Genomic DNA, 64,469 nt, shown 5'->3' on the forward strand with positions numbered 1-64,469 from the left:
CTGTGCTGAAAATAAAACATACCAAACATGGGTATAGTACACAATTCTTTATATAGTATATAAAGGCAGAATCAAAAGTACTCAAAAATGGCCAAAATAGCTTCAGACCCCTGAGGGTTAAGGAACTTCACATTCATCTAAATCTATTGAAATTCAATGATCTCCAACGTGAGAATGCAAGCTGTGTGAAAAAACACACAGCCACACAGACACACACACATACGCACACATCCACACAGAAGGTACAGGACTCTTTTAATGAGTGTCCCTCTTCCTTCTCCACAGCCCCTCCTGTGCAGCATGTCCTTCACTGCTTGTTTTTCCCCTTTTGATTTCATAGTGTGTATGTCTAAAGAATGACAAATACGTTCAGGGTTTGTGTTATTCCTTCATATTTGACATTTTACAATGTGGTTTTACCAAGAAATGATTCATGCCAATTGTTCTATTTTGTATTTCTTTTATATTTTGTATGTCTATTGCATTCTTTCTGCTATTTTTGGTTTGTAACATCATGCTTTTCCCACTTACTTCGTGCTAGAGACATTTCTTCATGTGCACAAACACATATTTCTGCTGTCAGGCTATAGGTGACCGGCTGTATGTTCCCACAGCTGCTGCTTCGGCTTCTGCTTCTCCTGTAGTTGTTGTCGATGCTGTTATTTTTGCTTTCATTTGGATGGAACCTTCTGGGGATGGTGAGCTGAATCAAATATTCATGATAGCAAAGAAAGGAAACATCAAACTCTCCAAGCTTACTTCCAGCACCACATTGTACACACATAGTATGTGGTCGGGAATACTGACAGAGAGGAATAAAAGACCCTTCTGTAAGACTGTGTTAGTGTGTAATGCATGACTTTTACTCCTACAGATGATTTAACAAGCCTTAACTACTGACAGATCTATTCATCTTGAAACAAAAAATGCAGAAATAATTCCCTTCATCATTGGAAAACAACCATTCCTTTTTAGAAATAATGTCTGATCATTATTTGATATTGAGGTGTTCATTTCCCTTTGTTTGTTACAGAAACTTTTAATTAGTAGTTTTATACTTTGCAATAACTCCTGAGAAATCCAACTCAACCTCTGGATTTCTATGGTTGTCTTTCTGAAGCTGAATGAAATAAGGCTTTTATATTTAACATCTTACTTTTGAAAGCTCACATTGAAATATTAATGGCAAATCTTGTCAAACAAGGATGTTGCATTAACATTCTTAACTGACACGCCCTCATAACCCGCTACTTCTTTTTTTTTCCCCCACCTCTGTTGTGTTTTATTATTTCAAAGTAGGCTTGGTATGGAAGATTTAAATCAGGGATGTCAAACTCATTTTAGTTCAGGGGCCACATCCAGCCTAATATGATATCAAGTAGGCCGGACCAGTAAAATAATATAAATAATAGGATAAGAACTGTTGAGTGAAAAAAGTAAATTAAGTAATTAATAAAGTAAAAATAAAAAATACACTTAAATATGCTTAAATATCCTACAACACACGCAAAAATACACTTAATTATGCTTAAATATCCTACAATACATGCAAAAATATACTTAATTATGCTTAAATATCCTACAATACATGCAAAAATACACTTAAAATTCCGTAATTAAAATGTTTACATCTACGAATTGTACTTGAACGTAACATGAACAAATACAAACAACCTGACAATTCTTTAGTGAAATAAGTGCAATGTTAACAATATTACGCCTTAGTTTATCATTTATACACGTGAATCACAACTTAGAGATCACAGTGGATCTACAAATACACCAAACATTAAATAACAGGGTGAATATTATTAAAATTCCACATACTTCTCTTCAGACATTTCAGATATTCACTTTTTTTTTTTTTTGTAAAAGACTAATCTGTAAATGTGAACATTTTTGTGTAATTTTACACTTTTTACACTAAAATAAAGAAACAAATTTGCAGTTTTCATTATTTATAGTTTATTATGATAGTATTTTACTGTTCTGATCCACTTTAGAATTAATTGACCTAAAATTATTTTAACATCCTAGATTGTTAATATTTTCAGTGGAATTTTTGTATTTCACAAATTCACCCCACGGGCCGGATTGAACCCTTTGGTGGGCCGGATTTGGCCCCCGGGCCGCATGTTTGACACCCCTGGTTTAAATGGATGAGTAAATGATGTCCTTGTTCTTTAACCCTTTCATGCATGAATTATTAGAACCTTAATCAAGATTTTTTTTTTTTTTTTTCCTGAGTGTTTTTATTCCTCTTTAGGCATGAAAAAAAACAATGTGATTGAATTTGTTTTTTAAATCAACCTATTTTTCATGGAGTTACAAAAATGTCCACTCAGCTACACCATGAATTTTATTCTTGAAGCAAAGAAACATGTATTTAAAACCCAATATCATAAAGTGATATGAAAACAGTGAAATGAAACCATGTTTAATGCAGCTAATCTGATGTTTTCTCACATTTTAAAATATTCTAATACTAGTTATTACTCACTTCATGCAGATAATATGCAAAAAATAAATATTAACAATTGATTTCCACTCAAGAACCAACCAAGAACAGCCAAGTTACAATAATGGTATGAATTGCAGTTTATGAGATGACGCATAAGTGTCCACTGTGTTGGTTGATGTGGAACTAAAACAACAAAACCCATGAATATACAAGATTAAAGCTGTAGAGTAACTGTCCACTGTAGTGACCACTATGCATGAAAGGGTTAAAGAGTGTAAAACAACAATTACAGATAAATAAATACAGTGAATGTAAAATAAATAATGCAGTGCATTATTACACATAATGTAATTTCAGCAGCTGAATAATGGGAAACAAGATAAAGGAAATATATCCAAAATCCAAAGGGGTCAAATGTGTTAATTAGCAAGAGATTGTGTGTGTGTGTGTGTGTGTGTGTGTGTGTGTGTGTGTGTGTGTGTGTGTGTGTGTGTGTGCAAATGCAGGTAGAAGGTGGAAAAAGCTATGTTTAATACAGGATTCCTGAAGTACACCACTGTCACTGTAAATGCCATGTTTTCAGCGCTGCCTGTCATTCTGAATTAGCTGCTCTATAACACACTGCAGCAATTATTTCCATGTGTGTCTTTACAATCCAATTAGCACAATTTACAAGAATAAGGCATACAAGCCCATTAAATGTTGAATATATAATGCACAGACATACATTTGCGGGTGAAAAAAAATGAGGTAACTTCGTTTCATCATATTATCTGTGTTACGGCATCAGCAATTTTTCTCCTTCAAAGAAACGCTCAACAGTCAGTCAACATAAAACAGCTTTACATAGTAGTGATAAAGTAGTGCATCATCAGCAAATATGTGTTAAAGACTAGTGCATACACAATCAGTGGAGAGTTCTGCTCAATTTCTTTTTGTGGATGTGAAACCGATGCGATGTTAGCTCTAGTAATTACCATCTACGTGCCTCCAAGTGGTTGTTCTCGATTGTTCTGACAGACTTTGGCAAAACGGCATTTTCCAACCGTGCACTATTGTCATGGAATAATCTTCAAAAAAAACTCATTAACTACAACCATTCATCTCTGTTAATGATTTTAAAAGTGTCATGGAGACATGGAAAATGTAGTGAAGGAGGAATGTCACTGTTTTTCTTGAGATGCCTTTATGTTTGAATAATTGTCCTTCTGTTTTATTGTTCATTGTGTGTCGTGTATGTGTTTTATATAGTTTTGACTTTGTACGGCTGCTACCTTGGCTACTCTTGCAAAAGAGATGGGACTTCCTGGTTAAATAACGGTAAATAAATAAATATGATTATAGGTCAAAACATGGTATTCGAAATCTCTCTGACGGGACATTTTAGAGCAGTGTTTTTCAACGTTGGGGTCACCTGGAATTTCTTGTAATTGATAAAAATAAATAAATAAATAAATAAAAAATTAATAAACAATATATGGTGAGTTGACAGAGACAATCAAAATCCATAAAAGACATGACAAACTGTGAAGCTGAAACTGAAGCACTGTGGTTCTGTTTATCTTTCAAATGTTCATTGTGGTCAGTTTCAGATGCTGCAGCTCTTTCATAATTCATAGTTTTTTGAGTTCTTGTTTGTTCAGTATTAATTGTCAGCCTTGTAAATCCAAGCTGGACTGACTGTACATATCCTGACCAAGGAAAATCAAATTCTCACTTTGTGCAGTAATCTACACCTGGATTTTCTACCTCCGTTGATTATAATATACATTATATAGACTAAATGTCGTCTAAAATTAATGTTTATTTGCAACATAGTATAATAAACTATTACATGATCAAAAACAAATTAATTTTAGCAAAAATATGTCTCCGTTTTGAATGTCTGGGGTCGCCAGAAATTGGTGATGTTAAAATGGGGTCATGAGGCAAAAAAGGTTGAAAACCACTATTTTGGAGACAATTTGACAGATTAGTGTTGCTAAATGACCCACATTTGTACTTTTTAATTCATTTTTGCTTTAGTTGGACCATAAGGAATTATCCAAAACAAGGAGCTACTTTATATTGAAATAAATGTTGGAATGGCAATCAATTAAAATTTGCTTTCTGACGGGATATTACTGTGTTTTGACCCTTAACAATACAACATCATTGACGACTACATAATATTTGATCGACATTTTTGCCATCTTTTTAACCTCTTATTTCCTTTCCACACTAATCTGAATAGTGGGAAACATTAATATTTGTCCACATGTTTGGGTTTTAATCCACCTGTAAACAGTGTTTTAGGTTTTAAAAACAGAACACTTTCTATAAAGGGGATATTCCTTTTTATTTATTTATTTATTTATTTTTCAACATTCTTTTTATTGGAATCAAGGTAAAAAAAAAAAAAAAAAAAAAAAAGAAAAGTGACAGTCATACAAGAAAAAAACAATGCTTTTGGATTTTCTACATAACATAAATACAATACCCACCCTATAAATTCCCGGGTAATGCATCCCCAATCTGAGTATAAATAAATAAATAATAAAATAAAAGGTATGACACTCATCAGGCATAAATAATTAAACAAAAAGAAAACAAGAGTGGAGTTGGACTATGGTCCAAATTTGAGAGCAAGTGAGGTTGTGTTGGGCTCTGGCTCTCTTTTTTTCTTTTAATACTTTATTTTTATATACAATTTTTACAGTATACAGAACAAACAAATAAACAAAACAACAACAAAAAAAACATTTAATACTTGGATTTTTTTTTTTTTTTTTTTTTGCCACTTATGGGTAAGGAACCAAATATGGTAACTTCATTGACCTTGATTTTCTACATAATAATGAAACATTTTGAAAAATTTCACAAAACTACTAAAGTTTTGTTAGGTCCTCCAATAACACACTGAATTTCAAAGTATTTCTTTTTTTTAAACACATTTTATTGATTTCAGACATATAAAACACAGAAACAAGACCCCCCGACCCCTCAGACAGCACATGCCAGTTACGGACTTATACAGACAAATAATGGGAAAAAAAATAATAATAATAATAATACACCAGTCATTATCATTATACTATACTTAGTGTCATACAGAATTTGAGGGTTAAAGGGGATATTTCTAAAAACTTGTTTGTATCCGTGTGGACCATCTCCATTGTGCTCATGTCTATTATTTCTTTTAAAAATGAAACTGTACCTGAAACATTAAATCCAGGTGTAGAAATCAGTGTATGACCTGCAGTAGTTGAAGTCAGCATGGATACATTTGGGCGACAAACCATACCAGCGTTATGGACAAATCCACATTCTGTAAAGAAAACACTTCCACAACTCTAACACTTAAGCCACAGGTGTCAAACATGGGGCCAAATCTGGCCCGCCAAAGGTTCCATTCCGGCCAGCGGGATGAAAGTGCAAAAATTAACCTGAACAGTCTAGGTTGTCCAGATCCTTTTGGTTCAGGTTCCACATACAGACCACTGTGATCTCCAGTAAAAATAACAACACAATAACCCATAAATAATGACAACTACAAATTTTCTGTGAAAAATTTTGTGGAAAAAATTTCAGTGAAAAAAAATGACATTACACTATGAAAATATTTACAATTTACAAAACTATTCTTTCACAATAAAATACAAATAAATACATAAATAAAAACAGAGACAAAAAACCCGAAATGTGCAATTTGAACAATATTCTGCCTGTTACTAAATGTTTTGTGCATTTATGGATCCACTATGATCTGCAGCTGTGTTAATAATAACAGATGTAATATTGTAAAAACTGTTCAAATTTTAGACAAAAATCCAAAATTTTAACAATATTCTGCCTATTACCAAATGTTTATGTAACATTGTGTGTAAATGTACATATATAAATAATAAATCGAGGCATAATATTCTTAAAATTGCACTAATTTTTCAAATGAAATTTCTGTTTTTTCAGGTTATTCACATCTTTTTTGTAAAATGTTAATATTTTCCTGATACAGACCTGATCAAAATATTAAGACCAGTTGAAAAATAGCTAGAATTTACCTTTTGCACATTTGGATCTTAATGAGGTTTTAAGTAGAGCTACAATATACAAAAGCAAGAAGGGGGAGTGAGACAAAAAGCACTTTGAAAAAGTAATTTATTGAAAACAACAAGTAAACTGAAATAGGCTGTTTATCAGCTGATCAAAAGTTTAAGACCACAGGCTATAAAAGCCAAAATCTGCTCAAAATTTTCATTTTCTGTCGGGCATTCACACGGTCATGCCCTCCTGATGGCTAAAGCTAAGAAGCTTTCTCTTCTTGAATGTGGTTGGATCGTCGAGCTGCATAAGCAAGGCCTCTCGCACCATGCCTGCTGAGGTTGGACGCAGTAAGACAGTCATTCTAAATTTTTTGACAGATTCTGAGCATTATGGAACAAAAAAGTCAAGTGGTAGACCCAAAAAAATTACACCTGCGCTGAGCCGGAGGATCCAATTGACTGTCCGTCAAGACACAGGGCGGTCCTCGACCCAAATAAAGGCCCTTACTGGTGCCGACTGCAGCGCAATAACCATCAGACGGCATCTGCGGGAAAAGGGTTTCAAAAACAAAAAACGAATTCAAAGACCTCGTCTCCTACAACGCCACAAAACTGCCCGTTTAGACTTTGCCAGGGAGCATCAAACATGGAATATTGAAAGGTGGAAAAAAGTTTTATTCTCTGATGAGAAAAAATTGAACCTTGACGGTCCAGATGGCTTCCAACGTTACTGGCATGACAAGGAGATCCCACCTGAGATGTTTTCTACCCGGCACAGTGGAGGGGGGTCCATCATGATCTGGGGTGCTTTTTCATTCAGTGGAACACTGGAGCTTCAGGTGGTGCAGGGTCGTCAAACGGCGGCTGGTTACGTGCAGATGTTGCAGCGGGCATCCCTCATGACTGAGGGCCCTCGTCTGTGTGGTAACAGCTGGGTTTAAAAACAGGACAACGCTGCAGTTCACAATGCTCGCTTGACGAAGGACTTCATCAGGGAGAAGAACATCACTCTTTTGGACCATCCCGCATGTTCCCCTGATTTAAATCCCATAGAGAACATTTGGGGATGGATGGCAAGGGAAGTTTATAAAAATGACCATCAGTTCCAGACAGTTGATGCCCTTCGTGAAGCCATCTTCACCACTTGGAGCAATGTTCCCACCAGCCTCCTGGAAACACTCGCATCAAGCATGGCCAAACGAATTTTTGAAGTGATTAGCAAGAACGGTGGAGCTACTCATTACTGAGTCCTACTGAGAAAATTTTTTGTTCTGGTTTGGAGAGTTTTTTGTAATTTTTTGAGCGATGGTCTTAAACTTTTGATCAGCTGATAAACAGCCTATTTCAGTTTACTTGTTGCTTTCAATAAATTACTTTTTCAAAGTGCTTTTTGTCTCACTCCCCCTTCTTGCTTTTGTATATTGTAGCTCTACTTAAAACCTCATTAAGATCCAAATGTGCAAAAGGTAAATTCTAGCTATTTTTCAACTGGTCTTAAGATTTTGATCAGGTCTGTATAATTGGGGGGTTTTTGTACTAAAACAAAAAGAAAAACTTGGATTTGTCATTATTTATAGATTATTAAGTCATTATTTTACTGGGGTGGCCCGCTTGAGATCAAATTGGGCTAAATATGGCCCCTGAACCAAAATGAGTTTGAGACCCCTGGCTTAAGGTAACTTAAGTTACTTAGCTTGTTGCTGTTGTTGTTTGTTACGTCCAGTGTTATCCACAGTCTCCACAGTTTAACGTTCATTGGATACAATTGATTGTCAGAGTTTTTTTGTTTTTTTTTCTTGAGTAATCATGTGGACAGAGGGCATAGGTACATGAATATTTTTTGGAATTTTAGGATTAAAAGACAACTGCAAATCCACAATTCCAACCAAATATGGACCCTCTATACCAGAACTACTCGTATTTTCTGCTTTGATGCACTGGGGAGGATTTCCTTTTACTTTTGTATGTCATTACTGCATGTATAACCATTTCTAATAAAGCCAAATCCAATAAGCAAAGTGGTGAATAAAGGTTGTTTATCACACATTGCAGATGGTTTTTTCAAGGACAAAGGATCAGGAACTGATAATTGCATAAATAAATCTCGAAATCACCGACTGAATGGAATAACCTATCATCAACAGTCCATCAAAACAGGCGCTGAAACAGCTGCAGCTTAACAGTTGTTCACAATACGACTCTAGGGACAGACTAACATTTTTGTCCAAACTGTTTTACCTTAACAGTGTTATCTGATGGAGTGGTGTGAAATGTTGTACAGACACTCATGGTTCCCAGAGGATGATTCTTTATGACTTTAGTGGTCATGTGTTTTTAAGCTTCTGAAACTTTTCATACTTCCTGACCTTTTACAACATATGGGTATGGAGAAACTGAGTCGAGATGAGAATATGAATAAATAATATGCATAAATAATCTCCAACAGAAGGTGACTCACGCATAAAGGATTTGGGTCTGTCATCTCTAAGAGAGTGTGTAGCTGTTTTTGTCGCATATGTGTTTCGAAATTGTGTACAGGATGGGTCAGAATGTGTGTGTCCATCTGCCTCCACCTGCTCCAAGGTCCCTGAGTACATCAGATAATGGTAAATATTGAGTGAGAAAAAAATAGCTGTGTAATTTATCAAATTATACGTACATATGTGTCATACACACTGCAGTCTTTCAGAAAAATCTGTTCAGAAATTCTGCTGTAAGAGAAGCAACCATGAAATTTCAAGAGAGAATGGAAGTAGGCCACTGTCAGTACACGTGTTTCATTTTAATCAAGGTACAAAATATGCAAAAGAAATGCCTTGATTTTTTTTTTTTTTTCTTCATAGAAACACACATACAAAGGATATGCCTGGTGCTTGGTCAATCAGATATGTCATATTTTGTAAAGCATCCCCATCTAGTGTTGAATTATGAGAATGCAGCAGTCATGCAAAGAGATCAGAATAAATCTTATTTACCTGTCTGATTGTATGATTAACAGGTATGCCATTTCACATATAATAAAAACAACAACAACAACAACAACAATAATAATAATAATAATAATAATAATTATTATTATTATTATTATTATTATTATTATTATTATTATTATTATTATTATTGTAACTATCAACCTGATACTGTGTCTGAAAAGAGAAGCCAAGTTTTTGTAAGTGTTTATTATTCTATTTCCTTTTTCTTATTCTGTCCATTTTAGCAGAAATATCAGTACTTTCTGCTCCTTAAATTTTAAAAACATTACTTTGTATTATTATTATTACTATTACTGGCAGCAGTAGTAAAGGAATGCATAGAATTACGGACAAAAAAAGGGGAAAAAAATACCCACCATAAAAAATACAATGAAAAACACAAAGAACAAAAATCCAAATACTATAAACAAAATATAAAACCCAATGAAATACACAATAAATGGCAACATGAAGATTAATCACTGAAGCAACTGAACTGATTAACCCACAAAGACCCAGCACTACTTTTGTGTCATTTCCCAAATGAAATTGTCTCTACATCTCAGATTCAGATTCAGAAAACTTTATTTATCCCATACGGGTAATTCATTTGCAGCTTAACACAGACATCAGCCCACATCCAAAGTGCAATGTGACAAACATAAATAAATCAGTGTACAAATACAAGATCATTGAAAGCAACTATGAATAATGCATTTAAACAGTCAACAATAAATAATCAATAAATACCAATGCAGACTAAGAGACTAAAAGATCCTATTGGTTCTGCTAACATAAAAAAAATATAATAATAACAATAATAATAATAATAATAATAATAATAATAATAATAATAACACTGGGTTACAAAAAAATATTTTTTGCAAGTTGTCTAGGTTTTTTCAACTGAATTAGAACCATTTTGCACCGCTAAATCCAAAAATGACATCTGTTTTTCTCAATCAGGTCAGGTTTTTTTGCTAATTTTTGAAAAATTTGATCTTCTCACAAAATTGATTACATTTTTGTAAACTTTATCTTGGTCACCAAGTTTAATACCAAAACAAGATTGGTAAGCACACTTTATGAAACTTGTGACTTGATTCCTGTTAGGTACAATGGTGTATTCACCGCAGATGTAGCAGAATACGTCAGGCTTATTTTTGCAAGATCTTCTAGTCGAAGCCATTTCATTCACCTGTAATATTAAAAAAAACATTAATCATAAATTGGCAAAAGTAAAATCTTCAGAACTCATTTATTGCAAGAAATATGAAAGAATTTTGTATCATATGATGTGAAAATGCCCATAAATGTAAGCAAAAATGTTAAAAAGCCACTATGTAGCATAGTTCAGAAAATTGACCTGATTGAGCAAAATTAATGGGATTTTTGGATTCAGCACACCAAAATTATCCTAAATCAGCTCAAAAAACTTAAACAATAAATTTGTTGTTGACCAGTGTAATAATAATAATAATAATAATAATAATAATAATAATAATAATAATAACTAGAAGCACTCGGAGAGCGCAGACCTCCGCCAAGGCTGATCAGTGGCCCCCCCGTGGGCCCCCCCACCCCCGATCACCACCAAAATTTAATCATTTCTTCCTTATCCCATTTCCAACAAACCCTGAAAATTTCATCCAAATCTGTCCATAACTTTTTGAGTTATGTTGCACACTAACGGACAGACAAACAAACAGACAAACAAACAAACAAACCCTGGCAAAAACATAACCTCCTTGGCGGAGGTAATAATAAATAAAATCTCTTATAAAATGACTAAAATGGCAACTGTCAGAGTTTAAAAGAGTGGTAGCCGAAGGAATAAAAGATTTTGAATATCTGTTAGTTCTCCTCTGACTCTGATGATCTTGGAGCATATTTTTAGGATGGCGTGCAGGCTGTTCTTGTCTTTCATAGTTAAAACATTGAACCAACAGATAAAAGAAAATGTTAAAAGGCTTTCAATGAATGAACAGTTAAAGTTCCTTAAAATCTTCTCACTGACATTTAAAGAATTCAGTCTCCTCATGAGATGGATTCTCTGTTGGCCCCTCTTCACCACAGATTCAGTACTGGCATCAAACCTGAGCTTACAGTCAAAAATAGTGCCAAGATATTTGTATGAATCTACAATCCGAACATCTTCCCCATGGATCACACTCACTTTGTGGTCGTCGTTGTTGTGTCTAAAATCAATGATCACGTCTTTAGTTTTTCAGACATTCAATTCCAGATGACTGTCATCACACCAGCTGACAAAATTTGATAACCTTTCTAACCTTTCTTATGTGATTTGTCACCATTTGTTATAATATTATCCTCTGTATTTTGCATTTTACCATTATAAATCTGATATTTTCCTGTATTTAATGTAGTGATCATATAGATCACAGGTGTCAAACATGTGGCCCGGGGGCCAAATCTGGCCCACCAAAGGTTCCATTCCGACCCACAGGATGAAAGTGCAAAAATGAACCTGAACAGTCTAGGTTGTCCAAATCATTTAGGTTCAGGTTCCACATACAGACCAATGTGATCTACAGTAAAAATAACTACACAGTAACCCATGAACAATGACAACTACAAATTTTCTTTGTGAAAAATTATGTGGAAAAAATTTAAGTGAAAAAATAATAACATTACACTGTGAAAGTATTTACATTTACAAAACTATTCTTTCACAATAAAATGCAAATAAATGCATAAATAAAAACAGAGATGAACAACCCAAAATGTGCCATTTGAACAATATTCTGCCTGTTACTAAATGTTTTGTGCATTTATGGATCCACTATGATCGGTAGTTGAGTTGATAATAAGAGATGGAATATTGTAGAAATTGTTCAAATTTTAGTTCCAAACTCCAAAATTTTACCAATATTCTGCCTTTTACCAAATGTTTATGTAACACTGTGTGTAAATGTACATGTATAAATAATAAGTCGAGGCATAATTTATTGTTAAAATTGCACTAATTTTTCAAATGAAATTTCTGTTTTTTCAGTTTATTCACATCTTTTTTATAAATGTAAATATTTTATCATAATGTAATTGGGGTTTTTTTGTACTAAAACAAAAAGAAAAACTTGGATTTGTCATTATTTATAGGTTATTAAGTCATTATTTTACTGGTCTGGCCTACTTGAGATCAAATTGGGCTAAATATGGCCCCTGAACCAAAATGAGTTTGACACCCCTGATGTAAATGTTCATAAAAACTCAGATTAAAGTGGAGGTTTATTATATCAAAAACAGAGAAAACTGCAGAAAAAGTGACTTTTTCAGTAAAAAATATCATTTAATGAACAAAAAACAAGTATTTCCATCTCCTGTTATTTATCAAATGACTCTATGGGTTTTACTGGTGAATCAATGTTGTAGAAGATGACGGTGTTTCTATGTTCACTACAGAGCCTCTGAACGTCCAAATGGGTCATATCTGATGACCGTGAAAAGACGACAAACTGTATTTTACACCAATTATTTACATGTATTGATAGGATTAGTGGATGAAGTGGTATTAAACAGTTTAGATCAGTAGATGCATCTGGTCGGTGATGGATGTTTGAGTCTTTATGGGTTAAATTCACTAAACACAAGTAGAGAAAGGGCAGCTGAAGAGACCCCCTTTGATTCCTCCTCTCTTTTCTTTTGATTTCAACATTTCTTCTAATATCAACACACTATAATTGGAAAGAAAGAAAAAAATACATCAATTATTCTTATACATATTTATATATACACATGCACATAACCGCTCTGTTGGATAATAATGATGAATTGATCAAATTCACGTTCCTTCTGAGATAATTTAGGGAGCTGCAGGCAACTATTTCTCTTTAATGTAACTCAAGAAGGGGCTCCATTCTACTTTGTTTTAATATATTTGAGCAAGATAATTGGTGATTTATGGCTGCCTGGTATATAGAGCGCGCTACATTTCATGCACGTCTGACATAGCAACATAAAAGATGTAGCAAGATGAAAAAGACAAGAGAGGGAGTTTTGACCACAAAGAAAATGTGTCATCTAATTATGTTAGACGTACGAGAAAACTAATACTGACACGGATGATTTAAGGTTTAGTAGCTTTGCAGAGAAACAGCCAGTAGGAATGTTTTTCAAAGACATACTTTTTACTTTTAAACTTGAGTGCATTTTTACAGTATCTGTATCTATATGTAAGTACAGACCATTACAAAACACAAGCATCTGTGTCTATACTTGAGCATGTCAGTATTTCAACTTCTTGCAAAACTTTCAAACAAACATTGGTGCCTCTACTTGGGTAAACAATGTGTGTGCTTCTGCAAATTACAGTACAAGTTCATGTGTATTGTTCAATGTGTTCTCACTTCAAGCACTAGTTGTGAAGTGCGTGCCCAGCTTCAGATGTTTTTTGTTGCTGTCTCCAATTAGGTATAAGTGGTGTACAACCTTGATGTTGTACAGCAGAATATGGATGCTACTGGAAGGAGTAAACTAGGCCATGGTTATCTATAAAATTCATGAAAATACTAACATGGATCAGCCATTATCATGACCACTGACAGCAGAAGTGGAAATAATATTGATTATTTCATTACAGTGGCACGTTTCACTGGGGTTGGATATACACTCAACAAAATATAAACGCACCACTTTTGTTTTTGCTCCCATTTGTCATGAGCTGAACTCAAAGATCTAAAACTTTTTCTGTGTACACACAAGGTTTATTTCTCTCAAATATTGTTCACAAATCTGTCTAAATTTGTGTTAGTGAACACTTCTTCTTTGCTGAGATAATCCATCCACCTCACAGGTGTGGCATATCAAGATGCTGATTAGACAGCATGATTTTTGCACAGGTGTGCCTTAGGCTGGCCACAATAAAAGGCCACTCCAAAATGTGCAGTTTTATCACACAGCACAATACCACAGATGTCACAAGTTTTGAGGGAATATGCACTGGTCATGCTGACTTCAGGAATCTCCACCAGAGCTTTTGCCTGTGAACTGAATGTTCATTTCTCTACCATAAGCCATCTCCAAAGCTGTTTCAGAGAATTCATGAAGAAGACTGTGTGAGGAAAATGGTGGTCACACCAAATACTGACTGGTTTTCTGACCCAACTGGACCACCCAATACAGTAAAAGTGCACATTTTAGAGTGGCCTTTTATTGTGGCCAGCCTAAGTCACACCTGTGCAATAATCCTGCTGTCTAATCAGCATCTTGATCTGCCACACCTGTGAAGTGGATGGATTATCTCAGCAAAGGACAAAGGAGAAGTGCTCACTAACACAGATTTAGACAAATTTATGAACAATATTTGAGAGAAATAGGTCTTTTGTGTACATACAAAAAGTTTTAGATCTTTGAGTTCAGCTCATGAAAAATGGGAGCAAAAACAAAAGTGGTGCGTTTATATTTTTGTTGAGTGTATTAGGCAGCAAGAGAACATTCAGTCATTTAAGTTGATGTGTTGGAAGCAGCAAAATCACATCAAAGTTTATTTTTATAGCACTTTACAACAACGTAACGAAGCCCAAAGTGCTTTACATCTAAAAGCATGATTAAATTATAAGATAAAAAAACAGGTTAATCAAGTACCATAAATATGCATGAAACAATAGGACACAACACACAGTCCATACGTTTACATGGCAATTTTTATTCCTGGTTTAATCTGATTAAAGGTTAGATCCAGTGGTGGCTGCTTGTCTTTCAGACAGGGGAAGCTCATTGTCGGCTTACATCAAAAAAAAAATGGTCAAGTTATTTAAACATATATTCAGCCCTCCGTTCCTTTTTAAGAAAATGCTCAGTAACCTTATCGTGCCAAGTAGACGTCTTTTCCAGGGACTGGACCAGTGTCCTCTGAATGTCCATCAGAGCTGGGCTGCTCAGATTGCCTTGGCCCATTGTGTTGCAAGTATAAGACTTCAGCCTTTTTAAACAAGAGATGCTCCTTTCACTCCGACCTAGCCGACAGTTTGATTGATTTAACTATCTACAAAACGATATTAAACTCGAACAAGAAATGATTAAATTATGGAACTGAAACCAGAAAACGCTGAAATTATGTTAAATTGAAACAAGGAAGTACAATGAGTGTGTTTTATTTACAGTGCAAGAAATGAACGAGTAATTTCGGAGTGGTATCTCTTGATTTCACAGCAGAATGGGCTGCGGTATTAAACTGAACTGTGTCAGTGAAGGAGTAGATCTCAAACTAGCTGTCAATCAAACGGGATTCAGCCTTTCGACTGATCCTCCAATCAGCATGTGGGATTCTGGCGTCCAGCCCGGCCGAGCTCCGCCCACAGCTCCATTCACCCCCAGAGACGCCCGGCGTCCAGGGGCGGGACAACATCGTGGCATTTATCCAATTATCGTCCAGTTTTGAGGCAATGAAAAAAACTGTTCCACTCAGTCCCATTGAAGCCCATAGACGCCCGAAGTCTACGGACAAATGCACTGAGCAGAGATCGAATGAAAAAACAGTGCAACGGGAATGGAGGAGAAGTGAACAACATCGCGTCCGTTGATTTGTGATAAAGCTGATTCTGAACGAACTCGTCTTTGAGATGAACATGTTCTAACGCATTTGTAGTCAATAAAATGTCAACACAACCGAACAGATTTAGCCATTTGATTTTCGTAATTTTAGGAGAAGCCGGGCTTCCCTTGCAGTCTATGAGAAATCACCACTGGTTAGATCCTATTTCAGATGCCCATGTAAACACCTTATTCCAGTTGAAAAAGAAAAGTTCGGATAAAATTTAAACCCAATTAAAGTCACTGGTTTAATCCACTTTTGAATCAGGTCTAAATTATTCCTCTGACATGTAAACCCTTTATTCCGTTTGGACTTTATTCCTGCCATTCTGCACATGCTTGTTGTCTTGTCCTGTCGCGATGATGCACACATTCTGCGCTGGGGGAAGAATACGCAGTGCAGTCTAGTCAACCCAAACCGTTCCAGTGGGCTATTCTGATGGGATCTACCAGCCTCTAAAACCCTGAAGGAATAGTTCATCACTTGTTTTTTATTAATTCATTTGTCATGCACTAATGAGTTCGATAAGTGGGCAAAACAGTTTGCACTGCAGTGCACCGACTGCCTTGTTCTCGCAGCCCTTCCGTTAGCTTAGCCTAGCTTAGCATAATCGCTTCATTCCTATGGTCAGACATAGCCAGGCTTTTATAGATGATTTGTAGTATTTTATGAGTGATTTTGTGAAATTCAGTTCTCCCTAATCATTACTTTAGTCCGCTGGGGTCAATATGATCACAAATTGAGGCTCAAATCATGGCCATGTGATTTACTGCAGAAATAAAATCTTGGCAAATAAAAACTAATGCAAAGCTAAAATGGTAAACCAAAGCTAATTTAGCGCATGCATCCCTTCCAACAAAAAGATTTTCCAACTTCCGTCAACACAACAGTCCCAAGATTGTATGAGTGCAGTAAGTCACGGATCTAAAGAAATAATTAGGGAGAATCAGATTCAGAAAATCACTTAAAAAAGACAACAAATCACCTTTAAAAAACTGGCTATGTGTGACCATGGAAATGCAGTGACTATGCTAAGCTAAGCTAACAGAAGGGCTGCGAGAACCGAATAAACGTTTCTCATGTAAACCTTTATTCGGGTTTAATATTTCCATGTAAACAGAAGAGAAAATACTTTAGTTCTGGATTAATTTCTTTTGGAAAAATAAATACATTTAAAAAAACATCATGTAAAAGTACCCACTGATAAAAGAGACCAAGATTCAAACCTAATAGTGTCTCAGTGCTAAGGGTTAAAAGCCAGTCTAAACAGGTGAGCCTTTACCTGGTCTTGAACAGGGGCAGGTCAGTGAGGACTCGCAAGTCAGGAGGCAACGAGTTCCACAGTTTTGGAGCAGCAACATCAAATGAACGATCACCCCACTGTTTAAATGAACAATATAAGGAACTTTAAGGTCCATATTGTAACGGTGATGACTGGGTCAGAGCGTCTCCACAACTGCAGGTCTTGTTGGGTGTTCCTGGTCTGACCAAAAATAGACTAAGGAAGGATATCCCAAATTCAGGACTATTGATCATCTGTGGGAGGTGTTGGTAATATAAGCGCACAATACAGTGTTTGCATTGCCCTGTAATCTAACAAATACTTTACCTTATTTAGAATAAAAATACTCTTAGACATCTCTTTCGTCACAGTGGTCAGAATGTTATGGCTGATCAGTGTACATTGCCACCATATCTGTCACACTGAGACAGACACAACAATGTGGTAACAATGCTCTTTTTTATTTGGTTTTATACAAACTGGACTCAAATTTAGCTTGAAGCATTGATTCAGTTTATTCTGAATGCATCAGTGTATTCATGAAATTCAGACAAGATACTCAGACAAACAATTTCAGGGGTTAAAAAATGACAACGTGTCCAATAGCACTGGTCTACAAGGAAAATGCTTCCAGAATAAAAGTAATGAAATTTTACCACATGAGGGTCACTGATAAAGAAAAATCAAGTAAAAAACGCTGGTTGGCTGAACTTTCCAAGATACAGCCTTGGGTCAAAATGTGAAATTCAAGAATTAACGAGAGAATGGGTTTGACTCAAAAGGAATATTTGTCTCAGAGCTACAAGATCTTCGTCAAAACACTGTCTGCACATTAGAATACATTCACTTTACAGGTTCTATTTAGTGGAAGATTTATAAAACTATTATATAAATGTACATAAACTAATACATATGTGTAATAACACTTAATCATATGTAACCAGTGGTGTCGGACTCTGCGTTGTATTCTTTTTTTTTAAATGACAAGACCCGCATGTGTGTCCTTGGAGGCAGTCTCCGTTTATTGTTCTGACAAAAGTGACAGAAAACATAAAAACCTCCGGTCAGTATCCCACGTAAAACACACTCCTCTCCCACAGAAATCCGGAACAAAAGGGAGTACATTAAATCATTAAAACAAAATACAACATACCTGACAAAAGTGATAGAAAACATAAAAACCTCCGGTCAGTATCCCACGTAAAACACACTCCTGCACAAACCAAATGATAAAGAAATGTGTTTAAATACATTATAAATGCCTGATGCAGCCTAAACTACCCAGATAGCAAAGAGATACTGGGACGGATCTGGAACAGAATCGCACCCCAATTCGGCCCGAAACCGTTTGGCGGATCTGGCCCGGTGTCCAAATGCACATCGGGCCAAAACAGGTACTACTCCACCAAACGGATCTTCTACAGAAATGGTCCAGCTCTGGCCCAGTTCCGTTCAATCACATCTAGAATATACACAAGAATCATGTTGGCCCAGATTTGTATTACGACTCTGGTCCAGATTCGTATTACGATTCTGGTCCAGATCAGTATTACTAGTTTGAAAATCAGTCTTGGTTGTGTGATGGGAGACTGTTCTGGGCCGAATCCGTAAGCCAGCACAACTCCGGAACTGCTAGAGAGAGCTGGAAGACAGATCCGATGCAGATTTGGTCCAAAGTCAGAAAACGGATGTAAGCTATAAATGGATGTAAAGGCTTTAATGCGGATCCGGCCCAAAGGTAATTGCTATCTGGGTAGCCAGTTCATGCAAAAAAAATTAAATTAACAGAGGTTAAACCAAAAATTTTCACGAAGGGTACGGCTGCTTACCTCTCCCACAGAAATCTGAAACAAAAGGGAGGAGGCAAAGGCACGAAAACTCTAGTTATAGTGCGCTGTGTCACACTGTAAATTGTTCAGTGGGGAACAGACCAAAACCAAAAGTTCCACACACTGACCCGGAGGCCCACAGTGTCAGGTACCAACCAAAAGAAATGAAAATAAAATGAACAGATTTTGTGTAATTATAACAATACACAATATAATATACATACCCACATTGCTGCTAAATAATTGACCCTGTTACACATATACCTTGAAAACATCAGCATTTTGTCATTTATTTTCCAATTAATCTTATTAAAATACGTAACATTTAGCACATTTAATCTCTGAAGCAAATCATTTCTAAAAAATTGTAGACCAGTGTAGTCACAGGATAAATGAAAAATATATTTCAGACCATGGAAGAATTATCCCTAACCCTACTGACACAATAGCTTCTCTTCCTTAAAAGTATCATTGTGAAAATACAATCTGTCTTGCATTATACGCTGTCTTACCTCTGACACCGAGTCACTTGTAATATTCAATACTATGTGATGTGTATGGTTTTACTGTTTGGACTGCCTGCTCTTGAGTTGGACATTTTCCAAACCCTTCTCAGTCATTTTATTTTACAGAGGGAGACTTCGCCAGTACCATCCAGACAGAATCCTGGGTAAAGTGGTTCAGTAAATGTTGTATGGACAGTGTACAGGTGGGTCAGTTTCTGAGGAAAGACCTCAAAAAAAGACAAAATACCTGCAGGCCAGTCTAAGTAAACTCCCATAGTAGTTGGGTATGAACCATGGCCAAATTCTTCACGTGAGTTATTATGATAAAACTCCCCACGGCAACACCAGCACCAAGACTTTTCATTTCTCCCCAAAGAGTAGTCAACTGAGCAGTCTCCTGTCCTGTCCATACTTTTGTAAGCCACTCCAACATCAGTCAAAACACATTCTACCTCCCAGTAATGACGACCTGACAGACCCTCTTTGCACAGTACTTGATACATGAGAAATCTCTCTGGGTGATCAGGATACTCCTGTTTCTCTTCAACCCTTTTAGCTTTCTTATGATGCTCTGACAGAATTATTTTTTTGCCTGCTGTGTTAGGATCCAGGGTCAGGTCACATGCATCTGCAATCAAGATGATAGAGAAAATGGGCAGTTTAATGGCAACAGCAAGTTTTTATAGAATCCCCAAATAACTGTTTGAGGGACTAGATCAGGGGTGTCAAACTTATTTTCTTTCAGGGGCCACATTCAGCCCGATTTGATCTCCAGTGGGCCGCACCAGTAAAATAAAAGCATAATAACCTATAAATAAAGACAACTCCAAATTTTTACCTCCGCCAAGGAGGTTATGTTTTTGCCAGGGTTTGTTTGTCTGTTTGTTTGTCTGTCCGTTAGTGTGCAACATAACTCAAAAAGTTATGGACAGATTTGGATGAAATTTTCAGGGTTTGTTGGAAATGGGATAAGGAAGAAATGATTAAATTTTGGTGGTGATCGGGGGTGGGGGAGCCCACGGGGGGGCCCATTTCCAACAAACCCTGAAAATTTCATCAAAATCTGTACATAACTTTTTGAGTTATGCTGCACACTAACGGACAGACAAACAGACAGACAGACAAACAAACAAACAAACCCTGGCAAAAACATAACCTCCTTGGCGTGGGGGGGGCCACTGATCAGCCTTGGCGGAGGTCTGCGCTCTCCGAGTGCTTTTCTAGTTGTCTTTGTTTTAGTGCAAAACCCCCCCCTATTAAATTATGAAAATACTTTCAAAAGGACAGATGGACAGCTTTCAAAATCTTTCTCTCAAATTTGGACTTGGTAAACATGATTTTTTCAGATATCTCCAACTCCATGTTTACTTTGTAAAGGAAATACAGTGTTCTATGGTAGAGACTCCCTCTCATCTAATTCAAATACTGGTAGAAGCCTATAAAGGTACCAGTAACAAAAACATTACTGGAAAAAATTTATACAGCTTTGAATTCAAAAGACAATGAGACATATTTTCACGCAAAAAAAACATTGGGAGAGGGATCTGCATGAGGAAATACCAAATGAGATATGGTCAGAGGGGTGGAAATCTCAAAACTGTACTTAAAACTCACTATCATGGAGGGATTTTTGTTGGAAATGTCTACACCTGCACGAAAATCACATTTTTCTGGAGTTCATTTTTCCTGCTGGAGGGAGTGCGGTTCACTCGAGGCAGATCAAGCACATGTATTCTGGTCCTGTCCTGGTATTGTTGGCTTTTGGGGAGAGATGATTAAGTTGATGTATTCAGTTTTTGGTGTTCATTTTGATATGTCATTGGCTACTTTGTTTTTTAGCATTCCCCCAGAGGAATTACAGGAAAGTGACATATATTTATTTAGAATACTGCTTGCCGCAGGCAAAAAAGCCATCACCAAATACTGGCTTAAAAAGGACCCTCCCTCAATTTCTTTGGTGATAAAAATTGTCAACCAAATCCATTTAATGGAAATGACGACATACAATCTCCGCCTACAACAGCATAAGGGTGTAAAGCACTGGAAAAAATGGGACTTTTTCATTCAATCTGTGAACAGTAAACAGTACGTAAATGTCTGAATGTGCCTGTGACCTGTGACTGTGTTTCTGTTTGTTTTGTATTTTATATTAAAACAAAAAAAAAATAATGTACAAAAAAAAAATTATGAAAATACTTACTTTTATGAACTATCCAAACAAAATAATGTGAATAACCTGAAAAAACGGAAATTTCTTAAGCAAAATAAGTGCAATTTTAACAATATTCTGCCTCAACTGGTCATTTCTACACATGCATTATGGATCAGATCTACAAAGACACTAAACACTTAGTAACAGGTGGAAAATAGTTAAAATTATTTGTTAGTTAACTGTTAATATTATTTTCTTTAGACAGTTCATATTTGTTCAGGTTATTCGCATTTTATTGTTACAGGATAGTTTGTAAATGTAAATATTTTCATAATTTAATGTTATTTTTTGCACTAAAACAAAGACAAAAATTTGAAGTTGTCGTTATTTATAGGTGTAGTGTAATATTTTTTTTCACATCAAACCAAGAAGAAAATATGAAGTCATTATTTTTTGTAGGTTTTTATGCTGTTATTATTTTACTGTAGATCATATTGGTCTGTACCTGGAACCTGAACTAAAATGAGTTGGACAGCCTTGACTGTGGAATTTTTGCACTTTGCAAATTCATCCCACGGGCCAGATTGGAACCTTTGGCAGGCCGCATTTGGCCCCTGGGCCGCATGTTTGAGACCCCTGGACTAGATGCTATATACAGGTCTAGACAACAGACATGTGCTGCATAAACCAAAGTGTGAGCATTTCATGAGATGATAGTTACTTACATTCCCTCAGTAGCTGTAAGTCAAACCAGCATTTGTCATTGTAGTCTACACTATAAAGAATAAGAGACACGGAAAGACACAGTGAAACTTCACAGATGTCACACTGTTACACATGCATTTCAAACACAACAAAAAAGTGAATTTGTTTTGGTAGAAGTGCTTTTTGACACAGAGTGCGTGACTATACTTGAGTTTCTCCAGACTGCAGTGTGAATCTTGCTGTAGTTCAGTCAGTTTCTTGACTCCTTGATCGGTGAGGTGATTAAAGCTCAGGTCCAGCTCCCTGAGGCTGCAGTGGTCAGAACTCAGAGCTGAGGCTAGGGAGGCACATCCATCTGCTGTCACTTTGCAGAATGACAGCCTGCAGCGATAGCCAACAGTCATTTCACATGTAGTAGATGACCGTGTCAGCAGTTATTACTTCTTTATGTAAGGTGAGCCCCTTTTGAACAGTTGGTATGATGTATCTTTGGCTGATTGACAGGATTATAGCATTTAACATATCAGCCTGGTAGGGCAGACTGACCATGGCTAGTAAAAACGGCTAGAATCGTTGAAGTTCTATCGTTAAAGTGCACAACAAATTTCATTAACGGCTAAAATGGGTCAAATGAGAGGCCATTTTTGTCAAAAAAAAAAAGTTGTAAGAAATATAGAACTGTGTTGAAATAATGCTAATACATTTGTGCACAGACTACTGATATTATTTGACAGTGGAAGCTATATTTTCAGAAATATTGGATTTTGAATAGCACGTGTATGTGAAAACTTTTGCTGGTGGACGGACGTGACATTACCCATGATGATCTGGTCAGTACCAGTACTTTATTACCTCTGCCAGGAGGTATTGTGATCACTTTGCTTTGTGTGTTTGTGTGTGTGCATGTTTTTTTGTTTGTTAGCAAGATAATTCAAAAAGTTATGGACAGATTTTCAGGAAATTTTCAGGAAATCCTGATACTGGCACAAGGAAGAAATGATTACATGTTGGTGATTGGGGGGGGGCAGATCTGTCTTGGCGGAGGTCTACGCTCTCCGAGTGCTTTCCTAGTTAGTAATAAACTTATATACTTACTATTGCTAATTCTCCTCTTATTCATAAATGTTAGTATTGTGGATCTAAAACAATAACAGCTGACACAAAAACACAAAATGTGGCAGTGGACGGATGTGACATGGTTGTTACAGATCCCATCATACTGATGCTCGGCAGCCATGTCACCGTTTACACTAATGATCCCTGTGCAAAAACTAGGATCAGAATTATTTATTGTATAGTTTATCATCATACTAAAGAGTAAATAACAATATAGAATTGTTATTTCTTTATAAAAATGCTTATTATTAGAAAACTGTTGATTTAAAAAGTGACATGTGACATTCTTAATGTATGTATTGGTGTAACATAAACAGGATGGATCAGCACCATACTCCATATTGAACCTGTAAAAATAAAACATGTGATATGTAGGATAGAATCTTGTAAGAAAAATTGGGGAATCTAAAAGAATAGAACATTTGTTTTTCAGGTAAATTCAGTTCAAATATAACTTGGCCATTTGTGACATGAAAATATATCATTAACTGTGATGAAACTGGACATTTTTGAGCTGAAAACATAGTTCATATGACTATCAACATGTTGCAACAGAACTGAAATCCTGTAAATTTGCATAACTTGCATTTATCAACACAAAGTTCCTTTGGGGATTCACTTATATTGATTTCTTATGCACAAAGACAGAAATAAGACCTCTAAGCAAATTTTAGCCGTTAAACACGGGCACTATATACTGTAAAAGAGGCAAGTTTTAACAAGTGTTTTTATGTACATTTCTCTTTTGTATGGTTGTAGGTGTGATCAGATCACATGACAAAACTCAAAAACCAGAGTGCTGGTGTCAGCTTTACCCGTAAGTGCAGATTTGCAGCTCTGTCCCAGTTTTTATTTGACACTGATAGACCACACAAAACTGGAAATAACTTTTAATTTGATGAAAAATGTTCAAATCTACCTTCATACATTCATATTTACAATCTATGTTTTACCTTTTCAAGTTACAAAACAGGTCATTGAGCATGTTTGTGGTTTTTATTCTAGTATTAGTATATTTTTTTTTCAGCTCGAATTTGATTTTTTTACGATATTTTTGGGCCCAGTATGCTAAATAAGTAGGTTAATCTGAAAAAAAATAATTAGCAGATAAAATAAGTAAATTTGTGCTGAAAAAAAGATTCCAAACATGGGTATGGTTAAAAAAAATAATAATAAAGTAAAACAAACAAACAAATAAAGAAAGAAAGAAATATGTGGTATAAAAAGGCAAAATCATAAGTACATAAAAAACAAAAAAAAACGCCAAAATAGGCTCAGTTGAAGGGTTAAAGTCATGGTACACTTTCTTGTGTCCACGTGTTCCACCCAAACATCGTCCATCCCAACACTATTCTACAAAGGCACTGTTCCTGCGTCTTGCACTCAGTACCACTGTGACTTGCTAAAACAACTAGCCAAACAACCATAACAGCCAATTTTCAGTACTAAAATTCAAGATTCTTTATTGTCGTTCAACATTGGTATTTGTTAGCACAACTAGCAAAGTGCAAACAAAGTATGACGACAGGTGTGGATATGCAAAACCTTATTATACTGACCTTAGTGTTGTCAATGCACAGTTTGATTGCCTGAGTCCACTGCAGAACATCCTCACTCCTGAGTCATGTAGGTCATTGTAACTCAAGTCTAGGTATCTTAGCTTCGAAGTTTTGGAGCTAAGAACCGAGGCCAAGGTCTCGCAGCATTTCTCAGTGAGTTTGTTGTGGCTGACACTAAAGAACAATCATCAAGATATGTTTATTCAGTTGTAGTTGAATAATATTTGTGCATAAAATTAATTACAATTAATGATTTTGTCTGTGTAGCTTGGTTTAGCCCACCATATTTCCTTAAAATATGAGATCTTTCTTGTATTTTTATTTTTACCTCAGTATCTCTAGTGTACAGGTTGTGCTCATCAGTCCAGTGGAAAGGATTCCCATTTCTGAGTCTTTAAAATTGGTGTGATTTAGCTCTAGTTCTCGCAAACAGCATGTTTTGGATGTGAGCGCAACCACCATCTTTTCACAGACCGTTGCAATATCAGCATTTCTGTTCAGCCTTTGAAAAATAGAAGGAACAAGTGATATGAAATGAGAATTTAGCATAGCATTAGTAAACGATTTCACATTGTTGAAAGTAACTGGTTCCAATTTGCTGTGTTAACCCTCCGGTATCCGGGTGCGCCTTTTAGGCACACTTTGCACTTTGTTTTAAAAAACTTCATATTATTTTTCACAATTTAAATAAGGTTAGAATTCAAAAGTTGTTCATTTTTGCATGATCTTTAAAATTCTGGCCACTGACAAAAATTTGCACATTGTAAACAAAAGAAAATTACAAGACTAGCATCTGTCTCCCAAGTGTGCCAAAAACGCACTATTTCTTCCATTTAATATGTATGATTAGGGCTGACCTTGATTTACTTAAAATAAAATGAAATTAGAGCAGAAAAATAAATCAATATATAATATTTAATAGTTTGATTGATAGGTGTGCCTTTTTGGCACACTTGGTGACAGATGCTAGTATTTTTGAATATTTGATGTAGCGCAAAAAATAATAATGCAAATTAACCAATGTTGGAGTTAATCATTGACATATGCCAGGCTGCAAAAATCAAATAATATGTGATCCACTTTTTATGTAGTATATTGAAAAAATAATAATTTTTTGTGTTTTTTGCATCCAAAAAAATGGTTTGTTTACATTACAAACACGGCATTTAAAGGGTTAAAAAATGTGACAGTTATTGAGTATTTGGTATTTTTATTTACAGCTCAAGTTGATGAAATAGAAAAAAAGTGTAAAAGAATTAAAAACAAACTGTATGAAAATTTTTTTTGACATTATTCCACCAGTGTGCCAAAAAGGCACACTTGGTGCTTAGTAAGGGCCTCGCTGGATGGGATACTGGAGAGTTAAATGTTACTTAGTACTGGCAACAATACTAATAGTTAGGACATGGGTGTTGAACTCATTTTAGTTCAGGGGCCAAATTAAGCTAAATTTGGTCTGAAGTGGGCCGGACCAGTAAAATAATAACAGCGAAAAAAGTAAAATTATAATTTGATTAGGTTTACATCTACAATGTTTAAAAAATCTAAATAACATGAACAAATTGAGTTGTCATAAGAAAAACAAGTGAAATTTTAACATTTTAACAATACTCTGCTTCGTTTTTTCAGTTTATCATTTACACATGTGCATTACAATCACACAAAACATTTAGTAACAGGCAGAATATTGGTAAAATAGCATTTACATTTCTTAAGACATTTCTGCTTGTTCATATTTGTTCAGGTTATACACATTTTTTGTAAAAGTATAGTTTGGTAATGTAAACATTTTTACGTAATTTTACTTTTTTACGCCAAAAAAACAAAGAAAATTTGGGGTTGTCATTATTTATAGGTTATTATGATAATATTTTACTGGTTCTGACCCACTTGAAATCTAATTGGTCTGTATGTGTCTGTATGTGGAACCTGAAATAAAATGATTTTAACATCACTGATCATTAATATCTTCAGTGTAATTTTTGCACTTCACAAATTCGTCCCGCGGGCCAGATTGGACCCTTTGGCGGGCCGGATTTGGCCCCCGGGCCGCATGTTTGACACTTGTGAGTTAGGATATGATAGCAAGTAATCAGATAAATCTTTTTATTTTTATTTTTTTCACTATTAATATGTTTAGGTGATTCATGTGATCTGGGACTGACCTTAGTGTCTCCAGTTTAGGGCCACTGCGCACATCAGAAAGAACACAGCATAATGAGGACCCCAGAACATTGTCACTCAGCTCCAGTTCTCTTAGATTTGACATGAGTGATTTGATAGCTGATCCCCATATTTCGCATCCTGCATCTGGCAGTCGACTACCTGAAAGACTACACAAATGAAAGCAAAAAGGTCAGTTAGGATTTCACACTTATTGAGTATGGAGGAATCCATGACCCTGCTGTTCTGAAAATTAATGAATGACTATAGGGGGGATCAAGTACAGATGGAAAAAAATGTGGATGTAAAAATGTTTCATGATTTTAACCCTTTCATGCATACTGGTTACTACGGTGGACAGCTATTCTACAGCTGTTCTCTTGTATATTCATGGATTTTGTTGTTTTTTTTTTTTTTTTTCGTTTTTTTTTGTTTTGTTTTGTTTTTTTACACATATCTTTATTAAAGTTTTAAGACACTACATATCTTTTCTGACATGAATTGGTGACATTATGTAGATCTCTCCTGAGCATAAACCCCCAGAATCATAAGACCCCCCCCCCGTAGTTTTCACACAATTTATCAGTAAATACATGTTTTTGTGCGTCAAAAATTAAACACATGGTATCCAGTTGAGTGGACATTTTTTGCAACTTCATGAAAAATAGGTTTATAGGATTTTTTTTTTTTTTTTCCCATTATTGTTTTTTATGTTGTTTTTTTTAAAATTATTATTATTTTTACTTTATTTATTTATTTTTTATTTATTTTTCAGAAGAAAATTTTCAATCACATTGTTTTTTTCATGCCTAAAGAGGAATAAAAACACTCAGGAAAAAAATTTTGATTAACCCTTTCATGCATGAACTGTGAGAACCTTAGTCAAGATTTTTTTCTTCAGTGTTTTTATTCTTCTTTAGGCATGAAAAAAACAATGCGATCAAGTTTTTTTTTTTTTTTTTTTTTTTTATTTCTATGGAGTTACAACAATATCCATGCATTTAATTTTTGAAGCAAAGAAACATATGTTTAAAACCCAATATCAGAAAGTGATATGAAAACAATGAAATAAAAACATTTTTAATGCAGCTAATCTGATGTTTTCTCACATTTTAACATATTCTAATACTAGTAATTACTTACTTTATAGAGATAATTTGCAAAAAAAACCTTCTTGTCTAACAAATAACAATTGATTTACATTTAAACATGTTAGTGCAGATCAGGTTTATCTAGAACAGCAAAGTTACAGTAATGCTCTGAATATCAGTGTATGGGATGGTGCGTAAGTGTTCACTGTGTTGGCTGATATGGAACTAAAACAACAAAACCCATGAATATACAAGAGAACACACTCTAAAAAATGATTAATAGGCTCAATGTAAAAAAAAACTGAGGTAACAATTTCCATTAACCTTTTTTGTTATTTCAACTTGGCAAATTGCTTAAATGCCACAAGACTTCTCTAGTTAAGTAAACTCTATTACTTTAGTACAAACAACATGATTTGCTTTTTACTCTACGAGCTTTATTAAGTCGAACCAACTTAATTTTAATTGTGTAAAAACTACTCCATTTAGTTATATTGACTTATTGTTTTACTTTTATTCTACTCAAAAGTGTTCATACAAGTAGTTTCTTCAATTTTTTGAGTTGGTCTAACTTATTTCTGTACATCAGAAGAAATTCCACATGGAAATTCCAGTTATATGACTGACCTGTTTAATTCACTACGCAACTAACTTACTAAATGTGTCTGCATGTCAGTATCTCAAATGTACACAGTACTATGGTACTCAAATTCTTGCAGATATTAATTTATGTTTGTTAAGTAGTGAGGAGTTACATTAAGCAATATAACTGCAATTAACAATAAACAGGAAAGGCACTGTTTGGCCTATGGCTCTGACTCATGGTGCAGTTCTATAAAAATTAAAAAAAAAAAAAAACACAAAAAGGCCAATAAACATTAGAATGCACACATTAACTCAAAATTAACACCAACATCACAACCCTGCTGAACCCCTGCACATAAAAGAACACGTTTTCAACAATATACCCAATACCCACAATGCAATGCAGCAAATACGCGACAATATATACTACAATTTTAAATTAGAAAGGAGCAAAATGTGTATTATTCAGTCCTTGAATAATTAAAACTACTGTTGCAGAAACAAAGCTAAATTCTATCAAGCCTTAAAGTTTGGTAAAGTTCTGTGTAAAATCATGTTTCTCCTTTTTTTTTCTGTGCTTCCCTCCTTTTCTTGTGGTAGGCGTGGTCTGTCAGCAAAACATGTCCAGGCTCGTCAGCTTTGTACTCAGCTTTTAGAGGAAGCTTACAAGATTTTTAAGCTGTACTAACTTAATATATTTCTTTGTTAAAGGTCCCGTATTATGCAAATCTCACTTTGTGAAAGTTTTCTTATAGTAGTGTGTGTTGCAGTAGCCTCATTATGAGGTTCGAATTTGAAAACTGTCTGTTTCCTCCCTGTCTTGCTACACCACATTTTGTGAAAATGCCTGCTCAAACGGCTGAGTTTGAGTTGGGTCCGCTTATGACGACATAAGCGGATTTAACTCCTCCCCCTGACTGTGCCCCCACCCTGGCAAAGCGAGCCCCGCCCTGGCAAAGTACCTCTTGGACAACAAACATGGCGAAGGCGAGACACGCAAGTTGTGGTGTTGTTGGCTGCACACACCAACACGATAGTTTATTTTTGCTCCCCACTTCCGAGCCTCTCCGTAAAAAGTGTCTGGATTCTATCTGTGATGGTCATGGACCAAACAACATTCCCAAACGCTTGTATGTGTGTGCCCGGCATTTCACGGACGAGTGTTTTTTTAACATGGGCCCATACAGCTCCGGCTTAGCATAAAGACTCCGAATCAAGAAGGACGCAGTACCAACGCTTCGTGACCCAAGTACAAGTGTGGGAGATGTAAGTTCTGATCATTTTTTTGTATCTTTACTGCATAACCCTACATTACGGATAAGCTGGTGTTTGTTGATGTGTACGTCTAACATTAGCATGGCAGCTAACATAGCTCGGTTACTGCTGCTAACGTTTGCGTCCCCGTTAACATGCAAGAGCTGATAATATCGAGAGACATTCAACATAACTACTGTGAACACGGGCCTTTTGTGGTTGACATCAGTATAGTTAGCATCAAGCTTGTTAGTAGCTGCCTGCATTAGTGGCGGCAGGCGTCTTTCCGTGTCAGGTCCACGAACCCGACACAACACCGCCGTTTTCCGTCGGGGCTCAATCACGCCTCAAGGCAAAGAAAGCCAGTGTTTGGAAAGACGTTCTGTCTGAGACATGTGTATTGTAGACGAGAGAGCCATGGCTTCACAGTCAACATTAGCGCGTAGTACCGCTAGCGGAAGCCGCGTCCTCTCCCAGAGAGGGGAGGGGGAGTGGGCGTGGACAGATGCGTTCATTTGCGTACCCGGAAGCAGGCCCAGAAACAGCCTGTTCTGAGGAGGGCTGGTGAGAGGGACTTTTTCGACCGCTGAAACTCCGAAAAAAGGATGATTTTGGGGCGAACAAACTTAAATACTATGTTTTTGGGCTTCTGAGACCTATATGACATGACTGAAAAATAGCATAATACGGGACCTTTAAGTTAAAGGCAGAAATGTCTGTTCAAAATCAATATGTTATTAAGTTAAGAGTGTTTTCCTTGTTTTTCATTTAGACCAACTTAATAAAATAACTTATCATCTGATTTAAATGTGTACATGTAACAAACTGAATTTTTTTAAGCAGAGAAAGCTCTTGATTTTAAGCTTAACTTACTAACCCCATGAATAATTTTTTAGAGTGCAGCTGGAGAAGAACTGTCCACTGGAGTGGCCTATGCATGAAAGGGTTAAGGTTCTCATAATTCGTGCATGAAAGGGTTAACCACCCATGTTCCAATATCCACATGTTTTTATAGGCAAATAAGACAAAAAGCCAAACATACATAAACTTCTGTTACCTCAGAGCATTGAGCGTGCATTGAGAGTTCCTCAGGCCTTCAATCACAGGTCTTAAGTCATTGCAAAAGTCATTGTTTGTCAGGTGCAGCTCAGTTAAAACAGAATTCGGCATCTGAAGAGCTGAGGCGATTGCTTCACAAAGCCAGTTATCAAGATTTACCCCTGAAATCCTGCAGAATTCAGACATGACACTTAGAGCCTGATTTACTAAAGGTTTGCCAGTGTAAAAACATGCACAAACTTGACTGTGCACCCAAAAACACATTGAAGCTTATCTATTAACAGGACCCACTGAGGATTGCGCCTCTCAAATGGGCAAATTAGCTTATGCAGCCAATTTAGCATGTTTGCCTTGATGAATATGCAATATGGGCATTTCTGCCAGAACATGTGCAGTTATTGGAAGGAATAGATGCAAATATTTATTTAGCACGCGGAATGTGATTTACCAAACCTAAAAACTGATTGCTGTGGCTGATTTTGCGTCTATATTTAGCACGTGTGAAAGGCAGGTTTTAACTGGCACAGCTTCACGCAAAATTGGCTGCAGTTGTTGTGGCGAGGAGGTGACATAGGCACAACCAAAGGCAACTCAGAGAACCAATCTGTTCTGCTTACGTCAACATTTTTGGAATGATAGAGGAAAAAATTATGGAGATGTATCGCCTACCTAGCAAAGCCATTTTAGAACTTCTAGATCAGAGGTGTCAAACTCATTTTAGTTCAGGGACCACATTCAGCTAAATTTGATCTGAAGTGGGCCAAACCAGTAAAATAATAACAATAATATATAAATAATGTCAACTCCAAACTTTTCTCCATGTTTTAGAGCAAAAAAAGTTGATTTACATTATGAAAAGATTTACATCTGTGAACAGTCTTTTCAAAAGATGTGAATACATGAACAAACTGAAAAAATAAGTGTAATTTTAACAATATCATCCCTTAGTTTATCATTTACACACATACATTATAACTTACAGATCACAGTGGATCTACAAATTCATAAAACATTTAGCAACAGGCAGAATCTTGTTAAAATTGCACTTACTTCTCTTAAGACATTTCAGGTTGTTCATATTTGTTCAGGTTATTTACATTTTTTGTGATATTATACTTTGTTTTAGTGTAAATACATGAAAATATTTACATTTACAAAGGGAAAAGTTTAGAGTTGTCATTATTTATATGTATTTATGATAGTATTTTACTGGTCCTGCCCACTTGAGACTGAACTGGTCTGAATGTGGAACCTGAACTAAAAGGATTGTTAATATCTTAGTGTAATTTTTGCATTTCACAAATTCATCCCAAGGGCCGGACTGGACCCTTTGGCGGGCCAGATTTGGCCCCCGGGCCACATGTTTGACACCTGTGTTCTAGATAAATTAGGACAGTGGTTTCCAACCTTTTTTGGCTTTTGACCCCATTTTAACATCACACATTTCTGGCGACCTCAGACATTCAACATTTTTTTGCTAAAATTAATTTGTTTTTGATCATGTAATAGCTTGTTATACTATGTTGCAAATAAACATTAATTTTAGATGATATTTAGTCTATATAATGTATATTATTATGGACGGAGGCAGAAAAGCCAGGTGTAGATTACTGCACAAAGTGAGAATTTGATTTTCCTTGGTCAGGATATGTACAGTCAGTCCAGCTTGGATTTACAAGGCTGACAATTAATACTGAACAAACAAGAACTCAAACTATGAATTATGAAAGAGCTGCAGCATCTGAAACCGACCACAATGAACATTTGACAGATAAACAGAACCACAGTGCTTCAGTTTCAGCTTCGGAGTTCATCATGTCTTTTATGTATTGGGATTGTTGATTATTGGGATTAAGTTTATACTTCTTCCTACTCTTTTTCAAGAATGCAAAATTCAGACTTTTATGTGTTTGAAGATAGATTCCGTCCATTTAAATGTTTTATTCTGTTTTATTTTGTTCCTTTGCATGTTCAAAATAAGTAAATCAAATCAAAATCAATTGTCTCTCTCAATTCACTGTCAATACCCCACGCAAAAATTGATTATTTCATAGTTTTAGGTATGAAATGAAGGACAGAGAAAATACTTGTTTAATTCAATTTAATTTATGGTAGATTACGAAACAATACAGCAAATTTGCTTTCTTTGTTGTTGACCTAAAGGTTACATAATCAACATTTTGGGTTTGTATGCATGTCCATAATTATTCATACCCCATGATTAATAATCAGTGGCATAGCCTTTATTTGCTATAACAGCTTGCAAACGGTTCCAATAGTTGCTGATCAGGTTTCTGCAGACTTCAGCAGGGATTTTTGCCCACTCTTCTTTTGCAAAGGTTTCCAAATCCTTGAGGTTAGAAGGTCTTCTTGCCGAAACTTGTGTCTTGACCTCCCTCCACAGATTTTTGATCGGGTTCAGGTCTGGGCTTTGGCTTGGCCACTCCAAGACATTCACATCATTATCCTTGAACCATTTCTTGACAGCTTTCGCTGTGTGTTTAGGATCGTTATCCTGTTGAAACATCTACTGCTGACCCAGATCAAGTTTTTCTGCCGACTGCTTAATATTTTCTTCCAATATCTCAATGTATTGTTCCTTTCTCATGATGCCATTCACTTTGACGAGATTCCCAGGCCCACTTGCAGAGAAGCATCCCCAAAGCATGATGCTTCCACCGCCGTGCTTGACTGCTGGAACCGTGTTCTTGGGTTGGAATGCTTCACCTTTCCTTCTCCAAACAAAGGCCACATCCCTGTGGCCAAAAAGCTCCATTTTTGTCTCATCAGACCACAACATTGATAACCAAAAGCTTGGGTCCTTGTCTAGATGTGCTTTTGCAAAGGCTAGTCTGGCTTTTACATGCCCGGGCTGGAGCAGTGGAGTCTTCCTTGGCCAGCATCCACGGAAGCCCTCTTTGTGCAATGTCCGCTGCAGTGTCTGCCTCGATATGTTGGTTCCAGTTTCACTCAAATTTTTCAGGATAGCCTTGGTGGTGATCCGGGGGTTTTTGCTGACCTCTCTCACAACTTTTCGTGATAGTCTTGATGTCATCTTTGGCTTCCGGCCACGCCCCTTGTGATTCTGTACAGTGTGGAACCTTTAGAACTTGGTGATGATGCTCTGTACAGTGGCGACTGGCACATGAAATTGCTTTGCTATAGCTTTATAGCCTTTGCCATCCTTGTGTGCATTTACAATGCGCGATCGAAGGTCTTCACTCAGTTCTTTTGTCTTTGCCATGCCGTTGGTTTGACTGTTGACCATAAAGTGAGAATGAATGCACTCACTCACTGAATTTATTTCAGTTTATTACATGACAGGTTGCATAAGGGATTGCACATGGTTAGTGAGTTCCAGGGATGGCATTCATAATGATTAGCCCGAGTTTTGGCACCCAAAAAAGCCTAAATTCCATGACCATTCAGGGGTATGAATAATTATGGACATGCATACAAACCCAAAATGTTGACTATGTAACCTATAGGTCAACAACAAAGGAACCAAATTTGCTGTATTGCTTCGTAATCTACCATAAATAAAATGAAATTATACAAACCTTTTCTCTGTCCTTCATTTCATATAAAAACTATGAAATAATCAATTTTTGCGTGGGGTATGAATAATTTTGGGCTTAAGTGTATATATATATATATATATATATATATATATATGTATATATATATATATATATATATATATATATATATATATTTTTTTTTTTTTTTTTAATCAATTACTAGAAATTTCAAGTGACCCCATTTGAATTCCAGGCAACCCCACGTGGGGTCACGACCCCACGGTTCAAAAACACTGAACTAGGGGATGACTTGAGGCCAGTCACAAGGAGGAGTCATGCAATACCTTCTATGACAAAACTCCTCAAAACGTTACATTACCTTGCGTCTGGATCATTCCAGCGCACTGTTGCCATTACTGCTGGCATATCCTAGAGCAGTTTTTCCAGTGTACTGTCTCCATGACAACAACCAGTAGCCCACGCAAAATCCTTATTTAAACAGGGCAGTCTCCAAGACTTTGCACCTGTTGTCATTTGTGCGGGCAATCTTAGTTGATCACCCATGACATGCAAATCAATAGCACATGCATTTTTTTGTGCGAGCAAGCAAATTTTCACCTGTTATTTGCGATCTTAGTAAATCAGGCCCATACAGTTTTAGATGCATAAAATGAATTCCTGATACATGTATAGAGTGTAAGTAAGCAACTCACCTTGCTTTTCTGCAGTTCCTCACAGCGGGGATAAGCCTAAATATACCTTTTGATGATGGTTTGTATTTCATCAGGTTGAATTCATCAAGAGGAGTACTGGACATCAGAATGAGGTCAGCCAGAGCCGAGCACTGAACAGGGCTGAGTTGTGTGTCTGGACTGTGATCTGGTCTCAGATACTGCTGGACAGTCCCATGTAGTGACCCCTCTTTCAGTTCTATCAGACAGTGGACAAGGTTCAGACATCTTTCAGGTGAGCAGGATGTCAAGTCCATTTCTAAAAGACTCGTTTTAATGCTCTCGATGACTCCAGAGTGGTTTTCCGTCTGTTTTATCAGGCCTCGGAGCAGCTTTTGTGTTGATTGTAGAGACATGCCTAAAAGGAACCTGAGGAACATATCCAGCTCTCCTGTCTTTCTTATGGTTGAATTAGCTATTGATATTTCCAACAGATCATCAAGTGGTAGATCAAGAGGGTTTTTCTCCAATTCGGACTGGAGCTCTTCCTCAGATCCTTTCAGCAGAAAATCTTTGAGGTTTTGCGAGTTGATGTTTTTGATTGTAAAACTGTGGTACACAAAGAGAGCAGCAAAATACTCCTGAACAGTCAAATGCACAAAGCAGTAGTGTTTCTCTGAGGCAAATACACTTTCTTCTTCTTTGAATATTTCTGTGCACAGGCCACAGTTCACGCTGGCTTTTTCTAAGTCAATGCCGTACTCTTCCAGAACATTTTTGGTGAAAATGATATTGCCTTGATCTAACTGCTCATATGCCATCCTGCCTAATCTCCAGATGAAGTCTTTGTTTGATCTGAAGATCTCTTCTGTATCCGACTCAGTCGCACTGTCTTTGCTGTACTTTTCAGTAGCAACTTGCATTTGAATAACAAGGAAGTGTGTGTACATCTCAGTAAGAGTTGTTGGTATATTTATGCTTTCACATTGAGTGTTGCACATTTTTGGGAGCAAATATTCAAAAACTTTTGCGGCAATCCAACAGAAGATGGGTATATGACACATAATGTATAAGCTCCGTGACATTGTAATGTGTTTAATGATTCTTTCCGCAGATGCCTCATCCTCAACTCTCTTTTTGAAGTACTCTATTTTTTGTGGATCATTAAATCCTCTGACCTCAGTCCACTGGTACACAAACTGTCTAGGGATGCGTCGAACTGCTCCCGGTCTTGAGGTGATCCAGATGTGAGCGGTGGGAAGAAGATCCTCCCGAATGAGATTTGTCACCAGCGTGTCCACTGACGTTTCTCTGGTGACATTTGTCAATCTGGTCGCTTTTTTGAAGTCCAGTCGAAGCTGGCTCTCATCGAGACCGTCAAAAATGAACAAAACTTTATAATTTTCCAAAATTTTTGCCACTCCTATCTTTTTAAGTTCTGGATGGAAGTCTTTCACAAGTGCCTCGAGGCTAAATTGCTGCTCTAAAACCAGATTTAGTTCCCTGAATGGTAGTACGAAGATGAAGTCCAGGTCTTGGTTGGCTTTCCCATCTGCCCAGTCAAGGATGAACTTTTTCACAGAGACCGTTTTTCCGATGCCAGCAATCCCCTTTGTCATTACCATCCTGATGGCACCCTCCTCTTGGTGAGTATCTTCAGGGTTACTTCTAAAGATGTCATTCAGGTCAATTTTCGTGCTCTCGGCTGTTTGAGTCCTCGTCTTGTCCTCGATCTCCCAGATCTCATGTTCATTATTGACATGTTCCCTCTCTCCTTGTACAATATGAAGCTGTGTGTAAATTTTGTTCAGAGATTTTGCATTCTTCCGATCCTTTTCAGTGCCTTCAAACTCTTTTTGAAACTTTTTTCTCAGATATGCCTTGTGCTTTTCGATGACTTGTTTGATGACATCCTCTGCTGTGATAAAAGCAATACAAACCCCGTGATTTCACAGCCTGATCACTGTACGCTTTTGATCTCCAGATACAATGTTCTAAGATCTGAGACAAAGTAAAAACAAAGACTTTTACTTACTTTGATCTATCTCTGGCTGAATTTCATGGAGGATTCTCCAGAAAATAGATTTGGCTTTTACCGTGGTGAGGACCTTATACACTTGCCTCATCTGCTCTTGGGTGGTCCTGGCAGCCTGGATGTTGGCGTATGACTCCTTATGGATTATGCCCTGCTCAAGCATCTCATCCACAATTGGCATCACTAAAGTGACACTCTGAATAAGATTAGTCCTGTTTTTGTCCACCCAGTCAGCCTCTTTAAAATGAAAACACACTCATGTAACATATCATGGTCTTTATCAAATGGTCTCTAAAGCACTTAACATGGACTATTTCTGTCTTCGTCCTTAAATGGGAGGTATTTTCTTGTATAGGGTAGAAATCAAGATTGCATCTTCTGCAAATATTATTGATTTCAACTCACCTTTATCTTCTTTATTTCCTGTTTCAGTGTCATGGGATTTGGAGTAGCAAGGACTGAAAAACAACAAAAACAAGTACAATTGTTACACAGCTGATACTTACATTCATTGAGTTGATTACATTCATCATGTTGTCTAAATCACAGGTGTCAAACATGCGGCCTGGGGGCCAAATCCGGCCCGCCAAAGGGTCCAGTCTGGCCCCTGGGATGAATTTGTGAAATGCAAAAATTACACTAAGATATTAACAATCCTTTTAGTTCAGGTTCCACATTCAGACCAATTCAATCTCATAATAATCTATAAAATCTCACAACTCCAAATTTTTCTCTTTGTAAATGTAAATGTTTTCATGTATTTACACGAAAACACAGCATAATTTCGCAAAAAAATCTGAATAACCTGAACAAATATGAACAACTTGAAATGTCTTAAGAGAAGTGCAATTTTAATAATATTTCACCCGTTACTAAATATTTTGTGTATCTGTAGATCCACTGTGATCTGTAATTAATAATGTACATGTGGAAATGATAAACTAAAGCATAATAGTGTTAAAATTAATTTTTTTTTTTCCAGTTTGTTCATGTTATTCACATTTTTTGAAGGGTTAGTTTGTAGATGTAAACATTTTCATAATGTAATTTTACATTTTTCACGGTAAAACACAGAGAAAACTTTGGAGTTGACATTATTTATATATTATTATGTTATTATTTAAGTGGTTCGGCCCACTTCAGATAAAATTTAGCTGAATGTGGCCCCTGAACTAAAATGAGTTTGACACCCCTGGTCTAAATGTCTGTCTATGTCATGACTACAGTACAATGGGACATTGGTTCATATGTATACATACTGTTTTCATAGATATACATACTATTAATAGATATGCACACTGTTTATTCATGGGTAATACATACTGTTAATACTGTTCATAAATATACATACTGCCACATACTAATAATACTGTACATTTGCATCTGTTTAGATTTTGTCCAGGTTTTGCACAAGTTACTTTGTTAAATTGTAACATTTATATTCTGTTTTCATATTGTATTGTAGTTTTTGTAATTTTATTTTCACGCTATTCTTATTTTCTAGTGTAGAAAATAAAATAAGGTAGAAAATAAAAATAAGGTAAATAATGTAAAGAGATGCTGTTTGAAGAAGGCCCTGCATGTGTCTTTTCATGGAAGAAGGCCCTGCTGATGATTCTGCAGGTGCAAGCTTTTGTAAACAATTGTGAAAGGAGGATTCTCTACTGGTTGTGGTATGAAGTTCCTTGACCCGGCTGCTGACCCTGCAAACCATGTTGACCATGGTAGGCCAGGTTGGTGCTGGCTTAATAACTTCTGGGCAGTATGCCCAGACCATCTAGTGACTCACAGGTCCGCTAATTAATTAAAAGAAAAAACAAAACAAGTGATAAGAAGAACCAAAACAATTGATAAGAAGACCAAAAATGACCTTGTGAGTGTATGCAGCAAGTAGGGTAAGTGGCACAGATGTGCCTGACCAAAGATGGTTTTAAAGGGGGAAGCTTCCGGGGGTAATAGAAACCGAGGGTTGGTTTCTGCCAGTGGAAAAACACCCTGAATCTTCTAGAATGCTGGAAAAAGGGGATTTTGGGAGGAGGGACCCGGGGTTTGCGGGAAATCACGCCCCGAGCCCCGAAACAAGGTACAAATGATAGGGGATTTTCAGCTACCCTTCAGACCATTCCAGCGTGTGTCTCTGTGTGTTTTTCCTTGCTTTTGCAAATAAACACATGTACGGCTCTGAAGACAGACTGGTTCGGCTCATCATTGTCTCTGAAGAAGTTCTTTTCTGATCACCACTTAGACAGAATTCTGCAGTTTAAATTAGGCGGGGAAAAAGGCACAGACCAACTATCAAGTCTCGTCACTAGAGTACTGGTGTTTTGGTGATATTGCTGCACTGACTGGAGTTGTACTCCTAAACTCATCGTACACACAAAGACAATAAAAGCTATTCTATTCTATTTTCTGTATTTGTGTACTACACTACAGTGGTGGGTCATGTATTTCACGCGTAGGCCTTCAGTGTTGTTCTTCTTGACTTAATTCACCTTATATCAATTCTATACCATTAATGCTATACAAAAAACATGATATAACGGGATGTTGCATTGTAGACAGGTATCTGAAATAGTTACTAAAACAAGAAAACTAATGAACACAACTCAGCAGGTGTGCTTTCACTCCAGCCACATACATCATCTCAAGAATCATCAATATTTACTGAATAAAATGACAAAAACATACAAATACTAATACATTATTTTCACCAGAACTACTGCTTATTTTCAGTATGTCTGAGAGCAAATTCATTTCTTCCCCTGTCAGCTGATGTGGGTTGGGAAAACAGTTGTTAAATCTCAATGAATACATTTTGCTAGCTGAACCCGCTTTGACTAGTGTGCCCTTTGAGGATCCAATCAAATTTCAAGAAAATTACACAAATGCTGACATTATTGTACACCTCTAGATCGCCCCAATGAAATCTGATTGGTTAACCCATAAAGACCCAAACATACGCCATCGACCAAAACCATCTACTGATCTGAACTGTTTAATACCTGTTGATCCACTAATCCTATCAATACATGGGTATAATTGGTGTAAAATACAGTTTATCATCTTTTCATGGTCATCAGATATGACCCATTTGGACGTTCAGAGGCTCTGTAGTGAACATGGAAACACCGTCATCTTCTACAACATTGATTCACCAGCAAAACCCGTGGAGTTGGATCAATGACAGTAGGTGAAGACACTTGGTTTATGTTCAGTTAATGATAGATTTACTGGAAAAAGTCACTTTTTCTTTAGTTTTCTCTGTTTCTGATATAATAACCCTCAACTTTATTCTGAGCTTTAATGAGCATCTACATGATTAGTAAATTAAATATAGGAAAATATTTGATTTTTGCTGAAAAAACAAAAAATGCGAAGATAACATTACAATAAATGGTGATAAATCACTTAAGGAAAGTGAAATATAGAGAAAAATGAATTTGGGAACTGCCACAAAAGTAACACTGGGTCCTTATGGGTTAAAGCAGTGGTTCTCAATCTTTTTTTGTAGGGCCCACCTTTGGAGGACGAAAAATCTCCAGTCCCCCTTCAACCCCAACAACATTGGAACAGTGGTGCAATTACAACTTTTTTTGAAAGAAACATCAATATCGTAAAAATACTTTTTGCTTTTCCTTGAATAATTTGTTGTGCAAATTAAAAATAACTTAGATTTTTGCTTGAATAATACAAATAAATTCAACCAGACTGCTCCCTGAGGCAATATTTTTCCAAATAAAAACAGGAAATGTGCAATTATCTTACAACTCTGACGATAAAGTAACTTTTTTTTTAGAACAACAAACTAATTTTGGTACAAAGATTTTAACACTATCAGTGGCTGCAATGAGCCCATTTACATTGCACATCTCAGAACATTAAAGTACAAACTGAATAAACTATGCAAAAACAAAAATTACAGTAAAATCCTTGTCCATTCTCCAAACCTAAACTCTTTGTCTAGTCTAGTGACAGATCACCGGCAGTAGATTTGTTTGTTGTGCATCCCTAAAATGAGTCCAGGATGCTCCAATGCTAAAACATTAGTTCTACCTGCTACATGTGCTAACCTGAAGAAAGAAAACACCCAGGAGTGATCCCATGCCCCCCTCCCCCCCGGCAAGTCTTCGCACCTCCCCTGGGGGGCCCGCCCCACAGTTTGAGAAACTCTGGGTTAAAGCAACAGGCTCACTGCCAGTTATTTGAAGCTACCGAGGCTGCACTGTGGATTCTGAACCTCAAGGCAGAGGTATTTTACCCGGCAACACGTAACGGTAAAATCTGATTGGACAAACGCTCTAACACACAGGTGTCAAACATAAGGCCCGGGGGCCAAAACCGGCCCGCCTAAGGGTCCAATCCAGCCCCTCAGATGAATTTGTGAAATGCAAATATTATAAGGAAGATATTAATAATCAAGGATGTGAAAATCATTTTAGGTCAATTCGATCTAAAGTGGGTCAGACCAGTAAAATACTATCATGACAACCTGTAAATAATGAAAAATGCTAATTTTTTATCTTTGTTTTAGTGTAAAAAAAAAAAAGTAAAATTACACAAAAATGTTCATATTTACAGACTATCCTTTTACAAAAAATGTGAATAACCTGAACAAATATGAAAAATATGAAATGACTTAAGAGACGTTTACAGAATTGTACCAATATTCTGCCTGTTACCAAATATTTTGTGTATTTGTTGATCCACTGTGATCTGTAAGTTATGATGCACATGTATAAATGATAAACTGAGGTGTAATATTGTTAAAATTGCACTTATTTTTCTTAAGAATTTTCAGGTTGTTCATATTTGATCATGTTATGTTCGAGTACAGTTTGTAGATGTAAACATTTTCATTATGGAATATTCCTTTTTTAACTCAAAAACATAGAGAAAACTTTGGAGTTGACATTATTTATAAGTTTTTTATCCTATTATTTATATAATTTTACTGGTCCAGCCCACTTTAGGTCATATTAGGCTGTAGCCTGAAATAAAATGACTTTGACACCCCTGCTCTAGCATATACACACACTACTGAAAGCAGTGTGACTAAGAGAAAAGGTACAAAATATAGAGAATAGACTTTTGGGAATTAAATGTAAGTCACTGACTCAGATTGTGGTGTTGAACAGCCCACCACTGCTACAGCTTTAAGTCATTCATAACTCACCCCACTGTGCTGACTTCAGCCACAGTGCACTCTTGTGCCAAAGGGCTATTTTTTTCACTTGCATTATTTGTTTTAATGTAGGTTTCTTCTTCTTTCCCCTCTGAAGTCTTTCTTCTTTGCCTGTCAGCTCCTCCCTCCCCCTGCACAGATGGCGTTCTTTGGAAGAGAAGAGGCTTTACTTCATTCTCTGCTGTAGAACTCTCATTTCTCTTTGTTTCAGTTTTGTAGTCCTCCTCTACTGTACCCCTCCTGAGTGCAGAGCATTTGCTCCCCATGCTCTTATCTGTTCAGCCTCAGCTCAGTGGCTCTGTCACATGGAAAAAAACAAATGTCAACAGTTTTGCTGGTACAAGTATTATGCAAAATAACAAACATTACTGCCCACAGCGAAGCCCAACTTTCCAGATATTCCGGAAGCCTAAACTGAAAGTAAGAACTTTTTGGATCTGAAGAAACAAATTACACGTTTTGCAGTGTAAGCAGAACAGAGTTTTGAGAATATCAACTCAACAAAAAATATATTAGACAGTGATTGGCCTATTTTTGTATATATTTTGCCAATACTATGCACACAGAAGCACTCGCATACACACACAGATGAACAAATATACATTCAGAGAGTTGTTTTACCTTGGCGTCCTGTGTTAAGATGAAAAGGTAAATGAGGACATGATATATTTTAGATTCTCTTGCATCTAACCCCTAATGAGCAGTACTAAGTATCACCACTTCATACACAGGAGATAAGTTTCATGTGGGTGGACCCAGTGTAGTGTAGGTGACTGAGTCAGTGTGAGTGAAGGAGGAGGTAGGACTTATGTTTCTGCACAGAACAGCCCTTTACCCACGCTGTTGTTCTTTTCACAGGTACAAACTGATCAGGCAAGTTAGACCACCCTTATCAAAGCATCACACTGCAATGTGTGGTGACGGCTCATATATATATATATATATATATATATATATATATATATATATATATATATATATATATATATATATATATATATATGTAATTAACTATAATAATTGTAATTTAACTTTATTTATAGAACTTTTCAACATTTATAGAACTTTTCATTTCACAAGTATAACATTTATAATTTCAAGCAATGTATTCATAATACAAAGACTGACACTGGACATGATAAACAAACAGAACCCAAGGGGAGAAAAAAAAAAAGGCAATACAAACAAGACACACATAAAGACAGTGAAGACAGTCAGGCATTCTGGTACTGTTAAATGAGGAAAGAAAATAAACAAATAAATAAATAAACAAGGTCAATAACAATATAAGCATCTAAAATATTTTTAAAGTTCCAGGCCAGGCAACATATTCACACAGTGTAAAAGAGGCTCCCGTTCATTCATTCATTTTCTGAACCCGCTTTATCCTCACTAGGGTCACGGGGGTCTCTTGGAGCCTATCCCAGCTACATAGGGGCAAAGGCGGGGTACGAGGGCCGTTCAATAAGTTCATGGCCTCACCCAGAACAGAACAACACAGACTGATAATTTATATTTTATTTTTCTACATAATCTCCATTTACAGCAATGCACTTGGTCCATCGATGTTCAAGCATCACTATCCCATCACGAAAGAATGTAACATCCTGTATTATAACAACCAGTATTTCTGGGTGAGGCCATGAACTTATTGAACAGCCCTCGTACACCCTGGACAAGTCGCCAGTTCATCTCAGGGCTGACATACAGAGACAAACAATCACTCTCACATTCTCCTGAACCTGATGGAAAGCTATTGGGGGGCGAGGGGGTGAACCGGTACACCAAGCTGCTGCTCCACAGATCTAGTTCTGAGTAAGGCTTTCCATCAGGTCCGACGAATAAATGAATACACATTTGCACTCTTCTGTTGTTCATATTTTCTTTAATGCTGGTGAATGTCATTTTATTTGACTTCATTAATGCCAACTCCCATCACCCTCCAGGAATCTGGGCTACAGGCTCCAAGCGCCGGCTCCTGTCAGGCTTGCACACCAGTGAGCTGGGAGGACTTGATACGTGAATGAAGCGGGGCTTGGAGGTCAGAGCACAGCTGGTTCTGAGTTCTGTAGATGAAACTAGTTCCATGATCTGTAAACGGAACCAGTCACAAGAGCGGAAAAAACTTCACGTTCCCCTGAAGACCTTTCAGCGGCACAGGTAGAAGGAGCTCCTGTTGGATCAGGGACCACTGTCCCACTGACACAGAGAAACAGAGCCCATTTAATTTTTTCAGGAAAAAGTATCTCATAAACTCAGAAAAACAGAGCAAAAAAATTTTTTTTCAGAAAACAGTATCTTGTAAATTCAGAAAAACAGTCAAATTTAATGTTTTTCAGAAAACAGTATCTCATTAATTCAGAAAAACAGCACTGATTTTTTTTAAACTTATTTTTTCTTGTAATTACAAGATAATTATCTTGTTAATTCAGAAAACCAGAGCCAAATTTAATTTTTTGTGTGAATGCAATACGCTTCCATTTGTCACGCACATATAGAGATTTTGGCATCTAAAGTGACCAGGGGTCAAGCTCCTAATTTGCATATTCACAAAATGGCTTCTATCTTGAAAACTAAGACAAATATTGACTAACTTTGTACTATCAATTTATAAGAAGTCAGATATGGTTTTTCATTTGGTACCAATTTTGTCGACCTTCAATGACCATGAAAGATCAAACTCAAGGTCATGATTTTCAAAACACCCAGTTTTTGTCCATAAAAACTAGTATCAGATTATAAAGTGTGAACATATAGGCCAAAGTTCTCTTTCACAGGTCTCCGACAAGTGCACTGCCTATGGCAGTTTCATTTATTTATTAACCCTTTAACCCGAGACATTCCACTTTACTACACACAGACATTACTACACACTGCTGTGAATTTGTTTCAGTGTCATAAAAGCTGCTGTGAGTATGTGTTTGTGTTCCTTTTCTTCAGTGATTTTGTTTTCCTATGTGTTTTAGGGTCAAAACAGGGTGGAATAACAGAAAAAGACAGAGAAGAATGGAAGTTTTATAGGTTTTTACTAAATAAGTCAATAAGAATGTACATCCATATGAGATTGAACTGGGAACTGGGAACACATTGAACAACAAGGATTTGAATTTTGGCCCAGTAGGTTTTGATTTAGGGCTCTTTTTTTTTCCTAAAATCAGTCCAGCTGTTTTTTGACACCTGGTTGAACTCCAAAAAGCAGTTACATGGTCAAAACTCAAAAGAAACAGTAAAAAAAAATAAATAAGGGAAAATCACCACAACAATGCAAACAGTAAAAACAAAAAACACACAAGGAAAACAGTGTTAAAAAAAAAACCCAAACCGTCTATTTATAACGAGTCAGTCTCACTCACTGCTGTTTTATCCCCCCCTTACAGAGGCAGTGGGGGGTGCACTGAGCATGCTCAGATGTCTATGGAAAGAACAAGGCCTATTGTCTCAGCACGTTTTGAAAGGTTTCCCTTTGATCAGACGGTTGAATTTTTATGAATATTTAAAATAAATCATACATTCAGAACATGTCAGGAGTTAAAGGGTTAATGTGAGAGCAGCTAATGGGTGACTGCAACTTCATCTGATAGGTCATATGTTAAGCATGAATACATGGTGTTTAGAAATGAGATCATTTTTCTTTTTTTGCATCACTTGTGTAGTTTTTGTCATAGAAGTTCATACGGTGACAGCAGTGAAAATGCAGTTCATCCACTCTGGTGTTCAGTGACCATCATTCATCTTATAGGACAGAAGGGAATGAAGAAGTGGGCCAGCGTTCTGCCAACACTTCACTTTAAAACTTTCAAGACCGCATCCGCTCCTTAATCGCTCTCTGCTCCACCTCTGCTTTCCCTATTTGGATTCTCTGCACCATGTTTTTTCTTTCTTTTTTTTCATTATCTCTGCCTAGCCCTCTTTTTCATAAGCTCTCTCTCTTCTCTGCTGTCAACTCTAATTAGGCCAATCTGTGTGTTTGTACGTGTGTGTCAGTGTGACTGTGGGTGTGGGTTTTTAAGGGGTCTTAGGAGGCCCATCACTCTGTGGTGCTTCTGTGCTGAGTCCTCCTGGTTGATAGGGGACATACATATTCACACAAACTATCGCTGATGCTGAGCGGATGTTTAATGTCAGTGTAATGACTCCCTATATAGATGCACTCCAACTTCTTAAAACACACAAAATAAACACTGTAGCTCCAACAAAAGCAGACCTTTGCAACCTATAAGCTGAACAATGAAGCAGTGTAAGTTTGCAAAAACCAAACCATTTCCATATCATGGAGGTGATATGACTGCCTTTTTTTATTACATTCTGTAGTGGCGGGTGCCTTTACTTAGTGCTGCCTAATGAAAAACTCACACAAAATGTAAATTATCACAATTCTAACCATTACTGAGGATGAAACAAGTCAAGTAATCAAGTCAAATAGCACATCTTAGAGGTTCAACCACATTCAACAGAACAATTAGAGGTCTTAAAGTGATGCATTTATTCCTTCTTTTAAAAAAATGGTAAATTATACACAGGTATGAGTGATTTTAAGTCATTTAAATCATCCGTCTTCAGGTATGGTTGCAATAACCACATGGCTGTAAGGTCCATAGCGATCAAAAATGTCTTTTCCCACCACGACGACGCACACCTTGTGCCCCGGCTGGTAGTCGGTGACCATTTTAAACATGGGCAGAGGTACGGCCTTCACCGTCTCAAGGAGTTTCCAGTAGGGGAAGATGTTGCTGCCTTTTACCTTTTCTGTACTCATGTAAACACTGCACAGAGAGAGAGAAAGACAGAATGAGAAGGGAGCAAATAAAAGGTTTTACATTGTTATGGAAATGTTCAACTGATAACCCACACACAAAGAGGCGGAGAGAAAGTTAGAGTTAAAATAAATAAATGCATTTATTGAGAAGTCAGTCACAGAGAAACTCTGTAAGTGAAGTCTGATTAAACAAGAGAAAACTAAAGATTATATAGAACCAAATCCAACCCCCTCAAACTATGATGTCATTCCTTACGTACATCGTACCACCCCATACTACTCCTTCTCTGCTCCGTGAAGAGGTCATGATGACCTCTCCACTCTAACCTTGCTTGGATCCAATCTGGAGTGCAGGCGCCATTCTCTATCTACACATTCAGACATTTAGGTGTTTGGGTTTTAACTCAAGGCAAGAACTCCGTTCCTGGGTTGGGGGTGTTACAGAGTGGTAAACATCACACATAATGAATAATGACTCAGCATTAAAAGAAGATGTACTAACAGTATAAAATATAAAGAGTATAAAATATAAAAAGTAAATTTTTCCACCACATTTCCTCCCTTTTGATTATTCAAACGAATCAATCATGCAAAAACATAAAATTTACGTACGAGTATCAATAAATGATTATAAATGATTATCAACCCAAAGACAACCTAATTAAGCCATATTTCTCCAGATATTCTCCAGATAAATTATATGTAGCCAAATTTCCAGACTTTGTGTCTTTTTTCTTTTTAGATCAGGTTTGACATTGGAGGACAAATAGCAAAATACTATGAAAAAAATACTATAAACATCCACCCATGATCTATCTGCTTTTGGACATCAGTCAGAACAGTAATTTCCAGCTTCACAATTTTTGTTCATTTGACAGGATTACACGTTGCTTTCTTCATACACCATCAAATCATCATCAAGATCATCTAAGTCATCAAAATCATAATTATCATCATCATCATCAATCACTTCATGCTATACCATACTAAAAGTACCAATCACACTGCTAATCATTGAACGTATTATTGGAATGATGCAACAGGATAATCCGAGGAGTAATACAAACACACCAAAAATACAGAGCAAATAAACCAGCTCTATCCACTGTTCCAGTGGTTCTGAAACGTTCCCTGAAATATACTTTTTTTTTAGCAAAGTACCCCCAACTCTGGCTTCAGCATTTTTGATTGAACAAAAATATGGCAAAATTTCTTCCTGTGCCAAAGGTGTCTGTTTATGTTTTCAAAACTTTGAAAATAAACAACATATATTTCACTGTGATATATAAAAATACATTTTTTAAAGTAAATTTTATGTGCAAAATATAAACTGAAAAGCGCCCTCTTTCATTGATAAGAACAATAAATTGGTCCTTAATAAATTAATCTTTCATCAACAAAAAATAATTACTTGGCTACTCAAATAAACTAAATTCGAATAATATAAAACAGAAATGTTCTTAAACTGTTACCAAAACTTAAACAAGATAATTGACGATAAAACTATTATATGAATGCATTTATTCTGTTTTATATTTCAACATTAATCCTCATTATTTATTTTGTATTCAGTAAATGATGACTTATTTAATGTATTCTTCAAAAAAAAATTTTCAAGTACTGTCTGGGCTTCTTTCAAGTACCCCTGGGGGTACACATACCCCACTTTGGGAACCCCTGCACTGGTCACATGTTAACAACTGAGCTGGACATTGTTCCTTTGACAGATTTGTAGAAAAAAGGTGAAATTGGAAAATACAGATCTGATCCTCTAAACAATTTTAATACTTTATTACAGCAATTTAGTCAGTAAATATGCCCAGACTTGTCATGAGATACACGGACTTGAGTATCTCAGTTATGTTTGGGGTTTTTGAAGTATCCCTTTATTTGTTAAAATATCGTTAGCCTCAGAGCGTAACTGCCCAAGTCATTTTTTTTTTTGTCAAATTGTGATATCGGCATAACTTTACTCTCCTAACACTGCTGCTTCATATTGTATCATTGGCTATGACCTGAAAAAAATATGACTTCGGCAACTACGCTTTGAGGCTAATGACATGAACCTGGACAACCATTATTATCTATATTATATAAGCTTTGAGTAATCCAATTCTGATAGCTGAGGTATTCCAAAAGAAACTATTACATAATATTACATTTATACATTCTCTTCTGGTTTCTAAGTGCAGTTAGTGACCTGCACAGCCAAACCCAAATAGTGGCATCAATGAAAGTAACTTACATTGGAAGTAATAAAGAAAGTGAGGTTTGTCTTTAAGCAAGTGAGTTTTGGTTATTTTAAAAATGCAAAAGCATTGACATGTTGACCTGTTCAAGACTGTAGTAAATAAGCAAAACAAGCTGGTGTCACACTATGTACAAAGGAGTGAGAAAGGTCACAGTGGACATTTCAAATCCAAGCAACAGTTCCCACTATGTCAGATGAAATGATCAGTTTGTGTTGTAAACATCAACATCAAGTGTCTGTGTAAAAGTAATTCAACAGGGATCATCACATTAATCATACAGAGAGGAGATATAAATAATCAAATTTTTGTTTTCAGGAGCCAAGCCAGGATCAGCCACATATCAAGGAATCTAGAGCACACGTAAAGATAATCATATTAACATATTTCACTGTTGCTTTTCACCTGTAGCTATCCATTGGTGGTGCCAAGGGGTCGTCCTCATCTACACTCCAAAGTACAGAGAGGCAAGCAGGTCTTTTGATGAGAGCTAGTTTTACTGTTAGTCTCTGAGGAACGTTGTACGAGGCTGCCTCCGGACTTAGGGTTAAAGGGAATAGAAGAGGAGGTAAAGGAGGATGTGACAGCTCAGCCTGAAGGGGGAGACAAAGTAAGAGGAAGAAAAGGTTATCAATTTCTGCTTGGAATTTTGTTCAAATGTGTGTCTTTCATTGAATCTACACTCACAGTCAATGAAAACTTTGAGACCATATTTTTCGTCATAATTTTTATTTTGAAACCCTAAACTGGAATTTTTTCATATGAATCATTTCTTTAGGATATTGGCATACAGAAACAAAAAGCTAAAGTTTCAAGAATAATTTCAAAACAAAAAAACTTAAAAGAAAATGGCACTTGCCAAACACAAAGTCACAGCAGTCAATACTGGGTATGTAGCAGTCCTGGTCGGGAGTTGTCACTCTCTCTCGCCCTTTACGTGGTCTATCGTCAATAGAACCTGTCGTGTTGTGGCGTTCAACCAGGTTTCTGATTGTGGGTTGGGAACAGCCCATACGCCTGGCTATATCACTGTAGCTCAAACCGGCCTCCACCATACCCAGTGCCTGGAGACGCTGTTCACGTGATAGATGTGGCATGATGCCGTTCACTGGACTAACAATGGTGGCCTTTTTTGGACCTTTATATAGGCTTTTTTTTTTTTTTTTTTTTGAACTGTTAACATTAAACAGTAAATATACATAATAGTATACATCAAGGGTAGAAAGTTCCATAATTCACAAATCTTTTAAATTATATAGAGAAATACATGTAAGTAAAAACATTAGGAAAGAAAAAAAAAAAAAAAAAAAAAAAAAAAAATATATATATATATATATATATATATATATATATATATATATATATATATATATATATATATATATGAAATAAAATAAATAAAATAATAATATGTAATAAAAATAAAAATTGCTCGAGGAATAAATAGAAATTATACAAATTGAATAAGATTATACATTTGACATTTTTTTCGTTTTATTTACTTTAGAATTTATAGTGTTTCTCAAATTGTCCACGTAATTGGAAAAAAGGGCTTTGAAAACAGTGATGTTTGGACGCTGATGTGCAAATTTGGAGCAATGAATGTGAAATTTGGCAAAAATAATCAAAAGGTCGATAATATATCTTTTTTCTGGAGTTATTTTATCAGTGTGTGGTAGGCCAAATAAAATGTGTTGAAAGTTCAATTTACATGAAGAGTCAATTTTTGTGTTTATAAAATTATTTAAATCAATCCAAAATATATGTGTGTAGGTGCAATCCCAAAATAAATGACATACTGTTTCCTTTATATAGGCTTTCAAAACCAATCCTCAAATTGTGCAGATACCCACTGAGTGGAACAACGTGTATTTGGTCCACTTTTGCAAAGAGACCAACCCATGTGCAATGAACTGTGACAACATGACAACTCACCATTATCTCAACTACCTGAGCACTAAGTCATCAATAAATCCACAATGAATAATTACAACCCCCCTACAAGTAGAAATATGCATACATTTCTACCTCAAAGTTTCTATTGACTGTCAGTATACATCCTGGGGACTCCTGCTTACCTCCTCTTCATAGTCAGGACAGAACGGCTCCACCTTTGGCACTTTTAACGGCTCCTCAGGAGTGTTTCCAAATTCGGTATCATCCTCTGGCTCTGTCTTTACACGAATGGCAATTACCTGCTCCAGATATTAAAGCACATGGTGGAAAACAGTGAGGTTTTTTGTTTTGCTTTTTTGTTTCCTTGCTCAAGCAATTTTCACATGCTTTTTTGTGGATGTAAAGTTGTATCTGCAAGGCATTTGTATCAAAGAATTTCAGTGATGTTGACTGACAGTTCATCACTTATCAGCAAATGAGACAAATGACATTTCACCAGTGGCGTTGGCTGATATTTACCTGCTAGGTTACTTTAAAGGTTGTTTCAAGTTTGTATGATTACATTTGTGATCATTCAACGATGTGATGAGAGTTTGAAACATCTGGCATTACAACAAATGTAAATGAATTAAAGGCCATGTTAACCACTTGTGTTATAAATAGAACTGCTCAAACTTGTCATCGCTCAGGAAACGAGTGAACGAGGGAATGGTGGTAGAGCAAGCAAGCAATAAAGTGAATGACAAAGCGTTGTTTAACAGAAAATTAAATATTATTTCCTGATTCTGTCATGGTAACCAGAGTCTATAAAAAGGTCCAATCAAGCGGTAACACGTGGACGCATTTCGTGTTCAACAGTCTCTGTCATGTAAGCAGAGTAACTTATATGCATGAATTATACATATTTGAGTAGGTAGTTATAAGCACTTTAACATTATGTATAATAAAATTTAGGGTGATACATTTTTTAGATGAAAAATGTCAAATTACTGCTCAGTAACATTTGGACTTGAAACGAACATCAATCTTTTAAGTTTTATGCAAACACTCAAAACATGCAGTTCTCAACAGAAACGGATATCAAGTTGAAAAAACCCTTTTAGATATTATATTCAACTTTGCTGAAAATAAACTTTGGAGTAAAATATTGAAAAGTCTGTTTTATTGACATGAGAATGTGGTAACCCGTGGACAGGCTGCCATAGTAACACGAGGATGACTTTTTACCGTTGTATGCATCACCCAAAATGTTGACTTATTTTTTAAAACAACAAGCCAGATATAATCACGATGTTTAATTTAATGTATTTAATACTAACAGTGTCTTGTGGTGGTCCATACTGATCTAGGTAAATTATAAATAGTTATTTCTCGGTAATAGTTCACAGAAAGTCTTTTTAAATGTGAGATTTAATACATTTTCTAGATATAATTTTTAGCGTCAAATTGGAGCTATATTTTTATGTCTGAGGCGGCTATGGTGTAAAAAGTACAATCAATAACTTTTTTCTACAAGTGGTATTTAACCCTTTCATGTATGAATTATGAGAACCGTAATCAAGATTTTTTTTTCCTGAGTGTTTTTATTCTTTTGGTATGTAAACAAAAAAAAAAAACAAAAAACATGCGATTGAATTATTTTTTATTTTTTTATGAACCTATTTTTCACGGAGTTACAAAAACGTCCACTCATCTGGACATCATGCATTTAATTTTAGAAGCAAAGAAACATTAATTTACTGATATACTGTGTGAGAACTATGAAATAAAAACATTTTTAAAGCTGCTAATCTGATTTTTTCTCACATTTTAACATACTCTAATACCAGTTATTAATCACTTCATGGAGATGATATGCAAAAAAAACCAACTTTTGTTTAAAATTAGGAATTAGGATTTTATTTTTTTTTTTACGTTCAAACATGTTACTGCAGATCAGGTTTATCTAGAACAGCAAAGTTACAGTAATTGTATGATTTGCAGTGTATGGGATGATGCATAAGCGTCCACTGTGTTGGTTGATATGGAATTAAAACGACAAAATCCATGACTATACAAGAGAACACCTTTGAACAGCTGTCCACTGTAGCAACCACTGTGCATGAAAGGGTTAAAAAAGGAAAACTGTTCCACAAAATAGAGATATTAGGCAAAAAAAAACGAGCCCACTTGGTAAATGATGTGTGCAAATTCACTTTTCATGTTGATGTTCACTGTCACTTGATTGGACCCAAAAGTACATTTCCCTCCTGATACATTGTGTTTATATCAGCCCCAAATTTCAATTGATACATGTCAAACTGTTGCCAACAGTCAGTGAAGTCTCCTACCTCACATGGTGTAAGCACTGGAGGTGGAGGATCTGCAGTTAAATCTGCTATGGCAGCATTCAAAGCTTGACATGGATAAAGAAAATCACAGATAAACAATAGGAAACAGAACAGAGTATATATTAAAAGGACAAGAGCTGAATTTAATACATTTATTCTACATCAGGATCATTATGTGTCATATTTTCATACCTGTATTATCTGCACGCATATTCAATAACACCGTCGTCGTGGTTTCCTTAACAAAGAAAGAAACAAACATTATATCCAAATAAATATCACTATATTTCAAGCTAAAGGCATGTTGAATTGTTTACAATTTAAAAAAAAAACAGTAGTCAGAGGTGTCAGATATCAGAAAAGCACTTAAGTGCATCCTAAAAAAAATAGTGACCAGAAATTCCAACCAAAAAAAAAAAGACAAACAATAATTACGTAATTTTACCATGATTGCTGAGAGTTCTTTACTTTTCTCCATGAAATCTGTACAACTTGCTGTATTTGTATCGTTGTATGATACAGTTTCCATAGCTTCCTCCTCAGGATTTATACTGCACAACAGGACACCGAAGCAAATGGAAATAAAAATGAAATAAGTCACAAGTTGACATTTCAGGTTTTCACAGCATTCATTGAGAACAACTATTCAATGTACCTGTTAATTTCTGCAACATTACAAAATTCCAGTGGATCCTGAAAGAAAAACATTTACACAAAACACATTTAAATGGCAATTGTCTTTTGATAAAATTGAATCATCAGATGAGAAACACACCTGGATAGTAAACTAAATATTGATCAAAAAGTAATTGTAGGCAGTTGTATATGTGTGTATTTACATTCATTTGTAGTGATTCAAACCTTTTTCTGTGTCTTCGTCAAGTGGGCAAGAACAGCTTCTGATCTCTTGGTCACCTTCTTAACTTGTGCCTGAAGGAGACCAAGGACATTCTGTTAAGATGTTGTCAGTTTAAATTATTTATTGTTATTGTGAACTCAATACTGACCTCTAACTTTTGTAAAGAGCTCTCAAAGTCAATTCTACAATCAAGCTCTTGAATAGTTGCCAGTAATGTGTCAAGCCTGGTTTCTTTCTTTTTCAACGCATTGTTAACTTCCTGTTGAATCAGTTTCTGCATCTGTTGACACACAGACAGACGGGTACATGTATATATATTAGAACATGTTTTCAGTTGTTACCTGATAGTAATATTGTATACACATTCGGAAAAAAAACACAGAATTGCATGAATTTCTATGCTCTTACTTTGGATTGGGAAATTGTAATATTTTCATAACTCGCCGCAGGAGAAGCTGGCCTGTACCTCTTCATTCTGTGTTCATAAACAAAGACACATGAGATTTACAATCAGAGGCAAAATGCAATGTGTTAGAAGAGACAAATCAGTTAATTAAATGGCAGCTTGTATAGAGTTTGATAATAAGTCTTCCATATGACACTGCAACACAAGAACTCAATCACATGTTTATAATAAAAAAAAATAAATAAAAATAAATATGTCTAGGGCTGGGTATTACGCGTCAAAAAAATGTGTCAATACTTTGAGAAAAGTTCTTGAATGATGCTTTTACAATACAATTCTTTTTTCCCCCATAACATGTAAAACCAACTAACAAATTGTGGTTTAACTTTTAGAAGTCCTCTCTCAGCTCAGCAGTTCTATATCATCAGTGTATATAAGTTCCACATAAAAAATAAGCCTCTCCTTCACAACTTCAAGTAGAACGTTAATATAATATCAATAATAAAAAATGATAAAAGCTGTACATATGGCTGACAAAGGAGAAGAATTGTCAATGCCCTGTTATTTTGCGTATTTGTCTAGTATTATTGACATAGTATCGATATTACAAGGTGAATTAAGTCACCACTGAAGGTTTAGGTGTGAAATACATGGCCCGACACCGATTTCAACCAAATAAACTTTTTTTTTTTTGTCATACTATAGAGTACATTATATATTTTGCAGTATGGATAGAATGATTAGATCTGAACAGACCATCTTAAGGGGACTCATTACACATTTATGAGTCATATTATTCATTAAAAATTCATTTTAAAACAGTCATTAGTCAAAGTCATAGTCATTACAGTCCACTACATAGGACTTCACTGAACCCCATTACTAAACTACAACTTTTTAGGATAATTATATTTACCTTTTATAACAATATACATGTTAGACAAAAACTACCCAGCATTTATCATTATTTCTTCTATTTTTGTTTGTAGCTAACTCACTCTGTTGGCATGAAGGAGGTAAAAACATCCCAGAATCCACAGAATTCATTTGGGTTGCCAATCAAAATGTGCATATAACAATAACCCTTTTTGCCTCAGAAGGTTACTACTATTACTGATCCCTTTATGGGTTAACACAGCAAATTTCCGGCTTCGATCTGACCCTGTCCTCTGCATTTTTCTTGCACACCAACTACCTGCATGCCTCTATCACTTTGTCCCCAAAAAGTCCCACGTGAGCTGTCCCTCTGATGTGCTCATTCCTAATCCTGCCCACCTCTGTCAGTCTCAAAATGACATCTCAACATCTTCAGCTCAAGTCTTGCAGATGCTCATTCGGAACTCTGCTGCTTAGAGTCCTCACTAAGACCAGAAAAGTGGACCACATTAGTCCAACTCTGAGATCCTTACACTGGCTGCCTGTCTGTCAGAGGATAGACTTTAAACTTCTGTTGCTGGTCTATAAAGCTCTGAATGGTTTAGGACCTAAATACATCAGTGACCTCCTGACCCAGTATGAACCCCCCAGACCTCTCAGGTCATCTGGATCCGGTCTGTTGTCAGTTCCCAGAGTCAGAACCAGACAGGGAGAAGCTGCGTTCAGCTTCTATGCTCCACATGTCTGGAACAAACTTCCAGAAAACCTCAGATCAGCTGAAACACTCAGTTTACAGGGTGGGGAAGCAAAATTTACAATGAATATTTAGTTGTTTTTTTCTCAGCAGGCACTACATCAATTATTTTGAAACCAAACATATACTGATGTCATAATCATACCTAACACTATTATCCACACCTTTTCAGAAACTTTTGCCCATATGAGTAATCAGGAAAGCAAACGTCAAAGAGTGTGTGATTTGCTGCATGCACTCGTCACACCAAAGGAGATTTCAAAAATAGTTGGAGTGTCCATAAAGACTGTTTATAATGGAAAGAAGAGAATGACTATGAGCAAAACTATTACGAGAAAGTCTGGAAGATACTATTAAAGAAGAATAGAAGAAGTTGTCATCTGAATATCTGAGGAACACTTGCGCAAGTTTCAGGAAGCGTGTGAAGGCAGTTATTGAGAAAGAAGGAGGACACATAGAATAAAAACATTTTCTAGTATGTCAATTTTCTTGTGGCAAATAAATTCTCATGACTTTCAATAAACTAATAGGTCATACACTGTCTTTCAATCCCTGCCTCAAAATATTGTAAATTTTGCTTCCCCACCCTGTATTTAAATCCAGGTTAAAGACCCACTTGTTCTCAGCCGCATTTGAATAGTTTGTATTCATCAGTTCAGATCCGCACTGTTCCTTTTACGCTAAAAGTTTTTATCTGTTTTATCTGCTTATGTGTTTTATCTATTTTTCTGATTGTTTTGTTTGTTTGTTTTTCTCATGCCTACACTTTTTATTGCTTCTGCTGTTAATGCTTTTAATATTTTATGTAAAGCACTTTAAATTGTCTTGTACATGAAATGTGCTATATAAATACACCTGCCTTACCTTGCCTTGTCTCACATTACTTTTTAGTGGAGGGGTCACCAACCCTGGTCCTCGAGGGCTACTATCCTGCATGTTTTAGATGCATCTCTCTTCCAACACACCTGATTCAAATGATAAGCCCATCATCAAGCTCTGCAGAAGCATGATAACGACCATCAGGTGTGCTGGAAGAGGGAAACATCTAAAACATGCAGGACAGTAGCCCTCGAAAACTAGGGTTGGTGACCCCTGCTTTAGTGGGTTCCTCAGTGAAATGACCTGGAAGTATCTAAGTATCAACAGCTCTCCCAGTCTTCTGAATGCAAGGGAAAGGACCTTTAATGCTAACTTCCGTATCTCATTCAGCATAGGATACACTAAACCTGTCCTTTATGAATGAAACTATAGCATGCTGTCTCATAATTCACGAAAAACAACAGTCAACAGGATGCGAAGTTTCATCTCATGCCACAGCTGTTTACGTTTCAGACTTCAAATACCACATGAAAACGGACGTGGTTTCATAAATTCTAACTAAATGAAGAGTCAAATATGCTTGATAAAGTACAAATAAAAACCTTTGTTGTCCATTTCCGCTAACTTGGAAGCCGCTGAATGCTAACTCACTGTACATGGATTTAAGCTAACTCTGTAGGCTGTAGCACAACAAAACCTTCCTCTGCCTACCAAACCAAATAGGTAACTGTTAAGTTTACAAACAACACACTGATACTATACCTTTTAAGAGTTCAGTAAAAATATACATATATCAAAAAACACAAAAAACAAACACACGACGTTTTCCCGCATTGAAGACGTACTACCGGATCTGCTCACACTTCCGGTCACGCCCCTTCAAGGCAAAAGCTTCTTCTTCTTCTTCTTCTTTGGTTTATTGGCGGGAACGTGAGACTGTTTTGTAGTTTTTTTCTTGATCCACTAGGTGTCAATAGCAGACAAGGTTACTGACTGTACTGGTGTGTACATACAGTAATATTCCAGTTTCTACTCTTTTTCTGAACAAAAAATAAATGGACAAAAAAAATCCAATGAACCCGATTAAAATAACCTCTATTTTTGTTTGATTTGATTTGATTTATTTATTTATTTCGAACATGCAAAAAAAACAAAACAAAATAAAAACAAAATAAAACATTCAAATGGACAGAATCTATCTCCAAGTACATACAAGTCTGAATTTTGCATGGTCGAAAAGGAGTAGGAAGAAGTATGAATTTATTTAATCCTACCCCTCAGTGCTTTTACACCTCTATCGCTGACTTGATACAAGAGTCAAACAATATTTTCCTAATTTTAACATTAAACCGCGACAAATAGATAATGCAGTAACTGAATTACACCCAACAATATGATCATGGCAGTACAGTCATACAAACAGACTCAACAATTCAACCATTTTCTTCAGTAATTACAGCAGATTTATCAGTACAAAATCATCCATAAACAAACAGTCCTTATTGTCATTATTTAATACTGTACCTCTCAAGAATCCTTTTTTTATGTCTTTTTTTAAACTGAATTATGTGTTTCTTTACCTTCTACACCAGGGACCTCAAACATGCGGCCCGGGGGCCAATTGCAGCCCACCAAAGGTTCCAATGTGGCCCTTGAGATGAATTTGCAAAGTGCAAAAATTCCACAGTCAAGGCTGTCGAACTCATTTTAGTTCAGGTTCCACATACAGACCAATATGATCTACAGTAAAATATTCATTCATTCATTCATTTTCTGAACCCGCTTTATCCTCACTAGGGTCACGGGGGTCGCTTGGAGCCTATCCCTGCTACATAGGGGCGAAGGCGGGGTACACCCTGGACATTTTGCCAGCTCATTGCAGGGCTGATACAGTAAAATAATAGTATAAAAACCTACAATTTTCTTCACAGTTTGATGTGAAATATTACACTATGACTATAAATAATGACAACTTCAAATTTTTGTCTTTGTTTTAGTGCAAAAAATAACATTAAATTATGAAAATACTTATATTTACAAACTATCCTGAAACAATAAAATGTGAATAATCTGAACAAATATCTCAGATAGCAAAATCACTATGGCTTAAATCTGGCCTAAAACTGGCATGTCATTTTGGCAAAAGTTCTGGGCGGATGTATGGGCCCTAAATGGCCCAAAATAGATAAGCCAAAATCAAACCAGAAGGAAGCCAAAATTCACCAAAAACTACTTGCGGACTTCCAAAATATAGCCATAATTGTCCCAGAACAGTCGCAAATCCCCATAATCCAGCCAAAAAGTAGCCAAAACTGGCCCAAAGAGAGGCCAAAAGGAGGCCAAAATTTGTGTTGGTCATGCTTTTAAAATGAAGTGGGGTTTTCTTCTGGGTAGAAATTCCCACTCTAATTTGCAAAGTGCAAAAATTCCACAGTCAAGGCTGTTGAACTCATTTTAGTTCAGGTTCCACATACAGACCAATATGATCTACAGTAAAATATTCATTCATTCATTCATTTTCTGAACCCGCTTTATCCTCACTAGGGTCACGGGGGTCGCTTGGAGCCTATCCCAGCTACATAGGGGCGAAGGCGGGGTACACCCTGGACATTTCGCCAGCTCATTGCAGGGCTGATACAGTAAAATAATAGTATAAAAACCTACAATTTTCTTCACAGTTTGATGTGAAATATTACACTATGACTATAAATAATGACAACTTCAAATTTTTGTCTTTGTTTTAGTGCAAAAAATAACATTAAATTATGAAAATACTTATATTTACAAACTATCCTGAAACAATAAAATGTGAATAATCTGAACAAATATCTCAGATAGCAAATTCACTATGGCTTAAATCTGGCCTAAAACTGGCATGTCATTTTGGCAAAAGTTCTGGGCGGATGTATGGGCCCTAAATGGCCCAAAATAGATAAGCCAAAATCAAACCAGAAGGAAGCCAAAATTCACCAAAAACTACTTGCGGACTTCCAAAATATAGCCATAATTGTCCCAGAACAGTCGCAAATCCCCATAATCCAGCCAAAAAGTAGCCAAAACTGGCCCAAAGAGAGGCCAAAAGGAGGCCAAAATTTGTGTTGGTCATGCTTTTAAAATGAAGTGGGGTTTTCTTCTGGGTAGAAATTCCCGCTCTAATTTGCAAAGTGCAAAAATTCCACAGTCAAGGCTGTTGAACTCATTTTAGTTCAGGTTCCACATACAGACCAATATGATCTACAGTAAAATATTCATTCATTCATTCATTTTCTGAACCCGCTTTATCCTCACTAGGGTCACGGGGGTCGCTTGGAGCCTATCCCAGCTACATAGGGGCGAAGGCGGGGTACACCCTGGACATTTCGCCAGCTCATTGCAGGGCTGATACAGTAAAATAATAGTATAAAAACCTACAATTTTCTTCACAGTTTGATGTGAAATATTACACTATGACTATAAATAATGACAACTTCAAATTTTTGTCTTTGTTTTAGTGCAAAAAATAACATTAAATTATGAAAATACTTATATTTACAAACTATCCTGAAACAATAAAATGTGAATAATCTGAACAAATATCTCAGATAGCAAAATCACTATGGCTTAAATCTGGCCTAAAACTGGCATGTCATTTTGGCGAAAGTTCTGGGCGGATGTATGGGCCCTAAATGGCCCAAAATAGGTAAGCCAAAATCAAACCAGAGGGAAGTCAAAATTCACCAAAAACTACTTGCGGACTTCCAAAATATAGCCATAATTGTCCCAGAAAAGCCCCAAATCCCCATAATCCAGCCAAAACTGACCCAAAGAGAGGCCAAAAGGAGGCCAAAATTCACCCAAAATTTGTGTTGATCATGCTTTTAAAATGAAGTGGGGTTTTCTTCTGGGTAGAAATTCCCGCTCTTTGCGTAGTGTTTTGGCTTTACAGAAATATGCCAAAACACAACCAAAACACATCCATATATGGAATTAGATGTTGCCGCTCTTTAGTCAGTCTTCTGGCTAGCCATAAACATGCCATACCATCCCTGTAATTGATCCCAGTCTTTGCCCAGTCTTTTGGTTAACCACACATATGCCAGAACTCAGCCATATACTGCTGGTGCCTCCATATCTATTATGGATAACCTTAATCATACCACAGTTAAGCCTAAAGGTTTTCATAATGCCAAAAGAAAGCCAAAAATTCCAAAAGTATGCCATTATACAGCCAAAATATTTGCTATCTGGGATGAACAACCTGAAATGTCTAAAGAACATTAAGCACAATTTTAAGAATTTTCTGCCTGTTACTCAGTGTTTAGTGTCTTTGTGGCAGATACTTCAGGGCAAAAATAGGACTGACGAGCCACTCCAGGACCCACAAAAACTGAAGTCAACATCGTCATCGAGACTGATGGACAAACAACAATGTCTTTGTAGATTCAGTCCATAATGACATGTATAAATGAGGCGTAATATTGATAAAATTGGATGTATTTTTCTTAAGAAATTTCATTTTTTTCATGTTATTCACATCTTTTCTGTTTGGATAGTTTGTAAAAGAAAGTATTTTCATCATTTAATGAGTTTGTTTATTTTTTATTTTTTTTTGCACTAAAGCAAAGACAAAAATTTGGAGTTGTCATTATTTATAGGTTATTATGCAATTATTTTACTGGTCCAGCCCACTGGAGATCAAATTGGGCTGAATGTAGCCCCTGAAAGAAAATGAGTTTGAGAGGCCTGTTCTACACCTATATTTCCATATTGTTCATATCCATGTACCTGTTTACATCCTCTGTCATAATATTTAACAGTTGGTGTGTTTCACCTTCCAACTAGGAATGAGAATTTTTCTTTGGTGCATTCATTTCGACCAGAGATGATATTTGTCTTTACTATGTGACTTTAAATAGAGGCCATGTGTCACAGCCTGCAGTTAGTCATTTTCCAAAAAGTCCATAAAGCCTCCTAAAAGTAGAAAAATATGAACATATCCCATGAAAAGTCAATGAAAATGTTCTATTCTGTAAATGGCTTACTGAAGAATATTAAGTTTTCATTACACTTGTCATATAAACGATAATGATAATGGTGGTGATGATGATGATGATGATTAGCTTGAAAGAATCAGATAAAGTCTGCACAACCTGTGAGCTCCCAAAAACTGTAAACTGTATTCACCACAAGTAGTGACGTTTCGGACCACAGCCCTTCATCAGACATGGGTCAGATCATGACACACAGCTGTTTATATAGGGAAAATCACGTGACAGGTGGTGTAAATCATTTTATCAGTAACTTTTAAATAAGGAGAAGTGTCTTTAAATACATAATTCATACAAGCATGATCATCAAATTTCTCTAACCCTTTCATGCATAGTGGCCACTACAGTGGACAGCTGTTCAAAGGTGTTCTCTTGTATATTCATGGATTTTGTTGTTTTAGTTCCATATCAGCCAACACAGTGGACGCTTATGCACCATCCCATACACTGTAGTTCATACCATTACTGTAACTGTGCTGTTCCAGATAAACCCGATCTGCAGTAACATGTATGAGTGCAAAAAAAAATGCTAATTGCTGTTAGATTGCTATTAACAGGGTTTTTTTTTTTTTTTTTTTTTTTAAACAAAAAGTTGTTTGTTTGTTTGTTTGTTTGTTTGTTTGTTTGTTTGTTTGTTTTTGCATATTATGTCCATGAAGTAAGTCATAACTAATATATGAATATGTTAAAATGTGAAAAAAAAAAAACATCGGAGTAGCAGCATTAAAATGTTTTTATTTAATAGTTTTCACACAGTAGATCAGTAAATACATGTTTCTTTGCTTCTAAAATTTAATGCATGGTGTCCAGTTTTTGTAACTCCATGAAAAATGGGTTGATAAAAATAAATAAATAAATAAATAAATAAATAAATAAATAAATAAATAAATAATAATAATAATAATAATAATAATAACAAAGTTCAATTACATTTTTTTTTTCATGCCTGAAGAGGAATAAAAACACTCAGGAAAATTTCTTTTATTAAGGTTCTCATAATTCATGCATGAAAGGGTAAATTAATAGAAATACAGTGAGCTCATGCAAATGCATACAAACACAACAATCAAATTACTCCAAATTCGTGCAAGCTCATAAACACAGCCATCAAGCCACTCTAAATCAAAGCAAATTCAATCTAATACAATGATCAAGTTTCTTTAAATTTACCTTTTAGTGATTGGAAGTACGTGTCATCACCTCTTTTCATGGATGATGATTAGCTTCTCATTTCTTAAACAACCATCAGTCTGACAGAGTGCATCTTTATGCAGATTTAACTGTGGTTCAATGGAAAAAGGTCATGTGGTCTAATGAGTCCAGACTGACCCTGTTACAGAGTGAAGAAAGGTGGATGAAGCTATTACCCATCATGCCTAGTGTCTACAGTACAAGCCAGTGGGGGCAGTATAGGTTGATTCAGTTTGTCAGGTCTGGGATCAGAAATGTAAGATGTCCAAAAAAAAAAAAAACAATGGAACACCAACTACCTGCAACTGAACAACTGAAAGGGTTCTATCTGCACTCTTCTCTTTTACTTGATTTTAATTGATTATTATTTATGTTTTATTGATTATGTTTTAATTGTAATTGTGTGTTTTTAACTTGTCTCTTTTCCATTTTTGTAAAGCATTGTGAATTGCCCTGTGTAGGAATTGTGCTATACAAATAAATTTGCCTTGCCTTGGACATAAATGGTGTGACATTGTATAAGCTTTTAGAAATGATGATTTGGAGACCTGTTTTGGCCGCACTGTGTGTATTCATTTTTCAAAGTTA

At 36.1% G+C, this 64,469-nt stretch overlaps 2 protein-coding genes across 5 annotated transcripts; both read right to left on the reverse strand.

The window, feature by feature from the left end:
- Positions 1–19,450: 19,450 nt before the first annotated feature.
- On the reverse strand, positions 19,451–43,478 carry LOC115424730 (NACHT, LRR and PYD domains-containing protein 3-like). The gene is made up of 12 exons (XM_030142134.1): positions 43,340–43,478; positions 42,710–43,016; positions 37,942–37,994; positions 37,537–37,773; positions 35,544–37,419; positions 31,308–31,478; positions 27,323–27,490; positions 25,486–25,659; positions 25,158–25,331; positions 22,690–22,863; positions 22,503–22,552; positions 19,451–20,253 (listed from the first exon to the last, which is right to left on the reverse strand). The coding sequence occupies exons 2-12, from the start codon at positions 42,982–42,984 to the stop codon at positions 19,736–19,738; spliced, it is 3,870 nt and encodes a 1,289-aa protein (XP_029997994.1). The 5' UTR covers positions 42,985–43,016; positions 43,340–43,478; the 3' UTR covers positions 19,451–19,735.
- A 2,876-nt stretch (positions 43,479–46,354) lies between these two features.
- On the reverse strand, positions 46,355–58,531 carry atf7ip2 (activating transcription factor 7 interacting protein 2). 4 transcript variants are annotated; one of them, XM_030142139.1, is made up of 11 exons: positions 58,426–58,531; positions 55,217–55,283; positions 54,957–55,088; positions 54,811–54,879; positions 54,605–54,642; positions 54,395–54,500; positions 54,142–54,187; positions 53,950–54,014; positions 51,799–51,921; positions 50,129–50,313; positions 46,355–47,481 (listed from the first exon to the last, which is right to left on the reverse strand). In XM_030142139.1, exons 2-11 carry the CDS (start codon positions 55,280–55,282, stop codon positions 47,265–47,267), a joined length of 1,047 nt encoding a protein of 348 aa, XP_029997999.1. In that variant the 5' UTR covers position 55,283; positions 58,426–58,531; the 3' UTR covers positions 46,355–47,264. The 4 variants fall into 4 exon arrangements, with proteins under 4 accessions (XP_029997999.1, XP_029997997.1, XP_029997996.1 ...); XM_030142137.1 differs by lacking the exon at positions 58,426–58,531 and adding an exon at positions 56,448–56,523 and having other exon boundaries at positions 50,129–50,316; positions 51,802–51,918; XM_030142136.1 differs by lacking the exon at positions 58,426–58,531 and adding an exon at positions 56,448–56,523 and having other exon boundaries at positions 50,129–50,316; positions 51,802–51,921.
- Between the last annotated feature and the right edge of the window lie 5,938 nt (positions 58,532–64,469).

This window comes from Sphaeramia orbicularis, chromosome 8 (assembly GCF_902148855.1).
Source record: "Sphaeramia orbicularis chromosome 8, fSphaOr1.1, whole genome shotgun sequence".
Lineage (NCBI taxonomy): Eukaryota > Metazoa > Chordata > Actinopteri > Kurtiformes > Apogonidae > Sphaeramia > Sphaeramia orbicularis.

Excerpts from the sequence above, each read along its gene's own strand:
- LOC115424730 (XM_030142134.1), bottom strand. The coding sequence starts at position 42,984 with ATGGGGAGCAAATGCTCTGCACTCAGGAGGGGTACAGTAGAGGAGGAC. Across the intron at positions 27,491-31,307 it reads TGCACGCTCAATGCTCTGAG|TCTTTCAGGTAGTCGACTGC; the intron begins GTAACAGAAGTT and ends TCATTTGTGTAG. Across the intron at positions 25,660-27,322 it reads CCTAAACTGGAGACACTAAG|GCTGAACAGAAATGCTGATA; the intron begins GTCAGTCCCAGA and ends TATTTTTCAAAG.
- atf7ip2 (XM_030142136.1), bottom strand. The coding sequence starts at position 56,473 with ATGAGCACATCAGAGGGACAGCTCAC. Across the intron at positions 55,284-56,447 it reads ACATCAGAGGGACAGCTCAC|AATGAAGAGGTACAGGCCAG; the intron begins GTGGGACTTTTT and ends TTATGAACACAG. Across the intron at positions 54,501-54,604 it reads AATGTTGCAGAAATTAACAG|TATAAATCCTGAGGAGGAAG; the intron begins GTACATTGAATA and ends CCTGTTGTGCAG.